At 43.6% G+C, this 72,089-nt stretch overlaps 2 non-coding genes across 2 annotated transcripts; both read left to right on the forward strand.

The window, feature by feature from the left end:
• The first annotated feature begins 26,316 nt into the window (after window positions 1-26,316).
• Window positions 26,317-26,423, forward strand: LOC132539137 (U6 spliceosomal RNA). The gene has a single exon (XR_009550443.1). It is a non-coding gene; the product is annotated as a U6 spliceosomal RNA (small nuclear RNA).
• Window positions 26,424-38,830: 12,407 nt separating this feature from the next.
• LOC132539136 (U6 spliceosomal RNA) lies at window positions 38,831-38,937 on the forward strand. Its single transcript, XR_009550442.1, has one exon. It is a non-coding gene; the product is annotated as a U6 spliceosomal RNA (small nuclear RNA).
• The last annotated feature ends 33,152 nt before the right edge of the window (window positions 38,938-72,089 follow it).

Below are 72,089 nucleotides of genomic sequence, written 5' to 3' on the forward strand. Positions count from 1 at the left end.
GGGCAGGGGACCCTGCACGAGACTGCGTGGGGGCGGGAGCGCGTAGGTCGCTGCTCCTGAGCACTTAGGTCCTTGCTCCCCAGCCAGAGCGAGGTCCCACGGCACCTGTGCGTGGGACCCCGAGTTGGCAGCGTGGCCCGGCGCCCCGGCGGCACAGAGTGCCCGGAGCCAGCGCGCGCGTCCTGCACCATGGCGGGTCCCTGCGTCCAGGGCTCTGGGGTGCACGGCAGATGCCGAGTGGGGCGCCTCGGAGGTGCGACGGTCCCTCCTGGGCCCTGTGAGCCCAGTAGCCGGGAGACCCATGGAGGGGCTGACCAGCGAGAGGGCTACATGCTGACTGGGACTCGGGTTCCAGCGCAGGAGGGGCATCCGCCTTAGTGGTGGTGGGGCAGGCAGCACATGGCAACCCCCCCCCCAACCTCCTTGGTCAATTCCTTGTGGTGACGCTCTCTGGGACCCGCGGGAAAGGAGAGGTGTGGGGTCGCTGGTGCGGGGTGGCCTCCTCTGTGGCGACTGGGGTGTGGGGAAGTTGTGCGCTGGCAGGGGATGGCCAACGCCCCCCTTTCCAAGTGCAAGAGAGCAGGCCAGGCTTTTTTAGGGGTGGTTGCTATGCTAGGGGCTACTCAGCGCAGGATTTTGTAACCAAGCCTCCCCTGGCAGCTGCTGTCACCTCTCGCGCCCCTTCCCTCTCTTGCAGGAGAAATAATGATGTGATGAGCACAGCCCTGCGCGCCTTGGCCAGGGTGCTGCGGGTGCTGCAAGGTGGTCTGGCTGGGGTGTGTGTGTAAGGGGGCCACTGCCCACCGTCTCGCCCCACCCACCCGCGCTGAGCCAGGAGTGTCTGGACAAATTAGACTTGGGGAGCCTAAAGGAGAGAAGAGTTGCAAGAGGTGGGGAGGGGGTGGCGAGCTCTGGCGAGGTGGCAAGCAGAGGGGACCTGCCTGCAGTGGCCCAGGAAACTCTGGGCTCCTCCTGGATGGGGGACCCCACCAGCCTGTCGCTCTCGGTGAAGGTGTTGGGATTCAGAATCCATGATTTATCAGCGGTGGCAATCTTGTATGGATTAACAATACGGCCATTGCCTGCAGAACCGTCTTCAGTGTTGATTGATTCTGCCTGAGCTGCCTTAGGGAGATTGAAGTGCTGTCTCCTCTCCATCACCTTTTTCTGGAGTGCATGAGGAGGCCACCTCACCTGCCATTGAACTGGGGGGGGGCGTGGAAGGGGTTGCCTGCGGGGGACATCTCTGTTCTCACCCAGTCATCTATTTGGAGGCAGGGAGGCCTGTGCTTCTGATTGACACTCAGGGACTTTAGTCTCCTAGGACTTGAAGACTTCTCTGCAAGGAGACTATCTGAGAGTGTCCCTGTGGCACATTCAGAGATTCCAAAGCCTAGTTAGCAACCGATCCCCTTTTAGCTCCACTTTCACCCCTGGGAGTGACACATTTAGATTTGAGGTTGAGTTGCTTTACAGCACAATTTTCAGTTTACCTGCTTTATTTCCCTGGTGAAAGAAAGGTAATAGGTAACAAAGTCAAAAAAAAAAGGTAAAATGATAAAAACATGATAATTTTTGGCAGGTCAAGTTGTTACTCTGGGTTTTCAAAAAATGTCATTAATCAGAATTTTCCAGTAGCCAAATTGTCTTGTGCAGGCAGCTGTGGCTCAGAGATTTTGGCTCTAATAGTAATTGTAGAGTGTGCATCATTTCCTTTAGATGGGGTGACTTTTTCATTGCCTGCAAGAGAACAAATGAGCATTATTTTGTACCCCACATCTGGCATTATGGCTGGTGGGATTCAGGGTGTATGGTGTACGTGGGTACATTTGGACTGAGAGGTAGGGCCTTGCAGGCCTGCAGGGACAGGAACAGGAACTACACACACCAAAGACACTATCTTCTCCACCAACATTTAGAGTCAATTTATCCTCTGTCAATAGTTCAGCAGACCTGAGGGTTCTTCTCAGTAAAAGTTGTTCAAGGGAACTGGACTTTATACATGCAAATCACTCAGTTCCCTTTAGTAACTCTTTCCTCCATGTTTCTCTGTTCTTGGTTAAGAGTTCATATAAGCCACAGATGTCATCGATGTCACTTGTCATGTCAAACTTGTGTATTGCACTTGAGACTAAATGGTAACTTGAGTGAGCAAAATGAGTACTATGTCCAGTAACCAAGCCGATGAAATAAAGGTTCTCAGTTCAGCATTCTAAGTCATTGTTTCAAACTCTTAATCATTTATTCCTCCTTCTTCGAAAGAACTTTGCACTTATAGTATAATTTTCTTAAGTGGTACTGTTTGAGACAAAAATAAACATGTATTCTACTTTCCAATATTTCTGAATGTTATAGGTTACTTGTGGTGGAAATGAAATTTAACATGTAAAACCCTTCTATAGAAGTCGGATTACATTGGTATTTCCCCCCTTTGACATATATATCCTGTATAGCTCTCTGTTGTTAGGTTTTATAAAATGGTATAAGTTACAAAATAAATAATAGCAATTAATAATAATACTCAATATAAAAAGTCCTTTGGGGGGGCGGCAGTAGTGCTTCAGGTTAAGCATACATAGTACGAAGTGCAAGGACCTGTGAAAGTATCCCAGTTCATGCCCCAGCTCCCTACCTACAGGGGAGTTGCTTCACAGGTAGTGAACCAGGTCTGCAGTCATCTCTTTCTCTTCCCCTATCTTCCCTTCCTCTCTCAGTTTCACTCTGTCCTGGGACCAGATGGTGGCACACCTGGTTGAGTGCACATGTCACAATGTGCAAGGACCCAGGTTCGAGCCTGGTCCCCACCTGCAGGGGGAAAGCTTCACAAGTGTTGAAGCAGGGCTGCAGGTATCTCTCTGTCTCTCTCCCTCCCTGTCACCCTCTTCCCTCTTGATTTCTGGCTGTCTCTATCCAATAAATAAATCAATAAAGATCAAAAAGGGAGTTGGGTGGTAGCGCAGCGTGTTAAGCACATGTGGTGCAAAGTGCAAGGACTGGCATAAGAATCCCGGTTCGAGTCCCTGGCTCCTAACCTGAAGAGGAGTCACTTCACAAGTGGTGAAGCAGGTCTGCAGTTGTCTCTTTTTCTCTTCCCCCTCTCTGTCTTCCCCTTCTCTCACCATATTTGTCTGTCCTATCTAACAACGATGACATCAATAACAACAATAATAAAAACCAACAAGGGCAACAAAAAGGAAAAATAAATATTAAAAAAAGAAAAAAATTCACTCTGTCCTATCCTATAAAAAAAGTGCTTTGCAGAATTTAAATACATTGTATTCCAGGTACTTAGAACCTGACCAGTTTTGAAAGTAAAGTATTATAATGGGGCTTTTCATTTATTGTTAGAGGATCTGTTATTGCTCTTAACAGAGTATCTTTCATGAAATGCACATAGGGTGCAGAGATGCCTTGATGCTTTTGTTATTTAAAACAACATATTGAGGTGACAACTAGGAGATAGCTCACTTAGTAGAGCACACACTTTGCCATGCTAAGTATTCATAGGAGCACAATGCAGTGTGGAAACTCCATGAGTGGTAAAGTAGTGCTGTGGTGTTTCTCCTCCCTCTCTCCCCCTCTCTCTTTCTGTCTCTTTTCTCACTCACTCTCTCTACCCCTTTCTATATTCCATCCTCTGTATGAAAAAAAAAGAGAAAATAGTCTACTTGGAGTGGTTGATTGTTGCAGACACTGGTGGCAAAAAAGTAAGTATATAATAATGATTTAAGAAAACATGGAAGTCATAGTTTCTCAGTTGCCCAAGTTATTGAATAATAGGCACTTTGACTACAGATTTTAAAGGAGTGTTAATTAAGTATATTATATTGACACACAGAATAGATATGCCCTGGTCTTTCACTGGACACAATAAAAATAACTATGCCTTTGTGCCTTGGGCAGAAGGGAGTCTTGTGTCAGCACTGCCAGTACATTGGTTATGAAGAGTTGTATTCAGGAAGTCAGTCGTAAGGACAAGATGAGTCAGTGGGCAGCACATATACCTTACCATGAGTTTTAGTCTTGGCACCACATGGGAGTCCCATGGATAGCACTGGGGTAGCTCCCCTGATGAGGCAGAATGATGATGTGATACTCCTCTTCTCTCCTGTCCCCCAGATAGTGAAGAAAGAAAAAGGGCCAAAGAGGTCTCTCAGTAGTGTTATCTGCCACGCATGAAGCCATAAATTGATGTTGCATATGTACAAGGCTCAGAGCTCATTTCTGGCACTACATTAAAACAAACAAATAAGCAGGAAATCAGCAAGCAGAGTGTTCTTGTGCAGTTAAATCACTTGTAAGGACTGACAAAGTTGCTCACTTGAATAATGCAGAGCTTTCCCACATGTGTGACCCAAGTATGAGCCCGGCCCCCATAGCATTGAAGAAAGCCTCAGTTCTCCGGTCTCTCTCACTCTTTCTACTTCTGCCCATTAAAAAGAAAAGTTATTCTTCATCCACCATAGTTTTACTTAATGCTGTTTTTATCAAACAGTCCATTCCAGAAGACTGGCATTTTCTTTGTCTGGGCTCCGGAGTGTATAAGATGGTGTGTTTGTGTGTGTGTGTGGGGGGGGGGGGGGGTGTCAGGGCTCTCCTTTTGAAAGGCCAAGTCTCAGCTCTGTCTTGTGGTGTGCCAGACACAGATAGGTGCACTTACCCTGCCTTCTAGCCTGAACAGTAGTGACAAGGAATGGACTGAGCTGTCCATGGCAGCTGAAGTTCAGTAACCACTGATCTGCTTTTTCAGCCATTACTTTCTGTCCCTATGCTGTGGAGATGCTTCTCAGTCAGCAGCTCCTGGTCCTCACATTCATTCCCTTGGAGTGACAGTCCTCTTGGGCTGATCTGCCATTTCTCAGAGAGAATATTATAGGGCTCACTCTTGAGAAAATGTGCATCTCCTGAATGATTCCCAGTCATTTTTCCATGATGGATGCCTCCAGCTTTTATTCTTAAACTCTCTTTCCTGCTAGAAGAAGTTGTCCTGCACTCTTGCCCTTGTGATTGGCCCTCCATAGACATTTGCATGTAAATTTCCTTGGACTATTATATTTGCCTTTCTGAGAGTCTTGCTATTTTCAAAATGGGTTCTGCTTTGTCTAATGAGAACCATTCCTGTTTGAGAATTTTGGTATCCAGGGATAAGATAACATGACATTTATTTATTTATTTTTGAGCCGAGACAGAAACATGCCTTTTGAGCAGATGGAATCCTTGGGAGGAAGGCTGAAAGGAAGTGGGGCCTAGAATTGTTGCTTGGTGCCAACAGCTTAGGTGGTGACTGTCTGTACACAGAGCAACATGGCCACTTTAATGTGAATTCAGGCAAGAATCTGGTTGTCTGTCCATGGCAACCACAGTAAAGTATGAGTTTTTCTAAAAATAATAATAATAATTACATGAAAATTACTGAAGAGCAAGATTTTCAGTCTTCAGCGGATATTCTCATCTGGTGTAGTCATAGAATAACAAAAAAGAAAACTTTTAATGAGTCATTGCTAAAAAGGAACATTTGCAACAAGACTTTCCTTAAAATCATAGAAAATATGTTAACAGTAACTTTGTAAGTTTAGGTAGGCATTACCTTTAAAATGATGTACTATACTCTGCACAAAAGAAAAAAAGTACTGAACTAATCCACCAGAACCTGTAAGTATATATGTTAAGCCAGCCAAGATGTCATTATCCCCTTGTCTGTCATGAAAAGTTGTCCTGCTCTCCTGCATGAGGATGAATTGGAGCCCCTCTGGGGTGACAGTTCAAGTGGTATCACTGAGTTCTGATCCTAATACTCAAAAGGGGACAGAATCAATGCTGATTTGATAGGATTGTCACAAGGATGAAGTGAAACTGTGGCTGTACAGCATACAGCATTTAGAGAAGCTCCAGAGGTGACTCAGCAGGTAGAACACAGAGCCTGTGTGTGTGAGAGTCCCAAGTTCAATCCCTGGTATGTACATGCTAGAGTTGTTACTGATTCTCTCTTTCTCCTAAATAATTACATACATACACAATGAACTTTTCCCCTTTTTATTTGATAGGACAGAGAGAAATTGAGAGGAGTGTGAGGAGACAGCCAAAGAGAAAGAGGAAACACTTGCAGTACTGTGTCACTGCACATGAAGCTTACCTCCTGCAGATGGGGACCTGGGACTTCAACACCAGTTCCACTACAACATGTGTGCTAAACTGGGTGCACCACTGCCCAGTCTCCATATTTTAAAAATAAAGCATTTAGCATAGTGCTCACAGTCATGCTCAATGAAGCTGGTTCATTGGGACCCATTTGCAGCCATCTTGCATAGTTTGTGACCAGGCCATCTTCATATTACCATCCACCCAGAAAATAATGATTTACAGGACAGTTCTTACATGGGTTACTTGTTCATCCTTCCATGATAGGTATCTACACACCATTCCCACCATCAATTTTGCTCCACCACTGTGCATTGGATCCCTGATAGCCACTCAACTCCCTTCCCTGGGCTTTCTTCAATGGAGAACATCTAGTCTGGTTTTCACCCAGTGTTTTATCTTTCTTTCTTTTTAAAAAAAATTATTTATTCCCTTTTGTTGCTCTTTTTTAATTGTTGTAGTTACTACTGTTGTTGTTGTATAGGGCAGAGAGAAATGGAGAAAGGAGGGGAAGAAAGAGAGGTGGGAGAGAAAGACAGACACCTGCAGACCTGCTTCACTGCCTGTGAAGTGACTCCCCTGCAGGTGGGGAGCTGGGGACTCAAACAGGGATCCTTACACCAGTCCTTGCGCTTTGTGCCACGTGCACTTAACCCACTGTGCTACCGCCTGACTCCCTGTGTTTTATCTTTCTTAAGTTCCAATTATTAGTGAGGTCATATAGTGTTCATTCTTCTCCTTTTGATTGATCTCACTTAACATGATTTCTTCAAGTTCCATTCAAGATGGGGCAAAAGAGATTGTTACATCATTTTAAATAACTGAATAGTATTCCATTATGAATATAGACCACAATTACCTTTCTCTTCTATTCCCTTCTTCTTCCTCCTCCTCCTTCTCTTCTCTTCTCTTCTCTTCTCTTCTCTTCTCCCCTCCCAACACCTCCCCTCCCCTCCTCTCTCTCTCCCCCCCTCTCCGAACAGGGGCTTAAATCCAGGTCTTTAACATGGTAATATGTGTGTTTAATTGGATGCACCACTGCCTACCCCTAGACGCTAAATTTCTTAACCACCTGTCTGTTGTTGGGCATTTAGCATGGTCTGTTGTTGAGCTATTTTCCCAGAGAATTATGGCTGCTGTTCTGAATGTGAAACCATGTGGGTGAAGTCTTAAGCTTTTGTCTCCAAATCCAAGCTACTTTTCTGTGCCTCCCCAACACTTGGGAAGCAGGGTGAGTGTCCCAATGAGAACTTAGATGTGATATCAGTACCACTTTCTGATCCACAGGGTGGGCCAAGTAACACTCTGCACCTTCTATGGAATAGCATCTCACCATCAAAATCTCCCCATCCCCCCAGACCCCCTGCCCCTGCCACCTTTCTTCTGGAGAGACAGCTCTTAAAAAACATTGCCCAGGGAGTTGGGCGGTGGCGCAGTGGGTTAAGTGCATGTGGCACAAAGCACAAGGACAGGCTTAAGGATCTCTGTTTGAGCCCCCAGCTCTCCACATGCAGGGGAGTCACTTCACAAGTGTTGAAGCAGGTCTGCAGGTGTCTGTCTTTCTCTCCACCTCTCTGTCTTCCCCTCCTCTCTCCATTTCTCTCTATCCAATCCAACAACAATGACATCTTAGGACAAAAGAATGGAAAATAATGACCTCTAGGAGCAGTGGACTGTAGTGAACGAACCAAGCCACAGCTGTAACCCTGGAGGAAAAAAAAAAGAAATCTTTGGTCCATTCTGACAGAGGGATAAAGATTAGGGAACCTTCCAGTGGAGGGGAGGGTATAGGGAACTCTGGTGACTGGAATTGTATGTGATTGTGCTTCTCTTATCCCACAATCTTGTTAATCATTATTAAATCACTGATTTAAAAAAAAGATAAAATAATCTATAAAAACAAAGAAGCACACTATCTGCTAGCTACCTTCTTACTAACCTTCTGAAGCACCACATCCATTCTATAGTATTTTAGAAAAGAGTTTATTGTAGCTAGCTTAACACAAATACTAAAGAAAACATGTTCTTTATACACTTGTTGCTGGAGGAACATTGCTTGGGTTTTTTTTTCCTATTTTTATTAGTGATTTAATAATGGGCTTAATTGTTTTGTTGTTATTGTTGAGTCATATGATTGATTGTCATTTGTGATCAGTCTCTTGTCAGTTTTGTGACTTCCAATTATCTTCTCCCAATTTCCACGTTACCTTTGTGTGTGTGTGTGTGTCTGTATGAAATTTTCTTTTAATGTGAAGAAGCTGTTAAATTTGATGTAGTCCCAGTAATTTAACCTTGTTTTAGTTTTGCCTACCCATAGTGTGACGAGTCTCCAAATATAGCCTGATGTTAAATTGTGGACATGTTTCACCAGTGTTTTCTTCTCTATAATTTTTAGTCTCAGTTCCAATAACCAGATCTTTGATCCATCTTGAGTTATTTGGCATATGGTGTTAAGGGCTGGTGCAGTTTCATTTTTCATTGACTACCCAGCATCAGCTATTGAAGAGGTCTTTTTCCCTCCCACCCCCCACTGAAAAGGTTTTAGTCCTTTATTATGTACACATGGGTTTATTTATGAAATTTCAATTTTGTTTTGTTGGTCTATAAATTGTTTTTTTCCAGTACAGTATGTAACATTAATTACTATTGCTTTGTAGCATCAATGGAAGTCAGGAATGTTATGTATGCATTGTTTGGTTTTTGCTACACTGCTATGGTGCTGACTCCCCTCTGGACATCTTTAATAAAATATTTTCAATAAATGTGAAAATGCATACCTTGGGATTCATAGTGTGATTATTAATACATGATTGTTAGTTTCTATAATTAGCATATTTAATAAATATTAAAGTAGACTTTTAAATTAACTCATCTCTATATAATTAAATTATATGGCAAAGTTAGTAAAAATGTAAAACCAAGGTCTCTTTTGCAATCTTCTCCTTGGGCAACAGAAGATGACTTGTCATTTATAAGCCAGGTTCTAGTAGGAATGAACATGTCTGGCTCCACTCTGAAACATTTATTTTTAATATTTACTATGGCTTTCAATTTCCCATCGTTTCCCATCCAAGTTCAGCTCATTAGCAAATCCAGTAGCAAATCTAGAATGAAATTTTCAAGAGAAAATGATCTTGTCTTTTACTTCCAAAAGCCTGAAGATTCTGTGAAAAGATAGAGGTATTTATTTCTTCTAGTGTAGGTGATTATTTTTCTTATGATTAATGAAGAAATAGCTACAATTCAAGGCCAGAGGGTAAGCTGTTGCCCAGGGGTTCTTTTCAACCTTTTGTTAATTAGGAAATTCCTGAGCCCAATTATTCAAGTAATGCTTTGACTACTTTCTTTTTTTATTATCTTTATTTTTAATATTTATTTATTATTCCCTTTTTGTTGCCCTTGTTTTTGTTATTGTAATTGTTGTTATTGATGCCATCTTTGTTGGATAGGACAGAGGGAAATGGAGAGAGGAGGGGAAGACAGAGAGGCAGAGAGAAAGATAGACACCTGCAGACCTGCTTCACCTCCTGTCAAGCGACTCCCCTGCAGGTGGGGAGCCAGGGGCTTGAACCGGGATCCTTACACTGGTCTTTGAGCTTTGCGCCACCTGTGCTTAATCCGTTGTGCTACCACCTGACTCGCTATTTGACTACTTTCTTTGTAAATAGATTTAGGTAAATTAGTTCTCCTCCAGGACCATATTTAAAGCTGACTCTCCATCAAAATCCAAAGGCACACACCTGTGAAAAATTGCAAAAAGGCACTGAAGTTCCAGGTTCAATCTGCCATACCACCATAAGCCACAGTTGAGCAGTGTTATGGTAAAATAAAAATAAAATAAAACAGTCTTCAGTGCATATAATTTAACTCTGATCTAAATTGCATAGAGTAGAAATAAGAAGATGTGAAGTCTAATCATTTAGTAATCACAATGGCATTTTTGGTGCAGAGGAATAGGGAGTGGTGTCAGGAAATACTAGCACCACGCAAGCACTAAGGATTGCCAACTGACTACCCTGATACACAGCGTGCTCTCTGCTGGTCTTTTAGGCTCATATTCTTCTTTTTATTTTATATTTTAAATAAATATTTATTTGTTCCCTTTTGTTGCCCTTTTTGTTTTATTGTTGTCCTTATTGATGCTGTTTGTTGTTGGATAGGACAGAGTGAAATGGCGACAGAAGCAGAAGACAGAGGGGGAGAGAAAAGATAGACACCTGCAGACCTGCTTCACCTCTTTTGAAGCGACTCCCAGGATCCTTACACTGGTTCTTGTGCTTTGCACCATGTGTGCTTAACCTGCTGTGCCACTGCCCAGTTCCCTTAGGCTCATATTCTAATAGAACAGGTACATTGACTTGATCCACCTCAGGGATCCTGAAACACTCTAGTCAACTTTAAAAAGAGTCCAATTTTGTTTTGTGGGCTGGGTGTTGTGCAGTGGTAGAGTACAGGACTTGTGAGTATGAGATTCTAAATTAGATTCTAACACCATATGAATCAGATTAATGCACTGATCCTCTTTTCTTAAATGAATTTAAAATACAATTATTAATTAGAAATTGAGTTTATCTGTTTGTAGGAATAATTATACCCATCAAAAGTGCTAAATTGTCATATTCCTCTGTTTTAAGCTCCCTTATTTATGACAGTACATGAAAAATCAGATATTTATTAAATTGCATGCCTAAGCTAGAAATTGACTTGTGAGAATTTCCCTATAAGCTTAATGGCATTGGGTTCAGTCTTCATGGGTTAAAAAGGCAGTATGGTGAAACTAGGTATCTGCATCAGCATCTTAATGTGTTCTTACTCCTGGAAACAGCTAGAGAACTAGAAAGTTTGTGCTGCTTTCACCACCAAACCTACTCAAACCTGCCCTTTGTGTGTGTTCAGGTTTAATGTATTTCACATGCATTAACCTCTTTACATATTAGTGCCACATTGTAGTATAGTAACAACCTCTTTCTTTTTTTGTTTGTTTCTTTTTTTAATATTTATTTTTATTATTCCCTTTTGTTGCCCTTGTTGTTTTATTGTTGTAGTTATTATTGATGTTGTTGTTGTTGGATAGGAAAGAGAGAAATGGAGAGAGAAGGAGAGAAAGATAGACACTTGCAGACCTGCTTCACCGCTTGTGAAGCTATTCCTCTGCAGGTGGGGAGCTGGGGGCTCAAGCCAGGATCCTTACACAGGTCCTTGCGCTTTGCGCCAAGTGCGCTTAACCCGCTGCGCTACTGGCCGACTCCCAACAACCCCTTTCTTTGTCTGAAAGTTATTTTATCTACAAAATCTTACTTCTTTACTTAATAACTGTCTATCCATCTAGCTGGTGTTATAAAGTAACTTGAACATGTGGAGTGTTTTATTATGTCACTTCTTTATCAGTAATGCTACTACTAAGACAAAGTAAGTGTGGATCACTTGTTAAAAATATCCCCCTGGAAGTTGGGCAGTAGCACAGAGGGTTAAGCTCAGGTGGCACAAGGCACAAATACCAGTGTAAGGATCCTGGTTCAAGCCCTGGGCTTCCCACCTGCAGGGGAGTAGCTTCACAGGCAGTGAAGCAGGTTTGCAGGTGTCTCTTTCTCTCTCCTCCTCTCTGTCTTCCCCTCCTATCTCCATTTCTATCCAGCAATGGCTACAACAATAACTATTAAAAAAACATCTAGGGCAACAAAGGAATAAATAAATAAGTAAATAAATAAATAAAATATCCCTCTGAGCTTTCCTATAGAGGTTGCTTAGAGACAGAACAGAAGCTTTTGCCAAAGGCTACTTCTAGGTGGGATCTTCCTGGGCGGAGGTCTACCCCTAGACACCTCGGCATTATAGTGGACTAAGCTGTTTGAAGTGCTGTGTCCAGGTGTGTCATGTTCTGAAAGGGAAGGTCTGTCACCTCTCAGTGTGGATAAATCCTCTCAGTTTTCTTCTATTGTGATAGTAAGATTTTTTTGGAAATATTGAGGTGAAAACTTTATAAAACCAACCTATGACAAACCCACAGTTAGTATGGTGGAAGAGAAGTCACACACTCACCATTTGCAGATAGTATGATAGTATTCATAGAAAAACCTAAAGAATCCAGCAGTAAGCTCTTGGAAATTATCAAGTAATATAGTAAGATGTCAGGCTACAAAATTAACATATAAAAGTCAGTGGCATACCTCTATGGAAACACTAAATTAACAGAAGAAGAAATCAATCCCTTTTACTATAGCAGTAAGAACAATAAAATATGTAGGAATAAACCTAACAAAGGAAGTGAAAGATTTGTATACTTAAAATTATGAGTCACTATTCAAGGAAGTAGAAAAATAATAGGAAGAATTAGCATCATCAAAATGAATATGTTATCCAGGACCAAGTACAATTTATTTTTATTTTTAAAAGTTTTTTATAATCTTTATTACTGCATAGAGACAGAGAGAAATTGAGAGGGGAGGGGGATGTAGAGAGGGAGACAGAGACAGAGAGACACCCTCAGCCATGTTTCACCACCTGTGAAGCTTGCCCCCTGCAGGTGGGGGCCAGGAGCTTGAACCTGTGTCCTTGTGCACTGTAATGTGTGCTCTCAACTGGCTGTGCCATCACCCTGCCGTTCATTTTTAATACTTTGAGGAACTTCCATTTGCTTTATCTAGAGCCTGGACCAGTTTACATATCTCTGCATAAGGGATCCTTTTTTTTCATACCCTCACCAATAACTGCTGTTGCTGGTCTTTTTGATGTTGGGGATTTGGTAGTGTGATTTTACTTATTTATTAAATTTATTTTAATAAATAAGTGGAGATATGAAGAGAAAGATATGAAGAGAGAAAGACTGCTCAGGTCTGGCTTATGAAGGTGATAAGGACATGAAACTTAGACCTTGAATCCTCAAAATATCAGTCTTTTTTATAACCATTATGCCCTCTCCCCTATTCAAGATTTTTAAAAATAGTAAGTAAATGAAAAAAAGTGATCTATTTCTGATTTTATTTTACATGTGTTAAGGATAAGAATAATGAAGCTATAGAAATTTCCTTAGGTGATCCTAATTATTTTAAATGAAAAATATCATTTGACCTAAAAAATAATTGAGATGTAGTTGTAGTCTTACTTTGTTTGATTTATAGTACCCTTCATTCTCATTATTTGCCCGAGATAGCTCAGATTCAAAATGAAGTATCTTATGCCTTATAAGTTACATACAGACATGCACAAAAACCCACAGTTACCTATAAGATGTATGTAAATTTTCTACCATAAGAAAAATCAAAATAATTGTGGAGTTTGGGGCTGTTGGGTTGGGTTATCTTCTGCCTTATAAGTTACATACACACATGCACAAAAATCCATAGATAGCTATAAGATGTATGTGAATTTATCACCTTATGAAAAATCAAAATAATTGTGGAATTTGGGGCTGTTGGCTATTTGGCTGTTGGCCAAGACTAAGGTTGTTCAGTTTAGGAAATTTTTTCCCCCAGTGCTAAGAGAGGAGCTGCCGCTGGAGGGCACTTAGCACTTTTTTTTATTGTTTGACAATTAAAAAAATATCAGAGTCTAGTTTCCTTGCCTTTCTTTTAAAGAGAAGACATTTTTTCCCCCTCCTCCGGAGTTATTGCTGGGCTTGGTGCCTGCACCGTGAATCCACCACTCCTGGAGGCCATTTTTTTCCCACTTTTTTGTTGTCCTTGTTGTTGTAGCCTCATTGTGGTTATTATTATTACCATTGTTGATGTTGTTCATTGTTGGACAGGAAAGAGAGAAATGGAGAGAGGAGGGGAAGACAGAAAGGGGGACTCCCCTGCAGATGGGGAGCCGGGGGCTCGAACTGGGATCTTTATGCTGGTCCTTGCACTTTGCGCCACCTGTGCTTAACCCAGTGCACCACCACCCGACCCCCAGAGAGAAGACATTTTACCAACAGTACAGATACAGTTATCTTCTCATTCAACTGCATGAGTTTGACCTCAGGTTATTTACCACTTTTGTCTCTAGTCTTTGCAGTCCATAGAACTCAGCTCTTCTAAACACCCCCCACCCCTGGGAACCCCAGTGATTTCACCTACAGGTTATTTAGGAAACCGGAGTCTATGTATCTGCTGCTTTCTGACTTGAACTGCCTTGTCTTCAGCACTCAGATAATTAATAAAGGAATGCTGCCTCAGGTGTTACTGTGAGTCTGGTTTTGAGAGGCTTCCTTGTGCCCGTATGAATGAGATACTCTTTCTAGAGAGCTTACACAACAAGATTTCTTTCACTGCCCACGATGACATCTTTGGATTGCTCCCAAATCTTTCCTGCATCCTAAAATTGTCTATTTCTCCCACCTTGAATATATGTGGATATATATATCCAGGGTTATTGCTGGGGCTCGGTGCCTGTGCTATGAATCCACTGCTTCTGGAAACCATTTCCCCCATTTTTGCTGCCTTTGTTGATGCCCTTGTTGTTGGTATTTTTATTGTTGCCATTGCTATTGTTGTTGCTGCTGCACAGGACAGAGAGAAATCAAGAAAGGAGGGGAATTTAGGGGGAGAGAAAGACAGATACCTGAAGACCTACTTCCCTGACTGTGAAGCAACTCCCCTATAAGTGGGGAGCTGGGGGCTTGAACTGGGGTCCTTACGCAGGTCCTTGCTTTTCATACCATGTGTGCTTAACCCACTGCACTGCTACCGCCTAGCTCTCTATTTTCTAGTTTTAAGGTCTTCCTTGCAAGTATATGGGTATGCTTACATGCTGTTTTTACAATGAGTGGTAATTTTAGGAATATACAATGTCTCATCTTAAAATACATTTTCAATTTAAAACTCATCCCTGGAGATGATTAATACGTGTATTTATATACTATTTGCATTTATGTTTCGTTTGTCTCTTACTTTTTTTTTGCCTCCAGTGTTGTTGCTGGGGCTCAGTGCCTGCACCATGGATCCACTGCTCCTGCAGGCATTTTTTCTGTTATTAGACAGGACAGAGAGAAATTGAGAGAGCAGGGGGAAATAGAGAGGAAGAGAGAAAGATAGACACCTGCAGACTAGCTTTGCTGATTGTGAAGTGAAGTGATCCCCCCCCCTGCAGGAGGGGAGCCAGGGGCTTGAACTGGGAACCTTGTGCAGGTCCTTGCACTTTGTACTATGTGCGCTTAACCTGGTGAAGCACCGCCTGGCCTGGCCTTTACTCTTTAACTAATATTAAAGTATGGTTTTCATTATGATTGCCACTGTCCAGTCAGTAAGGTGGTCCTGACTTTAATCTTGTGATACAGCTATTATCACTATCATTCAAATTAACAGTTGAAATTGCAGCTAGAGATATGTTTTTAACCAATCAGACACTGAAGAAATGTGACCACTAGCTAATTACAGATTGTGTTCATGTAATTGGCAGAGCTGCTCTTGCTGACACTGAAGTTGATTTAACTCAACTCTTAGACTTTCTGTAGATTCTGACTTAGAAAGGTACATCAAAACTCTGGTGACTGGTATGTGCCAAATAGGTATTCATAGGCTTATTAATATTTTCTCTGTAGTGTAAAGCCACCTGTATTCTAAGGCTCATTGGATCAGTCAGTCAGATGTGTACCATACTGGTAGGACCTGAAGGTTCACAAATGAGTAGGAGCACAGCACAGCGTCTGCTTGATGACTTAGCTTCCTACCCACCGCAGCATGTCCTGCTTAAGAAAGGCAACTCCCCAACCTGCAACATCCTGCTGACCAGGCAGAAGGGAAGATAACCGAAAGTCGCAACCCCTACCCCCCTGCTTCCTCCTGCTATGGCTTGGGAATACTTTTTTTTAACTAAACTAACACGATGCTTGTCACCTAGCCCCCCTGCCCTAAACCCTATATAATCTCAATAGAAACTATAGAGGGGGTCAAGCATTTCTGACCACCACTGCGTGGTGGCTCAGTGTGTTCGTCCCTGGCGCCAGCTAATAAAGACTCTGTTGATTTTACATCGCTCTGGTCTCTTGGTAATTTCTGTGGATTACCGGACCCTAAAACACGGAGGGCGCCTAGTGGGGTGCCGCGGAGGTGCGACGGTCCCTCCTCGGCCCTGTGAGCCCAGTAGCCAGGAGACCCATGGAGGGGCTGACCAGCAAGAGGGCTACATGCTGACTGGGACTCGGGTTCTGGCGACGGAGGGGCAGCCGCGGTGGTGGTGGCAGCACATTGCATCCCCCCAACCTCCCTGATCAATTCCCTGTGGTGACGCTCTCTGGGACCCGCGGGAAAGGAGAGGTGTGGGGTCGCTGGTGTAGGGTGGCCTCGGCTGCAGCTGCTGGGGTGGGGGAAATGCGTGCGCCAGCAGGGGGTGGCTGATGCCCTGCTCTCCAAGTGCCAGCTAGCGCGCCAGGCTTTCTTAGGGGTGGTTGCTAATTGAGGCACTACCAGGCGCAGGATTTTATAACCAAGCCTTTTGTAACAAAAGCAAATTAATATGTAAAATATGATAGATTCCTTGTGCAGGCACCAATACCCAGAAATAACCCTGGTGAGGAAAACAAAACACAGAACGTAAAAAAATAAATAAATAAATAAACAATGATGTTGAGAGAAAAAAGTTAAAGGAATCTGGAGGAGCTGGGCGGTAGTGCAGCAGGTTAAACGCAGGTGGCACGAAGCACAAGGACTGGCCTAAGGATCCCTGTTCGAGCCCCAGGTTCCCCACCTGCAGGGGAGTCCTTCACCTGGTGAAGCAGGTCTGGAGGTGTCTATCTTTATCCCCACCCCCGCTGTCTTCCCCTCCTCTGTCCATTTCTCTCTGTCCTTTTTAACAATGACGACATCAATAATTACAGTAATAACTGCAACAATAAAAATGAACCAGGGCAAAAAAGGGAAAATAAAAAACATACATATTTTTAAAAAGCACATTTAAAGAATCTTGGAGTTGGGCGGTAGCCCAGTGGGTTTAGCACACATGGCACAAAGCACAAGGACTGGCCTAAGGATCCCGGTTTGAGCCCCCAACTCCCCACCTACAGTGGAGTTGCTTCACGGGGTTTGAAATAGGTCTGCAGGTGTCTATCTTTCTCTCCCCTCACTGTCTTTCCCTCCTCTCTCTATTTCTCTGTCCTATCCAACAAGGGCAACAATAACAACAACAATAGTAACTACAACAATTAAACAAGGGCAACAAAAGGGAATAAATATTTTTTAAAAACAAGTTAAAAGAATCTTTAAATCTGTAGCAAACAGGTAAACAGTAACAATTCAGTGTACATATCCTTGTAGACACTATATGGAAGCCAATGTGCAGACATCAGAGGAAACAACACTGCTGTTTGGGGATGGTCTAGATGTGAATTGATATAGTCCCAGAATGAAAAAAATGTTTCTGGACTGAGGTTAGTAGTCTTTCTTAGTTACGTAGCCTTTCCTCTCTTTGTACACATTTGAGAATATTATTAATAGGGTCAGTTATTATTAAGAACTTGAAACAACAAGGGCAACAAAAGGATAAATGAATAAATAAAAATTTAATAGAAGAATTTGAAGGCATCTTGTAAATAATTAACAAGTGTTATACATATATGTATATATATATAAGATTTATATAAATATAAAGCAAATTCAGGGCCTGGCGGTAGTGCAGTGGATTATGTGTACACAGTACAAGGCGCAAAGACTGGCCTAAGGATCCTGGTTGGAACCCCTGGCTCCCCACCTGTGGGAGGGGGTCACTTCACAAGTGGTGAAGCAGGACTGTAGGTGTTGCTCTCCTTTTCAGTCTCTGTCTTCCTGTCCTCTCTGTTTCTCTCTGTCCTATCCAACAGCAATAGCAATGGCAACAATAACCACAGCAGTAACAACTAGGACAAAAGAATGGGAAATAATGACCTCCAGGAGCAGTGGACTGTAGTGCAGGCACCAAGCCCCAGCTATAAGCCTGGAGGCAAAAAGAAGAAATCTTTTGTCCATTCTCCCAGAGGGATAAGGATTAGGGAACCTTCCAGTGGAGGGGAGTGTATAGGGAACTCTGGTGACTGGAATTGTATGGGATTGTACTCCTCTTATCCCACAATCTTCTTAATCATTATTAAATCACTAATTTAAAGAAAGCAAGAGAAAAAAATCTGTAAAAACACAGAAGCACACTATCTGCTAGCTACCTTCTTAGTAACTTTCTGAAGCTCCACATTCATTCTGTAGTATATTTAGAAAAGAGTTTAGCTTAGCTAGCTTAACAAAAATACTAAAGAAAACATGTTCTCTATACACTTGGTGAGGGAGGAACATTGCTTATTTTTTTCCCTATTTTTATTAGTGATTTAATAATGGGTTTAGTTGTTTTGTTGTTATTGTTGAGTCATATGATTGATTTATTGTCATTTGTGATCAGTCTCTTGTCAGTTTTGTGACATCCAGGTATCTTCTCCCAATTTCCGGGTTACCTTTGTGTGTGTGTGTGTGTGTGTGTGTGTGTGTGTGTGTATGTGTGTGTGAAGTTTTCTTTTAATGTGAAGAAGCTGTTAAATTTGATATAGTCCCAGTAATTTAACCTTATTTTAGTTTTGCTTACCCATAGTGTGATGAGTCTCCATATAGAGCCTGATGTTAAATTGTGGATGTGTTTCACCAATGTTTTCTTCTCTATATTTGTTAGTCTCAGTTCTAACAACAAGGTCTTTGGTCCATTTTGAGTTAATTTGGCATATGGTGTTAAAGGCTGGTGCAGATTCATTTTTCTGCAATTGACTACCCAATATCAGCTATTGAAGAGGCCTTCTTTTCCCCCACTGAAAAGGTTTTAGTCCTTTATTAGTACACACATAGGGGTTTATTTATGGAATTTCAATTTTGTTTTGTTGGTCTATAAATTGGTTTTGTTACAGTGCTATAACTTTTTAATTGCTATTGTTTTGTAGCATCAATGGAAGTCAGGAATGTTATGTATGCATTGTTTGGTTTTTGCTAGACTGCTATGGTGCTGACTCCCCTCTGGACATCTTTAATAAAATATTTTCAATAAATGTGAAAACACATACTTTGGGATTCATAGTGTGATTATTAATACATGATTTTTAGTTTCTATACTTAGCATATTTAAGATTAAAGTAGATTTTTAAATTAATTCAATCATATATAATTAAATGTTTATATGGCAAATTTAGTAAAAATGTAAAACCAAGGTCTCTTTTGCAGTCTTCTCCTTGGGAAACAGAAGATGGCTTGTCATTTTTTTTTTTATTTAAGACCTTTATTAACAGATGCTTACAGCTTGTTGCCTTTTTTTTTTTTGAAAAAAATCAAGTTGTAAACTTTTATTACAAATTCAAAATGAGGTTCTTAAAAATCTCAACTTGACCAGATATGAAACAATTTAAAAACCTTTAAAGGTGTATTGAGAAAAACCAGGCCTTTTTTTTTTTAAAAAAAAAAAACACGTTTGACATTACCAAAAAGAGACATCTTTAGGTAAAAATAATAAAAACCCCCTTGCTGCATAGATAATGCAGATAGTTCTGGTTATCTGGTCAAGGGGCAAAAAGCAAGCACTTAAGGTCTTCAGCTCATTCCTGTTGTTGAAACCATATCTGCTCCTTACATTGACCATTTTACTGTTCCCATAACCTTCATTGCCTTGATCTTCTTGTCCCTGCCAGCAGGCGCCACCGATATGAGGCTGCCTGGGCAGCCGCTCCCTGTGCCACTACCCGTGGCACCAGGCGTGGTGTCAGTGGTGCTGAGGGCGGGGGCAGCCTGCGGCTGCTGGGTCTAGGCCACTCTGCTCATGGTTGCCATGATGGTGACTGGGGCCAGCTGCTGCAGCTGCAGCTCCTCCCAGGGTGTGATGGTAACTAGGAGGCGGTGGCGCTGGGGCTGCTCAGGGCTCTCTGGGGTCCGCTCTCAGCTTGTCATTTTTAAACCAGGTTCTAGTAGGAATGAACATGTCTGGCTCCACTCAGAAACATTTCTTTTTAATATTTACTATGGTTTTCAATTTCCCATCCTTTCCCATCCAAGTTCAGCTCATTAGCAAATTTTAGCAAAGATCTTGTTTAATATTTTGGCATCTATGTTCATCAGAGATATTGGCCTGTAGTTTTCCTTTTTTGTTCTGTCCCTATCAGCTTTTGGTATCAGGGTGATGTTGGCTTCATAGAAGGTGGAAGGGAGTATACCTGTTTCTTCAATCTTATGGAAAAGCTTAAGAAGTATGGGTACTAACTGTTTCCTGAAAGTTTTAAGGAGAATGTTGTTTAGTTTCCAACTTCTGTGACTTTTAATAATCTTCGGTTTGTTGTTAAATGTTAGTTTTACTCCACTGTGGTCTGAAAGATACGTGGCATGATTTTGATGCTCTTGAATTTATTGATCCTGTCTTTGTGGCCTAATACGTGGTCTATCCTTGAGTATGTATTATGTGGATTTGAAAAGAAGGTGTATGCCAGTTTTTTGGGGTGAAGGACTCTGAAAATGTCCAAGAGGTCTAGTCTGTCTATCTCTTCATTCAATTCTCTTGTATCTTTGTTGGTTCTCTGCTTTGTTGATCTGTCTAAGTGTGAGAGTGGTGTATTGAAGTTTCCCACTATTACTGTATTATTATTGATGTATTATTGAAATTCTTTCAGTAAGCACTTGACATATTTAGATGGCCCCTCACTGGGTACATAGATGTTAATAATTGTTATGTCTTCTTGGCTGATTGATCCTCTAATCATTATGTAATGTCCTTGCCTATCTTTTGTTACTTTTTTTAACCTAAAATCTATAGTGTCTGAGATGAGAATGGCAGTTCCTGCCCTTTTTTGTAGTCCGTTAGCTTGTATGATAGTTTTCCATCCTTTCACTTTAAGTCTGTGTTTATCTTGTTGTGACAGATGTGATTCTTGCTAGCAGCATATGGTTGGGTTATGCTTTCTGATCCATCCCCCACTCTGTGCCTTTTGATGGGTGAGTTTAAACCATTGACATTTATTGATATTATGGATTTAATGTATTGTAGTGCCATTGTTCAAATAAAAATTTTTGTTTGCTCTGATATATTGCAAGTATTTATAGTGATGTTCTTGTTTATAAGAGGTCTTTTAGAACCTCTTTCAGGGCCGGCTTGGTGATGGTTGCCTCCTTTAACTGTTGTTTGTCTAAGAAGGTTTTGATCCCTCCATCTAGTTTGAATGAAAGTCTAGCAGGATATATTATCCTTGGTTGAAACCCTTTTTCATTCAGGGCTCGATAGATATCTTGCCATTCTCTTCTGGCTTTTAGAGTTTGATTGGAGAAGTCTGCAGATAATCTTATGGCATTTCCCCTGTATGTGACTTTTTGTTTCTCTCTTGCAGCCTTTAGGATCCTTTGTTTATCCTTACTTATTCTCATAGTGACTATGATGTGTCTTAGTGTCTTCAGGTCTGGGTTGTATCTGTTTGGAACTCTCTGGGCCTCTTGAATCTCGATGTCCTTTCTGTTATTCAGGTCTGGGAAGTTTTCTTCTATTATTTCCTCTAGAATGTTTGCTTCCCCTTCCTCTCTTTCTTCCTCTGGCAGGCCAATTAAACGAATGTTACTTCTTTTGAGATCATCCCATATGTCTCTGTTGTTGTTTCCAGTGTCTCTCAGTCTCTTTTTGAGCTCTTTCACCTCTTTTTTAGTTTTCTCTAACTTATCCTCTGACTAATTCTGTTTTCTGCTTCTGTTAGTCTGCTTTCCCGTGCCTCAGCTTTTTTCTTCATTAGAGCTATTTGAGGTTTCAGTTCTCTAATTGCCTCAATATAATCAGTATTTTCCTTGGGGGTCTCAACTTGTTTTCTGAATAGTGCCATTCCTTTCCTCCAAAGTTGTTTTCATTTCTGTCATTAATAAGTTTATTATTGCTTGTATCCTTTTCTTATCTATGGTTACTTCTGGCTGATTTGTAGTTTCTTCTGGGCTCTTGTCTTCATTCATTGGAGCAGCAGTTTTATTTGTTTTTGATCTACCCATTTTTAATGTGTTTCTTTTTTTATGCTCTGTTATTCCTCTTTTGTTGTGTCTTCAGTACAATTAACACTGTACTAAATACCTTTATGACAATTGCACTCACCAACCTCAGGAATTACAATAGCAACTGTAGCAAGTATTGAAGCAGTTTAATCACTACCAGTTAGCCAAACAATATCTCCAGTCTGTGAAAAAATAGTAACCAAATCCCAGTGAAGAAGAAAGAGTAAAAAAAAAGGGATAGCAAGAATAGACAGTTATGCAAATCTACTATCCACTGTATATTCTAGGGGTAACAAGAGGGGAAAGGGAACTAGAGCAGAGATAGATACATAGAGAGTCCACTCTGAGTCAGATTTATTCCCCAAAATAATTCACAAATTCATAAAGGCAAAGAAGAAGGAAGGAAGAAGTTCATGACAAGATAAAAAAAGAAACAAGAGAGAGAAAAGAGAAAAGATAAAAAAGAGCTGTAATTAAAGAGCAGTGGAAGGAAAGTTTTTTTTGATTACTTTATTTTTAATTTAATTTTTTTAATTAGCTAGGAGGAGGAAGGCGAGAGTCTGTAGAGGAGGTAGGAGTAATGAGACAAGTTCCTCTCACAATAGATAAGATGCCCATTACCCTAGCAATGAAAGATACCCTAAGAGTTAATTCTGATCAACCTAAAGGGGGGGGAGATATATGCCTTTACATAATATTAATAATAAAATAGAGCAGGGTAAAAAAAACACCCTGTCCCAGATTACCTCAAACCTCGTGAGCAGAGGTAGCTGATTGTTAAGAAAGAAGAAGAAAAATAATAATTAAAAAAACCTCAGGACTAGACAAGGATAGCTGGAATAGACAATTATACAAATCTATTATCCACTGTATATTCTAGGGGTAGCTAAAGGAGGAAGGGAAGTTGATCAGAGATACTCATAGTGAGAGATACTCATAGTGAGAGTCCACTCTGAGTCAGATTTCATCCCAAAAATAATTCCCAAACGTGTATCAGTGAATCCAGTGAAAGCACACTGTTTGGTGATGTAGGGGATGGGGTCTGTGGCTTTGGAAGCCACAAAAAAAAAAAGAGAGAGAGAGAGAAAAAATAAAAATACAAGAAAAAGAACAGTAATAAAAGAGCAGTTAAAGGAAAGAGTTTTTTATTTGTTTATTTTTTATTATTTAATTATCTATGTGGGGGAGGGGTGGCTACTTAGAAAGAAAAAAGGCCAGAGGTTTCAGAAGGGAATAGACTTAGAATGAATGGTACTCCTTGGTGGGACAGGAATCTTGTTAAAGAAAGAAGCTCAGCAGAGGAGCCTGCTAGGAGGTGGTCCCCCTGGATTGGTTATGGGGGGGGGTGAGGGGGAGGAGGTTCGCTTTGGGAATAATAATTTAAAAGAAAAAATTTTTTCCTTTTTTTCTACTCTATTTTTAACCCAAATTAAGTTATAGTCACCTCCTTGGTAGGCCTATTTTAGTTGTATTCCAAAGGGATATATATTCCAAAGGGATATTATATTCCAAGGGATATATATTCCAAAGGGATATTATATTCCTACTGCTTTGTCCTCCTCTCACGCAGTCTCATCGTGCAGGTAGCAGGGATGGGTCTGGGCAAAGCCCTATTTCTTTTTCTGGCTCTGAGATTTTGAACTTTACATCCTGTCTCTAGATTTTATTCAAACTTAAGTCTGTCTCTAAACCCTAACACCATCAACACAAAATGAGTTGAGTTAGATTCTTAAAATTTATTTTGGATTTGAGTCCCCACCACACCTGCAGAGGAAAATCTTTGTGAATGGTGAAGCAGTGCTGCAGGTTTCTCTCTTTCTCTCTCTCTCTCTTCTCCCTCTTTACTTCCCATTTCCTTTTTGATTTCTTCTGTTACTATCCAATAAACAAAGATAATAAAAATATTTTTATTTTTAATTTTTAAAATATTTATTTCCCTTTTGTTACCCTTGTTGTTTTATTGTTGTAGTTATTATTGTTGTTATTGATGTCCTTGTAGTTGGATAGGACAGAGAAAAATGGAGAGAGGAGGGGAAGACAGAGGGGGAGAGAAAGATAGGCAGTGAAGCAGGTCTGCAGGTGTCTATCTTTCTCTCACCCTGTCTTCCATTCTTCTCTTCTTCCCTTTGTCCCAGCTGCATCCACAGCAGCACCATGGAGCCCTGAGGCCCGGGCCCTGAGACCCTGTCGCCCCCTGTCACATTGAGTAGCATAGCATCACATCACCCCCAGGCAGCATTGAGCCATGCCGAGTTGTGTCGCACCCATAGGCCCCAGTGCTGGGGCCTGGGCCCTGCGCCCTGAGCGCCAAGCAAGAACTGTGCGGAGTCCCCGTGTGAAAGTACTGCTGGGGACTCCCCAAGGTGCTGTGCCAGACAGCAGCCAGTGGCCAGGTCCATAGTGCTGGAGCCCATCTAGTGAGATTCCTCCAATTGCAAGTAAGTGGCCCCTGGTTCCTGTGCCCTTGAAGGCTGGGTTGTTGTGCCTACCTGGGAAGTTGCTGGGTGGGGTGAGGGGCGAAGTCGGGGTACAGCCGCAGAGGGGCCAGCACCCCCGGACCCAGTACCCCAGGACAGGCGCACCCCTTAGAGGTGGCTGCGCACCCCCCCCCAAACCTCCAGCACCCAGCGGCCTTGAGCAGGGCGCTCCCCGAGATGGAGCCATGCGCACCCCCCGCAGGCAGGGGCGCACCCAGGGGAGGTGTCCACGAGCCCCCAGACCCTGCACCCCTGGCAGGGACACCCTGGAAGGGTGGCTGTGAGCCCCCAGATCGTGCTGCTTTTGGCTTCCATGAGCGCGAGCGTAGGGACCCCGCCGGAGACTCTGGGCAGCCGGCCTTCCCTTTCCTTCCTGCCGGGAGAGGGGTCCTAGGTCCCTGGGTCTCACCCAGCGTGTCAGTGCTGGTGGCTCCAAGTGCCCCGAGGGTGAGGACCCGCCAGTGCAGCTGGAGTCCAGGCAGTGCGCCTCCCGCCCACCCCAAATGCCCTGGCAGGAGGGGACCCCGGAACCCACCGACCTGGCTTCAGGGGCAGCCAGGTCCAGAAAACTTTCCGTGTGTCCGCCCACCCGAAATGTGCACCCGCTGTCCTTCCTCTCGGTGTGGCCCACGACGAGGTCCTCGGGGGACGGCTGTTTGGAATCCTGAACTTTGAGTTTGGTCTGGGGAAACATGGCGAGCCAAGCTCCCAAATTAGGGTGAAGGAGGCTGGGGCACGGGGTGCGGGTCCAGGTTGGGGGTCTCCTCGCACTACTAGAACTGGAGTGTTTTCTCTGCCTCTGTCTCTCTCAGAAGAAACATGCATTTCAGAGGGGTGCCCCAAGCCAGCTGGCTCCAACCCTTGTTGAGCCCTGGGCCCGGGCTGTGGATTGGGTCTGGGCTGAAGGTCTGGCACTTTGCAACCTGCTGGTCCTGGAGGGTACTGCCAACACCCACCCCCAACCCCCCTTGTCCTGGTGGCCTGGGCCTGGCAGGGCTCCTTGTGTGGTGGGGGGTGGGCAGGGGTCGCCTGGGGTTCTTGTGTCTGTGGGGACAGTCCTGGGGAGACTGCAGTCTTCCTACTCACACAATGGGGCAGCCAGGATGCTGGCAGGTGGGAGCTGCACTAGGAGCCCCACAGAGCCAGGCAGCAGCCGATCTTGGAGCTGGGTAGGAACCGTGCAGGAACCGCGGTTTTTTTTAAAAAAAATGAAATTAAAAAAAGGAAATTAAAAAAAGGAAAAATGTTATTTATTAATACAAAAAAGAGAAGCAGAGCATGAATATGGCACATGCAAATCTGGGGAATGAATTCAGGACTTAGTTCGTACAGAGCCATTGCCCTAGCCATTCTGCAATTCTAAAGTATAAATAGGTTATTTTATTTTTGTTGTTGTTGTTGTCACCAAGGTCTCATTGTCTCCCTTTCTTTTTTTTTCTTGTCTATTCTTTTCCACTCTTTTTTATTTTTATTTATTTTTCCATTTTGTTGCCCTTGTTGCTTAACATTGTGTGGTGATTAATGTCGTTGTTGTTGGATAGGACAGAGAGAAATGGAGAGAAGAGGGGAAGACATAGAGGGGGAGAGAAAGACAGACACCTGCAGACCTGCTTCACCACCTGTGAAGGGACTCCCGGGCAGGTGGGGAGCCAGGGGCTAGAACTGCGATCTTTCCTCTGGTCCATGAGCTTTGCGCCATGTGCGCTTAACCTGCTGTGCCACTGCCTGACTCCAACTGTCTCCATCTCTTAACACTTTTTAAATAAGATTATAATATAGTCCTAGCTTCGGTAGTACATATACTAAAATTGGCATGATACATAGAAGATTAGCATGGCCCCTGCTCAAGGATTACACACAGATTCATGAGGCATACCATATTTTTTCAAAAAAAGGATTATAAAATATATGTACACACATATAAATAATTATAATCTTTTAAAGAGCCAGTTAATGCAACCTGGGAGGCGGTTCAGTGGCAAGAGATCTGGATTTGTATGTGTGGGATCCCAGGTCTGTCTGAACTCTGGTTCTACATATGCTGAAGCTCTTTTAAAAGATTTATTAATCAGTGAGGGAGAAAGGGAGGAGAGAGAGAGAGAGAGAGAGAGAGAGAGAGAGAGAGAGGGGAAAAACACTATAGCATCAGTCTGGAACATGTGATGCTGGAGGTAGAATTCAGGACCTCATGCTTGAGTCCAAAACTCCAACCACTCTGCCAGCCTCCAGGACTGCAGATTGGCTTTTTTGAATAAAATCATGGTAATATTGTTCTCTTAACTGTACATATTTTAAATAATACAAAGTCTTTTTAAATTTTTTTCTCAAATATTGTGCCTGGGGATCAATCCCACCCAGAACCTTGCACCTGCATGGGACAGCTGAGAGGCCTCCCTGCCAGTCTCCATTCTGTATCCTTTAAGAGAGGGAGACATGCAAAGCACTGCTCCTCTATGCAAGGAGTCCCGCCCATTGCCTGCCTGTGTTTTCACTTGCAGTGTGGAGGATCAGACCCCCAGCCACATGCTATGCTATGTTTTCTTTTTAAGAAACAGACAACCTGCGCCTAGATTTAGGCGGGTAACTGGACTCAACAGTAGGCCAGGCCCATTTAAAATCCAAATTCAACAAATTTAGAACCAAGGCAAAGGAAAGAACAGTCACTATAATTTTTTTAAGACACTGGGTAGCTTCTTTGCATTGGTCTCTCTATATAAACATGTTATTTTCAACATCTCTGTATTGATGATTGAAGTGGGTCAAGCTGACTTAGTTCTCCTTGAGACAGACAACGTGTGTATCTACATTTGGGTCACAATACCCTGCTGTATGTTGATCTTTGAAAGTAAATGAATGTGCTGGGGTGGGATTGGGAGGCAGAACTTGGAGAAAGAATCATCCTCATCAATAGGTGTTGCTACATTCAGCCTTCATATAGGAAACACCTCAAGATATCAGTATCAGAGCAACCATTTACAAGTATTTTTTCAAGATTTATTTTACTTTACTTGTTTATTGAATAAAGACAGAGAAACTGAGATCGTAGGGGGAGGTAGAGAGAAAGACACCAACAGCACTGCTTAACCGCCTGTGAAGCTTCCTTCTTTACAGGTGAGTCAACAGTTATTACATCTTAAGCTAGGTATCATTTCTTCCTTTCTTTCTCTCTTTTTCTTTTTAATTTCTTTATTGGGGAATTAATGTTTTACATTCCACATTAAATACAATAGTTTGTATTTGCAGAACAATTTCCAGTTTTCCATATAGCAATCTATGTATCATTTTTCTTTCTTTTTTTTTGTTGTTATTGGATAGCGACAAAGAGAAATTGAGAGAGAAGGGGGAGATAGAGAGGAATAGAGACAGAGAGACACCTGCAGACCTGCTTTACTACCTGTGAAGTGACTCCACTGCAGCTGGGGAGCAGGGGGCTTGAACCAGGATCCTAAAAGGTCCTTGCTCTTTGTGCCATGTGGGCTTATCCCACTGTGCTACCTTCTGGCTCCCTTAGGTATCATTTCTAAAGCCTGTTAAATCTAAAATGTTCTTAACCTTTTGTAGTAATTTCCTGATTCATGTTTGCTTGACGTAAATATCTTGGTTCTGTTTTGTTTGCCTTGTGGGAACTCCCATCTGTCTTTGGTCTTGGTAATTTTCCAGGGCTTGTAGTTGAATGCCAGCAAGGATGCTCCCAGATAAAAAAAACAAAGAAATCGCTCTGCATGTTCTTCGAGATAGGCTTTACCAGAAGATTATAGAGAAAGACGTGTCGAAAGCAAAATACCAGAAGAATGCAGGTAATATATATATATATATATATATATATATATATATGTACATTTAAATAAAAGAAAAAAAGAAAGGTGGGGGTCAGGTGGTAGTGCAGGAGGTTGAGTGCAGGTGGTGCAAATCACAAGGATTGGTGCAAGGAACCTGGGTTGAGTTCGTGGCTCCCCACCTGCAGGTTGTCTCTTCATAATTGGTGAATCAGGTTTGCAGATGTCTTATCTTTCTCTCACCCTCTATCTTCCCCTCCTCTCTCGATTTCTGTCTGTCCTATCCACAATGACATCAATAACAATAATAATAACCATAATAATGCTAAAACAACAAGGGCAACAAAATGGAAAGGAAAAAAATGATTTATTTATTAATGAGAAGGTGTGAGGGAAGAACTAGAGCATCACTGTCACTGACCTATGGAATGCCAGAGATTAAACTCAGAACTTCATGCTTGAGAGTCCAATGTCTTATTCACTGCACCACCTGTCAGGACACTGCAGATAAGATTTATTTAGTAGAATAACTTAACAACTGTTCGAAGAGTCATTCTGCACATGCCTTACATATGGGAGTCCCTCGGATTGATTCCTGGCACCACTGAACAGCAACACAGACACAGCAAGCCAAGTTCAGTGGATGGTAGATCTATGCTTAGGTCTCTATCTCAAAATCATAAGCATTGAACTGAGAGGTAGCTTATTGGTAAATTGCATACTGCACATGCATAAGGCCCCAAGATTGATCCCCAGCATACAGAAGTTCTGAGTGGTGCTCTATCCATAAAAATAAATAAACGAAGGGGTCCAGAGCTTGCTCCCCCAGTAGAGTGCACATCACATCACCATGCTTGCAGACCTGGTGTTGAGCCCTAACACAACATGGGAGCACCAGGCATGATGGCAGGTACTGTGATGTTTCTCACATGCTCTTTCTCCCACTTTTTCTATTTCATTTTTTAAAAATTTTAAAGTCAATTTTCATTTATATATATTAATATATTTAGTTATTATTGGACAGAGACAGAGAAATAGGGAGGGGAGGGGGAGATAGAACAGGAGAGAGACAGAGAACCACCTACAGCCTTGCTTTACCACTTGTGAAGCTTCCCCTACCCCCTGCAGCTTAGGACCAAGGGCTTGAACCTGGTTCCTTATGCACTGTAATTTGTGTGCTTAACCAGATGCACCACTGCTGGCCCCCTGTATATTTTATTCATTTATTATTTCCTGGATAGAAATTGAGAGGGAACAGAAGATCTAGAAGGGGAGACAAAGAGAGACACCTGCAGTGCTACCTCACCACTTGTGAAGCTTCTCCTCAGCTGGTTGTATCTTGGGCTTGAACCTTAGTTCAACATGTGCACTCCACTGGTTACACCACCTCCTGGACCCCATTTTTTCATTATTAAATTTAAAAGGAGAAAACAACTGGTGACAACAGTAGAATTATGTAAGTATGAAACTCTGGTGTAAGTATGAAACTCTGGCGTACTAAAATACATCAATATATTCATCTTTTTGTAAAGGTCACTTTGTGAGTGCACATGTTATAGTGTGAGAGGACCAAGGTTCAAGCCCCTGATCCCCACTTGCAGGTGGAAGCTTCACAAGCAGTGAAACAGTATCTTAATGTGTCTCACTTTCTTTTGCCACTCTATCTCCCCTTTCCATCTCCATTTCTTTCTTTCTTACCAAGCAAAAAGAAAAAAAAAACTTTTTAAAAGGTTTCTTTATATTAAAAATGTTTTTTCATTATTCTTGACCAAGTAAAAATCTCAGGACATATAGAAAATATACTCCGCTGTGAATAAGAAATAACTTGAATGTTTAGGCTCTCTGTGTGTGTGCCAGAAGGGGTTTTCTAAGAAGTAGTGGTTTTTAAATGCAAATTCCTATCTTCAAGTCTACCTACTGATGCTCCTCTGCAATCTGAGACCATCGCAGGCAAGGGATAAATATATTATTTTCACTGTCACTTACACTACGGCAGGCTAAAACAAGCGTAGGGAAAGTGGAAAGGCCAAAAGTAGGGAAAACTAAGATATCTAAATCAAAGTGACTTGTGACAGTTATTATAATGCTTACTGTTATGCAGCCCACTTTTCCTAAAATGCTACAAGGTTTACTGCAAATAACTCAAAAACATGGCTATTTTGGGCTTCCAACTCCAAAATTCTCTTTCAACCCAATTCAGGTTTTACTTTTGTTTGTAAAGATTTATTTATTAATGAGAGAGATAGGGGAGAGGAAGAAGGAGAACCGCAGCATCACTCTGACACATCTGATGCCGGAGATCAATCTTGAGACCTCACACCTAAGAACCCCAAAGCTTTATCCACTGCACAATCTCCCAGACAGTGGCAGCATTTATTTTTATTTTTTTATATTTATTTTATTTATTCCCTTTTGTTGCCATTGTTGTTTTATTGTTGTATTTATTATTGTTGTTGTCGTTGTTGGATAGGACAGAGAGAAATGGAGAGAGGAGGAGAGATAGACACCTGCAGATCTGCTTCACCGCCTGTGAAGCGACTCCCCTGCAGGTGGGGAGGCGGGGTTCGAACCGGGATCCTTATGCCGGTCCTTGTGCTTTGCGCCACCTGCGCTTAACCTGCTGCGCTACAGCCCGACTCCCGGCAGCCTTTACTTTTTTATAATTTAAAATATTATGATACTTTGCTCACTTAAGAGGCAAAAGATTTATACAATCTGAAGAGAACAAGAGTATACATACTTTGCTTATTTAAATGATACATACACTTTAGTAGAACTTATACATTTGAATAAAACTACATACATATGTAATTCAAAATCTAGGAAATAGAGAAAATGAAGTGGGGGGAAAACCCTTTCATGACCCTCGACCTTAGACTCTATCAGTAGTATGGTGTTTTTAAATGAATTAATTTATTTTCCCTTTTTAGTTGCCCTTGTTTAACATTGTTGTAGTTATTGATGTTGTTGTTGTTGGATAGGACAGAGAGAAATGGAGATAGCAGGGGAAGACAGAGGGGGAGAGAAAGACAGATACCTGCAGACCTGCTTCACTGCTTGTGAAGTACCTTTCCTGCAGGTCCGGGGAGCTGGGGCCAGAACCAGGATCCTTCCACTGGTCCTTGCACTTTGCAGTATGGTTTTGGCAGAGATATTTATTTCTGAACCTATAGGGATTTGTAATAAATTTTTGTAATAATATGTTTCATTTTAAAACTTGAAAGTATCTTAATTTCCATAAAAAATTTCATAAAAATGACCTTTAAACCAATTTTCTCTTTAGACAGTTATGATACAAATCCTGAATAGAAATAGCTTGAGGAAAAAATTTGAGTTAACACATTAGTAAACTTGCTGGAGAACGGACTGATGAGGGTAAAATATAGTTTTTTATTTATTTTAATTTAATGAATTACAAAAGGTGGTAGAGGGGCACAGAAGCAGCACTCTAGCATATGCAGTGCTTGGGATTGGACTCAGGACCTAAAATTTAGAAGCTCTAAGTTCTTCCATGGTGCAACCTACCCATCTTCAGAGATACTTTTCTTTTGTTCTAAAGATCTTATTTATTCATTAATGAGAGAGAGAGGAGCAGGGAGAATCTGCACATTACTCTGGTATATGTGGCACCAGGGATTGAACTTGGGACCTCATGCCTGAGAAACCTATACTTTATCCACTCTACCTCTTCCTCCCAGTACCACTGATAATTTGGCTTTGATTGGAATTGGAACTACTGAAGAAGCACTATTGGGTGCTGGGTGGTAGTGCAGCGAGCAGGTTAAGCGCACATGGCACAAAGCTCAAGGATAGGGGTTGGGATCCCAGTTTGAGCTTCCCACCTGCAGGGATGTCACTTCACAAGTGGTGAAGCAGGTCTGCAGGTGTCTGTCTTTCTCTCCCACTCATTGTCTCCCCCCCCACCCTCAATTTCTCTGTCCTATCCAGCAACAATGATAAACAAAAAGAACAACAAAAGGCGGCGGGGGAGGAGTGATGGCCTGCAGGAGCAGTGGATTTGTAGTTCAGGTAGAAAAAAAAAGAGAAAAAGAAACACTCTTACTCCATAAGTAAACCTGAGATAACAAGAGTCTTAAACAATTAAATTCCTTCCACTTTTGCTCTTTGTCAATTGTATGTGCCTGACGTTCAGAAATAGAAATCCTTAGAAAAGAATTTGCGGTGCCTTTTCCATTGTAGTAAAGATAGTAATTATATTAAAATGTGAATTCCTTTCTATCTCTGCACAGGTTGGAACAAGCACCTAGTCAGAAAGAATCCAGACCTACAATTTCACCCAGAATAGTGTCACTGACCACAGGGTAGGATATGAAGTCCATGATATTAAGGTAATATTACTGAATGTGCTTAATGTATCTTTGATTTATTAAGGAATCAAATTTTGGGGCCTGGTTTATTAAGGAATCAAATTTGGGGGCCTGGTTTATTAAGGAATTCGGGGGGTTGGTTTATTAAGGAATCAAATTTGGGGGCTCTAGCCGGTATCCTTAGGCTGATCCTTGTGCTTTGCACCACCTGTGCTTAACCCACTGTGTTACAGCCCAATCCCTGGTAATATTCGATTATCTTCCTTTCCTTCTTGGCTTGGTCCCTTTATCTTGCTTGTAAATCTGTCATCTGAACTGAGAAGGTTGAAAGAGGAGGGGAGGGGGCCCACTGAGGTGGAAGGATCCAGGGCACATGTATGCCCTGCCCACTTCACTCCCAGGTCAGACTGGCTCCCTCTGCCCCCTGGAGCCTGTCTGTGCATGTGTGTGTGGGGGGCTGGGGTGTTTACAAGTGTTTCCTGATGCTAGAACAGTCTCCTTGGAGTGTGACTGCTAACTGCTTTTGGCAAGATACTATTTTAAATAGTCCTGGGGTCCTGATTGTGGTACACCTGGTTGAGCACACATGTTACAGTGCACAAGGATCCAAGTTCAAGCCCCTGGCCCCCATCTGCAAGGGGAAAACTTTTTGAGTGGTGAAGCCGTGTTGCAGGTGTCTCTGTCTCTCTCCCTATCACCTACCTTCCCTCTGAATTTATGGCTGTTTCTATCCATTAAATAAATAAAGATAATAATAGAAAATTAATTTACATGACAGAAGTCTACATAAAATTGGCATTTGAAATAAGAAAGCTCTTTTTTGAGGTCCCCTGTTACAGAGCACATGAGTGGAAACAAACTGCTTCTGGAAAGCCTGTTTTTAGTAGCTTAACTTTTTCCTTTCTTTAATTTTCTTTTCTTTTTAAACTATATTTATTTATTGGATAGAGACAGCCAGAACTTGAGATGTGATGGAAGGGGGAGAGAGAGGGAGGGAGAGACAGAGACACTTGCAGCCCTGCTTAGTCACTTTTGAAGCTTTCCTCCTGCAGTGAGGATCAGGGGCTTGAATCCATGTCCCTGTGCATTGTTGTGTGTTTAACCAAGTATACCACTGCCTGACTCCCCCCTTTTTTCTCTTGGCTTTTCTTTCTTTGTTTATTTTTCCTTTCTTTCTTTCTTTCTTTCTTTCTTGCTTTTGGGCTTATCACCAGGTTTCAGGGCCAGCACTATGAATCCACTGGTGCTGGCAGCCATATATTTATTGATTCATTTACTTATTTATTTTGGCTAAGACAGAGAGAAACTGAGAGGGGAGGGGGTATATAGAGAGGGATAGAGACCTGTTTCTCTGCTTGTGAAGTGTCCCTCTGCAGGTGAGGAGCCAGGGCCTCCAACCAAGATCCTTGCATGGGTCTTTGTGCTTTTATACTATGTGCACTAAACCCAGTGCACCCCCACCTACCCCACTGTCCCATTTGCATTCCTTTAGAGGTGAGAGGAAATACAAAATAAGAGGCAAAATCTTCACCCAGCACTTTGTTTAGGCCAGAAGAAACTCTGAAAATGTCTCCCCTCAGCTTAGAGGGAGAGGGGAGTTTTTCTGCATGTGATGCCTCTTTTTTTTTAATTATCTATGTCTGGATTGACTGATTGATTAGATAGAAAGAGAAATTGATAAGGGAGGAACATATAGAAAGGGAAAGAGATAGAGACACCTGTAGCTATATTTCACCACTTGTGAAGTTTTCCCCCTGCAGGTAGGGGGCCAGGGGCTTGAACCCAGGTCCTTGTGCACTATGATGTATGCACTTAACCAGGTGCACCACCACCTGCCCCTATTTTTTTTGCTTTTAAAGAAGCTTCCACTGATTTTTTTGCATACAACTATCTATATATGCTATTCTTTTTAAAAGGTTTATTTATAAAATGGAAACATTGACAAGGCCATAGGATAAGAGGGGTATAATTCCCACCACCTGAACTCAGTATCCCATCCCCTCCCAATGGCTTTCCTATTCTTTAACCCTCTGGGAGTATGGACTCAGGGACATTATGGTGTGCAGAGGTAGAAGGTCTGGCTTCTGTAACTGCTTCCATGCTGAACATGGGTGTTTACAGGTGGATCCATATTCTCAGTCTGTCTTTCTCTTTCCCTAGTGGGGCAGAGTTCTGGAGAAGTGGGGCTCCAGGACACATTGGTGGAGTCTTCTGTCCAGGGAAGTCCAGTAGGCATCTTGGTAGCATCTGAAACCTGGTGGCTAAAAAAAGAGTTGACATATAAAGCCAAACAAATTGTTGACCCATCATGAACCTAAAGGCTGGAATATTGCAGATGAAGATTTGGGGTCTCTGTTTTGAAGATAGCTAGTAGGCCTATTTTTAAAATGTTATATTCCAAAGGGATATATATTCCAAAGGGATATTATATTCCAAGGGATATATATTCCAAAGGGACATTATATTCCTACTGCTTTGTCCTCCTCTCACGCAGTCTCATCGTGCAGGTAGCAGGGATGGGTCTAGGCAAAGCCCTATTTCTTTTTCTGGCTCTGAGATTTTGAACTTTACATCCTGTCTCTAGATTTTATTCAAACTTAAGTCTGTCTCGAAACCCTAACACCATCAACACAAAATGAGTTGAGTTAGATTCTTAAAATTTATTTTGGATTTGAGTCCCCACCACACCTGCAGAGGAAAATCTTTGTGAATGGTGAAGCAGTGCTGCAGGTCTCTCTCTCTCTCTCTCTCTCTCTCTCTCTCTCTCTCTCTTCTCCCTCTTTACTTCCCCTTTCCCTTTTGATTTCTGCTGTTACTATGCAATAAATAAAGATAATAAAAATATTTTTAAATTTTTAAAATATTTATTTTCCCTTTTGTTGCCCTTGTTATTTTATTGTTGTAGTTATTATTGTTGTTATTGATGTCCTTGTAGTTGGATAGGACAGAGAGAAATGGAGAGAGGAGGAGAAAACAGAGAGGGGGAGAGAAAGATAGACACCTGCAGACCTGCTTCACTGCCTGTGAAGGAAACCCTCTGTAGTTTGAGAGCCGGTGTACTTAACCCACTGTGCTACCTCCTGACTTCGCTTAGATTATTTTTAAGGAATTTGTATTTACAATTAAATTTTGATTTGATAGAACAAGGCAATTCATACAAGGAAGGGAGATAATGGAGAGAGAGAAAGACAAGTACAGCTCTGCTTGCTTGTCAAGCTTAACCCCACCCCCTAGCAGGTAGGCACTGGGGCCTTGAACCTGGGTTCTTAGTCATGGTTATGTGCATGCTCAACTGAGATCACCACCACCTGTTCCTATTTTAAAATTATTAAAGAATTTCTTAAGAATCCCCTCAACACTATATCTGTTCTATTCCAGCTTAGGTCCATGATTGGTCAACAATTTGTTCGGCTTTGTATATTAACTCTTTTCAACCACCAGGTTCCAGATGCTAGCATAATGCTGACCAGACTTCCCTGGACAGACAACACCACCAATGTGTCCTGGAGCTCTGCTTCCCCAGAGCCCTTGCCCACTAGGACAAGGGAGAGACAGGCTGGGAGTATGGATCAACCAGTCAACGCCCATGTTCAGCGGGGAAGCAATTGCAGAAGCCAGACCTTCCGTCTTCTGCATCCCACAATGACCTTGGGTCCATACTCCCAGGGTTAAAAAACAAGAAAGCTATCAGGGGAGGGGATGGGATACAGAGTTCTGGTGGTGGGAATTGTGTGGAGTTGTACCCCTCTTTTTTTAAAAAATATTTTATTTTATTTATTCCCTTTTGTTGCCCTTGTTGATTTATTGTTGTAGTTATTATTGTTGTTGTCGTTGTTGGAAGTTGTACCCCTCTTATCCTATGGTTTACTCAATGTTTCCTTTTTATAAATAAAACATTAAAAAAAAGGGAGTTCGGAGGTGGCGCAGCGGGTTTATCGCAGGTCGCACAGCGTAAGGATCCTGGTTCGAGCCCCCAGCTCCCCACCTGCAGGGGCCTGGCCTCACAGTAGGTGAAGCAGGTCTGCAGGTGTGTCTATCTTTCTCTCCCCCTGTCTTCCCTTCTTCTCTTCTTCTCTTTGTCCCAGCTGCGTCCAGCTCAGCGCCATGGAGCCCTGCGGCCCTCGCCCTGAGGCCCCGTCGCCCCCACGCTGCATTGCTTAGCGTCGCGTCGCGTCACGTCACCCCCACGCCGCATTGCGTTGAGTTGCATCGCACCCATAGGCCCCAGCGCTGGGGCCAGGGTCTGAGACTTGAGCGCCAGGCCACGACTGTGCGGAGGCTCCCGGCGTGGAAGTACTGCTGGGGAGTCTTGACGGTGCTGTGCTGGACAGCAGCGGCCATGTCCATCGTGCTCGGCCCATCTACTGCCATTCCTCCAATTCCAAGTAAGTGGCCCCCGGTGCCACCCGTCCTGGAAGGCTCAGGTGTCGCGCCCGCCCAGGAAGGTGCTGGGTGGGGGGAGGGGCGAAGTCGGGGTACAGCCACAGAGGCGCCAGCGCCGCTGGACCCCTTACCCCGGGCCAGGCACACCCCGAAGAGGTGGCTGCGCCCCCCCCAACCCCTAGGATCCAGCGGCCTTGAGCGGGGCAGTCCCCGGATAAGGGCCATGCGCACCCCCGGCAGGGGCGCACCCGGGGGAGGTGTGCGCGAGACCCCAGACCCCACACCCCGGGCAGGGACACCCTGGAAGGGTGGCTGCGTGCCCCAGATCCTGCTGTTTTCGGCTTCCAGGAGCGCAAGCACAGGGACCCCGTCAGAGAGTCTGGGCAGCCGGCCTTCCCTTTCCTTCCAGCCAGGAGAGGGGTCCTGGGGTCCCAGGGCCTCGCCCAGCATGTCCATGCCTGCGGCTCCGAGCGCCCTGAGGGTGAGGACCCGCCCAGGCAGCTCGAGGCCGGGCAGTGAGCCTCCCGCCCACCCCAACCGCCCCGGCAGGAGGGGACCCGGGTGGAACCCACCAGCCTGCCTTGGCTTCGGGAGTGGCCAGGGCCAGAGAACTTTCCACGTGCCCGCCCATCGTAATGTGCGTCCGCTGTCCTTCCTCGGTGTGGCCCACGACGAGGTCCTAGGGGGACTGCTGTTTGGAATCCTGAACCTGGAGTTTGGCCTGGGGCAACATGGCGAGCCGGGCTCCCAGACTAAGGTGAAGGCCTGGGCGCGGGGTGTGGGTCCAGGTTGGGGGGTCTCCTCACACTTCTAGAGCTGGAGTGTTTTCTCTGCCTCTGTCTCTCTCGAAGAGACATGCATTTCAGAGCTGTGCCCCATGCTGGCTGGCTGGAACCCCTGTTGAGCCATTTGCCAGGCTGCGGGTTGGGTCTGGGATGAGGGTCTGGCACTTTGCAAACTGCTGGTCCAGGGAGGCCACTCCCAGCGCCCCCTCACCCCCTACCCCTTTCAGGAGGCCTGGGCCTGGCTGGGCTCCTTGTGCCATGGGGGGTGGGCGGGGGGCGCCTGGGGCTCTTGTGTCTGCAAGGATAGTCCTGGGGGGACTGCAGTCCGCCTGTGCACAACAGGGCGGCCAGGGCACTGGCAGGTGGGAGCTGCAATAGGAGCTGGGCAGAGCCAGGCAGGAGCCAATCTTGGAGCTGGGTAGGAACCGGACAGGAACTGTGGTTTAAAAAAAAAAAGGAAATTAAAAAAAAGGAAAAAAATGTTACTTATTAATACCAAAAAGAGAAGCAGAGCATGACTATGGCACATGCAATGCTGGGGATTGAATTCAGGACTTAATGCCTACAGATCCACTGCCCTAGCCATTTTGCAATTCTAGAGTATAAATAGGTTATTTTATTTTTTTGTTGTTGTTGTCACCAAGGTCTCATTGTCTCCCTTTCTTTTTTTTTCTTTTCTATTCTTTTCCACTCTATTTTAATTTTTATTTATTTTTCCTTTTGGTTTCCCTGGTTGCTTAACATTGTTGTGGTTATTAATGTCGTTGTTGTTGGATAGGACAGAGAGAAAGGGAGAGAGGAGGGGAAGACAGAGGGGGAGAGAAAGACAGACACCTGCAGACCTGCTTCACCACCTGTAAAGGGACTCCCCGGTAGGTGGGGAGCAAGGAGCTCGAACCACCAACCGCGACCTTTCCTCCGGTCCTTGAGCTTTGCGCCATGTGCGCTTAACCCGCTGTGCCACCACCCGACTCCAACTGTCTCCATCTCTTAACACTTTTTAAATAAGATTATAATATAGCCCTAGCTTTGGTAGTACATATACTGAAATTGGCATGATACAGAGAAGATTAGCATGGCCCCTGCTCAAGGATTACACACAAATTCATGAAGTGTACCATATTTTTTCAAAAAAAAGTTTATAAAATATATGTACACATATAAATAATTAAAATCTTTTAAAGAACCAGTTAATGCAAGCTGGGAGGTGGTTCAGTGGTAAGAGGTCAGGATTTGCATGTGTTGGATCCTAGGTCTGTCTGAACCCTTTTTCTACATATGCTGGAGCTCTTTTAAAAGATTTATTAGTGAGGGAGAAAGGGAGGAGAAAGAGAAAGAGATAGAGAGAGAAAACACTGTAGCATCAGTCTGTGACATGTGATGCTGGTGGTAGAATTCAGGACCTCATGCTTGAGTCCAAAGCTCCAACCATTGTGCCAGCCTCCAGGGCTGCAGATTGGCTTTTTTGAAAAAAATCATGGTAATATTGTTCTCTTAACTGTACATCTTTTAAGTAATACAAAGACTTTTAAAAATTTTTTCTCAAATATTGTGCCTGGGGATCAATCCCACCCAGAACCTTGCAGCTGCATGGGACAGCTGAGAAGCCTCCCCGCCAGTCTCCATTCTGTATCCTTTAAGAGAGGGAGACATGCAAAGCACTGCTCCTCTATGCACGGAGTCCCTCCCATTGCCTGCCTGTGGTGTTCACTTGCGGTGTCCAGGATCAGACCCCCAGCCACATGCTACGTAAAGCATGTGCTTTACCCCCTGAGCCACCTTCTGGTCCTGAGTTTGATTCCTGGCATTGCATGTACCATAATGATGCTCTCATTCTCTTTTATGAATAAAAAAGTTATGTATGTACTTGCATAACAATTCCCAGTTTTCCATAAAGCAATCTATGTATCTTTTTTTTTTGTTTGTTATTGGATAGTGACAGAGAGAAATTGAGAGAGAAGGGGGAGATAGAGAGGAATAGAGTCAGAGAGACACCTGCAGACCTGCTTTACTACCTGTGAAGCGACTCCTCTGCAGGTGGAGAGCAGGGGGCTTGAACCAGGATCCTAAACGGTCCTTGCTCTTTGTGCCATGTGGGCTTAGCCCACTGTGCTACCTTCTGGCTCCCTTAGGTATCATTTCTAAAGCCTGTTAAATCTAAAATGTTCTTAATCTTTTGTAGTAATTTCCTGATTCATGTTTCCTTGTCTTAAACATCTTGCTTCTGTTTAAGTTTGCCTTGTGGGAAGTCCCTTTGGTCTTGGTAATTTTCCAGGGCTTGTAGTTGAATGCCAGCAAGAACGCTCCCAGATAAAAAACAAAGAAATTGCTCTGCATGTGCTTCAAGGTAGGCTTTACCAGAAGATTATAGAGAAAGGTGTGAGGGAAGAACTAGAGTATCACTGTGACCTATGCAATGCCAGAGATTAAACTGAGAACTTCATGCTTTAGAGTCCAATGTCTTATACACTGTACCACCTCTCAGGACACTGCAGATAAGATTTATTTAGTAGAATCACTTAACAACTGTTCGAAGAGTCACTCTGCACATGCCTTACATATGGGAGTCCCTGGGCTTGATTCCTGGCCCCACTGAACAGCAACACAGATACAGCAAGCCAAGTTCAGTGGATAGTAGATCTGTGCTTAGGTCTCTATCTCAAAATTGTAAGCATTTAACTGAGAGATAGGTTAGTGGTAAACTGCATACTACACATGCAGGAGGCCCCAAGTTTGATCCCCAGCATACAGAAGTTCTGAGTAGTGCTCTATCCATAAAAATAAATAAACAAAGGGGTCCAGAGCTTGCTCCCCCAGTAGAGTGCACATCACATCACCATGCTTGCAGACTTGGTGTTGAGCCCTAACACAACATGGGAGCACCAGGCATGATGGCAGGTACTGTGATGTTTCTCACATGCTCTGTATCCCACTTTTTCTATTTCATTTTTAAAAATTTTTAAAGTCAATTTTCTTTTATATATATTAATATATTTATTTATTATTGGACCGAGACAGAGGAATTTGGAGGAGAGGAGGAGTTAGAAAAGAGAGAGACAGAGAAACACCTGCAGCCTTGCTTTACCACTTGTGAAGCTTCCCCTACCCCCTGAAGCTGGGGACCAGGGACTTGAACATGATTCCTTATGCACTGAAATTTCTGTGCTTAAACAGATGCACCACTGCTGGCCCCCTGTATATTTTATTCATTAATTATTTCCTGGATAGAAGTTGAGAGGGAACAGAAGGTGTAGAGGGGGGAGACACAGAGAGACACCTGCAGCGTTGCCTCACCACTTGTGAAGCTTCTCCTCAGCTGGTTGTATCTTGGGCTTGAACCTTAGTCCTTGTGAATTGTAACATGTTCACTCCACTGGTTACATCACCTCCCGGACCCCATTTTTTTCATTTTAAAGTTAAAAGGAGAAAACATCTGTTGGCAATAGTAGAATTATGTAGTATAAAACTGTTGTACTAAAATACATCGATATATTCATCTTTTTTTAAAGGTCATTTTGTGAGTGCACATGTATAGTGTGAGAGGACCAATGTTCAAGCCCTTCATCCCCACTTGCAGGCAGAAGCTTCACAAGCAGTGAAACACCATCTTAATGTGTCTCACTTTCTTTTTCCACTCTATCTCCCCTTTCCATCTCTATTTCTTTCTCTCTTACCAAACAAAAAAAAGACTTTTTAAAGGTTACTTTATATTAAAAATGTTATTTCATTATTCTTGACCAAGTAAAAATATCTCAGGACATATAGAAAATATATTCCATTGAGAATAAGAAATAACTTGAATGTTTAGGCTCTCTGTGTCTGTGCCAGAAGGGGTTTGCTAAGAAGTAATGGTTGGGAAATGTGAATTCCTAGCTTCAAGTTTACCTACTGATGCTCCTCTGCAATCTGAGACCATCGCAGGCAAGGGATTAATATATCATTTGCACTGTCACTTACACTACTGCAGGCTAAAACAAGGGTAGGGAAAGTGGAAAGGACAAGAGTAGGGAAAACTAAGATATCTAAATCAAAGTGACTAGTGACAGTTATTATAATGCTTACTGTTATGCAACCCACTTTTCCTAAAATGCTACAAGGTTTACTGCAAATAACTCAAAAACATGTCTATTTTGGGCTTCCACATTCTCTTTCAACCCCATTCAGGTTTTACTTTTGTTTGTAAAGATTTATTTATTAATGAGAGAAATAGGGGAGAGGAAGAAGGAGAACCACAGCATCACTCTGACTCATGTGATGCCGGAGATCAAACTTGAGAACTCACACCTAAGAACTCCAAAGCTTTATCCACTGCACAACCTCCCAGACAGTGGCAGCCTTTATTTTTTTTAAATTTAAAATATTATGATACATTGCTTACTTAAGAGGCAAAAGATTTATACAATCTGAAGAGAACAAGAGTATACATACTTTGCTTATTTAAATGATACATACACTTTAGTAGAACTTACACATTTGAATAAAACTACATACATATGTAATTCAAAATCTAGGAAATATCGAAAAATGTAGTGGGGGAAAAACCCTTTCTTGCCCCTTGACCTTAGACTCTATAAGCAGAAAATATTAGAGTATGGTTTTTTTTAATGAATTAATTTATTTTCCCTTTTTCGTTGCCCTTGTTTAACATTGTTGTAGTTATTTATGTTGTTGTTGGATAGGACAGATAGAAATGGAGAGAGGAGGGGAAGACAGGGGTAGAGAAAGACAGATACCTGCAGACCTGCTTCACTGCTTGTGAAGTACCTTTCCTGCAGGTGGAGAGCTGGGGGCCAGAACCAGGATCCTTCTGCTGGTCCTTGTGCTTTGCAGTATGGTTTTGGCAGAGCTATTTATTTCTGAACCCACAGGGAGTCGTAATAAATTTATGTAATAATATGTTTTATTTTACAACTTGAAAGTATCTTAATTTCCATAAAAAATTTCATAAAAATGACCTTTAAACCAATTTTCTCTTTAGAGAGTTATGATACAAATCCTGAATAGAAACAGCTTGAGAAAGAAGTTTGAGTTAACACATTAGTAAACTTGCTGGAGAACGGACTGATGTGGGTAAAATATAGCTTTTTAATTATTTTTAATTTCATGAACTACAGAAGGGGGTAGAGGGGCCCAGAAGCAGCACTCTAGCATATGCAGTGCTTGGGATTGGACTCAGGACCTAAAATTTAGAAGCTCTAAGTTCTTCCATGGTGCAACCTACCCATCTTCAGAGATATTTTTCTTTTGTTCTAAAGATCTAATTTATTCATTAATGAGAGAGAGAGGAGCAGGGAGAATCTGCACGTTACTCTGGTATATGTGGCACTGGGGATTGAACTTGGGACCTCATGCCTGAGAATCCTGTACTTTATCCACTCTGCCTCCTTCTCTCAGACCACTGATAATTTGGCTTTGATTGGAACTGGAACTACTGAAGAAGCACTATTGGGTGCTGGGTGGTACTGCAGCGGTTCAGCACCCATGGCACAAAGCTTAAGGTTAGGGGTTGGGATCCTGGTTTGAGCTCCCCACCTGCAGGGATGTAACTCCACAAGAAGTGAAGCAGGTCTGCAGGTGTCTGTATTTCTCTCCTACTCCTTGTCTCCCCCCCACCCTTAATTTCTCTGTCCTATCCAGCAACAATGATAAACAAAAAGAACAACAAAGGGCGGGGGGGGATGGCCTCCAGGAGCAGTGGATTTGTAGTGCAGGAGGCAAAAGAAAAAGAAACACTCTTACTCCATAAGTAAACCTGAGATAACAAGTCTTAAACAATTAAGTTCCTTCTGCTCTTGCTCTTGTCAATTGTATGTGTCTGACCTTCAGAAATAGAAATCCTTAGAAGAAAATTTACGAGTGCCTTTTCCATTGTAGTAAAGATAGTGATTGTGTTAAAATGTGAATTCCTTTCTATCTCTGCACAGGTTGGAACAGGAGCCCAGTCAGAAAGAATTCGGACCTACAATTTTAACCAGAATAGAGTCACTGACCACAGGGTAGGATATGAAGTCCAAGATATTAAGGTAATATTACTGAATGTGCTTACTGTATCTTTGATTTATTAAGGAATCAAATTTCGGGGCCTGGTGTTAGCACAACAGGTTAAGCATACATGGTGCAAAGAAGCCACCTGGCAGCGGTCCCAGTTCATGCAGATGCATGTGGTCCTGGTGATACTGCGGGGCCCATCCATGCTGGCTCTGGGCACAGCTCAGTGCCCCCCATCTGTGCAGTACTTAGGGGCCGGGGAGCCCACAGTGGACCACAGGACAGCAGCAAGACCCCTGTGTCGCCCTAGTTACAACATCTTCACTGGAGTGACTGTCAGTATCACCTAGAGATGCCTGCTAGCCATATGCTGCTGGGCATTTCAGTGTTTGTTTTGCCTTTCTTTTATATTATTTTTTATATAGTCTCTTTTGTTGCCCTTTTTTATTGTTGTTGTATTTATTAGTATTGATGTCATCCTTGTTAGACAGGACAGAGAAAAATTGAGAAAGGAGGGGAAGACAGACGGGGAGAGAAAGACAACTGTAGATCTGCCTCACTGCCTGTGAAGCAACTCCCCTACAAGCAGGGAGCTGGGGGCTCGAACTGTGATCCTTCAGAAGGCCTTGCGTTTTTGCCCCACTTGGCTTAACTGGCTGAGCTACTGCTCAGTTCCCTTTTTCCCCGCTTTTTAAAAAAAAATATTTATTTATTCCCTTTTGTTGCCCTTGTTTTATTGTTGTTATTATTTTATTTTTAAATATCTATTTATTCGGTTTTGTTGCCCTTTGGTTTTTTTTTGTTGTTGTTGTTGTAGTTATTGTTGTTTCGTTGGGTGGGACAGAGAGAAATGGAGAGAGGAGGGGAAGACAGAGAGGGGGAGAGAAAGATAGACACCTGCAGACCTGCTTCACTGCCTGTGAAGCGACTCCCCTGCAGGTGGGGAGCCGGGGGCTGAAACCAGGATCCACATGGTGATCCTTCTGCTTGTGCACTTGTGCTTAACCTGCTGCACTACCAACCAAATCCCCTGTTGTAGTTGTTGTTACTGATGTCATCATTGTTGGATAGGACAGACAGAAATGAGGAGAGGAGGGGATCGGGCGGTGGCGCAGTGGGTTAAGCGCACGTGGCGCAAAGCGCAGGGACAGGCATAAGGATCCTGGTTCGAGCCCCCGGCCCCCCACCTGCAGGGGAGTCGCTTCACGGGCGGTGTTGTAGGTCTGCAGGTGTCTATCTTTCTCTCCCCCTCTCTCTGTCTTCCCCTTCTCTCTCCATTTCTCTCTGTCCTATCCAAGAACAAAGCAATGTCAACAATGGCAATAATAACCGCAATGAGGCTGCAACAACTAGGGCAACAAAAAGGGGGAAAAATGGCCTCCAGGAGCGGTGGATTCATGGTGCAGGCACCAAGCACAGCAATAACCATGGAGGAAAAAAAAAAGAAATGAGGAGAGGAGGGGAAGACAGAGAGGGGAGAGAAACATAGACACCTACAGACCTGCTTCACTGCTTGTGAAGCAACTCCCCTACAGGTGGGAAGCCAGGGGCTCCAACCTGGATCATTACCCCCATCCTTGCACTTTGAGCCATGGGCGCATAATCAACTGCACTACCACCCAAGTCTACTCTTTTCCCTTCCTATATGCACTGAGTATGTGCTTGTCTCTGAAGGTCATGTATACCCTATGAGTTTTAGTCTTTTTTTTTTTTTACCTCCATAGTTATCATTGGGCTTGGTGACAGCACTAGGAATCCACTGCTCCTGGAGGCTATTTTTACCATTTCATTGCCCTTGTTGTTGTTGTTGTTGTTGCTATACCTGTTGTTGTTGGACAGGACAGAGAGAAACTGAGAGAGGACAGGAAGACAGAGGGGGAGAGAAAGACAGAAACCTGCAGACCTACTTCACTGCTAGTGAAGCGACCTTCCCCACACACATAAGGAAGTGGGGGCTCAAACTGGGATCTTTATGCCCATCCTAGTGCTTTGAGCCATGTGTGCTTCTCCTGCTGTGTACGGCCCAGCCCCCGGTATTTGCCTTTAATGACTTTGGTGTACCTTACTAATAATGAGACTATTTCTCATATAGACTCAGAATAATACTTTGATCGGACTTTTCAGGAAGCATTTCTTTAGATCATGTTCAGAGTTATACTTCTCTTTTTAAATATTTTTCATGACATGCCCGATTTTATATATATGGAGACAGAGATAGAGGCAAAGGCAGGGACTGAGAGACAGACAGACAGCGTCCCAGCATATACAGAACCTATCTGGCTGGAATGATCACCTAATCTGGCACTCTCTCCGTCTCAGGAGATGTTCTCTTCACTACTCCCAGCCTGTCCTGGGACCCTCTTCCTAGTAATTGCTACCTCTGCATTTTTCCTAGTTAACATTAATTTTTGATCATTTGAGAGTTGGTCTCTATTCTTGTAAGTTGCTCACACTTTCAAGGTGTTTCTCTCCTCCCCCCTACATTAAGGAGCACTTTAACTGCTATGTGGATACAATATATTTCCTTGCAAGGGAGTATTTGAAACTATGATCTGTATTTAAAGTTGATTTACAAAGTGCTGAGTTTGCTAGAATATATATCTGTCATTTACAAGGAAACAGTCACTGTGCAAGAAGAAATACAGTGTTGACAGTAGTGTTTCAAATATATAGTGTTCTTATGCACTCTGTCCAAGAGTTACTGAAATCAACAATGTTTACTCTCAAACTGTAGTCAAGTCTGTGGAGCTAAGAGAATTTACATTTTTACTTGATTCATTTTTTGTGAACCTTTGGGAAGCTAAAGACAAGTTTTCTTCAAGTATATCCTGTGAAACGTGGGTTGTAACCCCAGTTTTTAAAAATTATTATTCAAGGTTGCACAGCATCAGATGTGTCTGACTTCTAAGGAAAATGAGACCCCAGACACATTGATGGGTGAGTGTGAAGATATTTAAGTTGGGATGGTTGGATCTAAAATAGCAGTTACAAACTCTCTCAATAGCAGCTGTTTAGTATTAAGCTTAATTGTCTTCACACATTTCATCCATCCTGACCAGCCCTTACTGTGGCACAAAACTCAGACCTGCCTTGCTAAAAGTTTTCTTTAATACACTAAAGAATATACTGATTTGTACATCCGGGGAACAATATAGTTGCTGGGTCTTTCTATTTGTTTTGTCATCTCAGTGTAATTTGTTTTAGGTAAAATACTTAATTAAAATAATGAAAATAGAAAACAGGCATTGTACAATGTAAAGGCATCAATACCCCTGTCCCAAACTCACCTGTTCCCAGTGTCTTTTTCATCCCATTTTCCATGTTTTCAGCTACATGTTCTCAGGGAAAAAAACAAAACTCAGACCTGCTCCTCTGCACCTCTAACCACACTTGATGGTGTTGTTAGCCAGAGAGGTGAAGTCTCCTATTTTTTTCACCAAGAAGTGCTGTCTTGAAAAAAATATTTTGAGGGAGAGGCTAGGTGGTGGCTCACCTAGTTGAGAGCACATGTTACAGTGCTAAAGGACTCAGGTTCAAGCCCCTGTTCCCCACCTGCAGGGGGAAAGCTTCATGAGTGGTGAAGCTGTGCTGCAGGTGTCTCCCTCCCTATCACCCCCATTCCTTCTCAATTTTAGGCTGTCTATCCCATCAATAAATATATAAAGATAATAAAATATTTTTAAATATGTATATTGAAGGGGCTGGCAGTGTACCTGGTTAAGCACACATAGTACTCAGAACAAGGACCCATGCAAGGATCAAGTTTCAAACCCCACTCCCCACCTTCAGGGGGGTCGCTTCACAAGAGTCGAAGCAGGTCTGCTAGTGTGTCCTTCGTTCTCCCTCCTCTCACCTCTCAATTTCTTTTTTTTTATTTTTTTATATTTACTTATTTATTCCCTTTTGTTGCCCTTGGTGTTTTATTGTTGTAGTTATTATCAATGTCATTGTTGGATAGGACAGAGAGAAATGGAGAGAGGAGGGAAAGACAGAGAAAAGGAGAGAAAGATAGACACCTGCAGACTTGCTTCACCACCTGTGAAGCAAGTCCCCTGCAGGTGGGGAGGCGGGGCTCAAACCAGGATCCTTTCGCTGGTCCTTGGATTTGGAGCCACATGCGCTTAACCCGCTGTGCTACCGCCCGACTCCCACCTCTCAATTTCTGTATTATCCAATAAAATGAAAAAATAGGCCACCAGGAAAAGTGGATTCTTATTGAGCCCCAGCAATAAATAACCCTGGAGGCAAAAAAAGGAAAAATCTGTTAATTGATTTATTCATTTACTTCACTAATTATATATTTCTCTCCCCCCTCTGTCTTCCCCTCCTCTCAATTTCTCTCTGTCCTGTCCAACAACAATGACAGAAATAAAAATCAATAATAACTACAACAAAGATAAAAAACAAGGTCAAAAAAAAGGAAAAAAATACCCTCCAGGAGCAGTGGATTTGTAGCATAGGCACTGAGCCACAGCAATTCCACGGGGGGGGGGGGGAATTAAAGAAAAAAAGAAAAATAGAGAGAGAGGGGGACTTTTAAACCTACTTCACCACTCATTAAAAATCCTTCCTGCTGGTGGGGAGTAGGGGCTCAAACCCAGGTCCCTGTGTATGGTAAGAGCAGTCTCAGCTATGTGCATCACCAGCCATGCCCCATTCTAACATAGTTATCTATTTGTCTGTGTTTAGGTTGCTTCCATATTTTGACTTACCAACTATATAGCTATATAAACATAGCTGTGCATATGTCTTGGGACTAGCATACAATTAAATATTAGAAATTAAAGTACATATATATGTTTTTAACAGACTATTATTATTGGAAAGGGCAGAGAGAAATTTAGAAGGGAGGGGGAGGTGGAGAAGGCGAGAGACACATATGCACCTGCAGCCCTGCTTCACCACTCTTGAAGCTTTCTCCAACTCAGGCGGAGATCAGAGGCCTCAACCTGGGTCACTGTGCACTGTAACATGTGGGCTCAACCAGATGTGTCACTGCCCGGACCCTAAAATATATATATATTCTTTATATATTTTAAAAATATTTTAATTAATATTTCTTTATTCTCTTTTGTTGCCCTTGTTTTATTGCTGTAGTTATTACCGTTGTAGCCGTTGTTGGAAAGAACAGAGCGAAATGGAGAGAGGAGGGGAATACGGGGGAGAGAAAGATAGACACCTGCAGATGTGCTTCACACCTGTGAAGCAAACCCCCTGCAGGTGGGGAGCCTGAGGCTCTAACTGGGATCCTGATGCCTGTCCTTGTGCTTTGCACCACGTACACTTAACCAGATGCACTACCAGCGGACTCCCAATTCTTTATATTTTAATGAGAGAGATACAAAAAGAGAAAGATCAGAGCACTGCTCAGCTCTGGGTTATGGTGGAGCTGAAAATTGATCCTGGGACTTCAGAGCCTCAGGCATGGAAGCCTTTGACATACAGAACCATTATGCTGGCTCCCCAGCAGGGTCAGTGGAAGATAAGGAAGTTAGATGAGTGACATGCCTGGAGACAATCTGAGTATTCAAGACTATGGGAAGTTCTCAAAAATTGAGAAAAGTGGGCAGTTAGTGTGTCACCCAGTAGAGCACTTAAGTTTCCATGTTGGTGACCCGGGTTCCAGCTCCAGTCCCCACTCGCTAGGTGGGGATGGCGGAAAGTTTTAGAAATAGTAGAACAGTTCCGCATCTCGGTTCTTCATCTTTGTCTCTACATACATTCAAAATGAATAAATAAAATAAAGACAGCTGATGATGGAGTTAGAGTCCTGTAGGTAATAATAAAAATAACATAAATGATATATTCATTATATATGAATAAAATAAATTAAATTAAATGAAGACAGCTGATAATGATGATAGAGTCCTATAGCTAATGAGCAGGAGCCATAGCATTAGCAACAACAATGAAACATCAAAAAGAAAACGACACATGGGCCTTTAGAGTTTTTCAAATATTATGAATAGGGTACAGAAAAAGTACAGGTAGTCAATAAATACATAAAAAGTACAGGTAGTCAATAAATACATAAAAATATTACACTTGTTATTAGGGAGGTGCAAAAGAAACTATAATGTTGATTGTATTTATAAGTAGCTTAAAAAAGTGGGTCACTATTGAAAAGTTACTGTTTTTATTGTTGTTGTAATTATTGTTGTCTTCGTTATTAGATAGAATAGAGAGAAAAGGAGAGAGGAGGGGAAGACGGGTGGAGAGAAAGATAGACACCTGCAGACTTGCTTCACCGCCTGTGAAGTGACTCCCCTGCATGTGGGTAGCTGGGGATCCTTACGCCACTCCTTGCATTTCACGCCATGTGCCCTTAACCCTTGCGCTATTGCCCAACTCCCTGTTTCTATCTTTTTTATTTCCTTTCAGAGAGTTTAAACTTTTAAATATTTATTCCCATTATTGCACTTTTTAATTTTTTATAGTTATTGTTGTTGTTGACCTTGTCAGATAGGATAGAGAGAAATGGAGAGAGGAGGGGAAGACAGAGACGTGAAGGGAAAGATAGACACCTGCAGACCTGCTTCACCAATTGTGAATCAACTCCCCTGTAGGTGGGGAGCTGGCAGGTCTAACCGGGATCCTTACCCCGGTCCTTCTGCTTTGTGCCACCTGTGCTTTACCAGCTGTGCTACTGCCCAACTCCTGACCTTAAACTTTTATAATTATCAGGTGTGGTCCTAGTGTACACAGGTTTTCATTTTTTAAATTTTGACAAAAGCATACTCTGATATTTTAGAAAATGTGTGCTTTTTATTTTGGAAATGCGTACTTGCTTGTTTAAAAATGTCACTTCTCTTGAAAGAATGTTGGGTGTTATATTTTCTAAAGTTCTTAGTAGGCAGTGTAGTACTAAGTTTTCCTAAAAAGAGAAAGGGCAGTCAGGTTGAACAGTGACCTTTGTTTCCCCAGGATGCCAGTTTTGACCTGTGACCTTCTGATCTACATGTGGTGTACAGATGCCAGTGTCAGCATAATGAGTGGCTATTCCATGACCATTTGTCCCCACAATTGGTGACTGTCTGGGAAGTGCTGGGCTAAGGAGTCTTTAAAAGGCTAGTAGCTGAGGGCCTATGGCAGTAGAGGTGTCACTTTGCAGTGAAATGTGTTGATCACAGTAACAGCCATCCAGAAGCCCGAAGTGCGCCATCTTTAGTCTCTGCTACTGTCTCCTCCTGGGCTGACTGTAGACTCAGCCATGTCCTTGCTCTGGCACATGGAACATGAACAAATGGGAAGCAGGCAGAGACCTCAGTGGCTGTCTGGCTATGGTATGGGAGCCCTTCTTCTGGCACTGAAGAAGCTAGGTGCCACCCTGTGGAGATTTGGGGAACAGGCAACACACAGAAAATAGATCCAGTTGAGCTATGAGCTGCCTGCAGACACATGGGACGTCAGCTAATGCAGAGCTGCCCAGAGGAGCCCACCAAGGTTTCATCTGAGCCCTGAGCAAAGAGAGGGGCCATATAAGGTACAGAGCCAGGGAGTGATATTTATTATAGTAATACAATCAACAAGAAAATACAATAAAAGACTCTATAACTACATACATACAGTGAAAGGAATAAGAGAGAGATTTCTGTGAAAAGACCTTCAAAGCAGGATGTAAGAAGGGATCAAGGAGGATGCCTCAAATGAAATGAGCTGGATGTGAGATGTTGACATTTTTCATTGTGACCCCACTAGACAAAAAGTTTAAAAGAACTGCCTTAGTCCAGAGGGCTTCATGTCTTCCACCAGGAAGTTTACACATAGATGGCAGGACTGAGAACTAACTCAAAATCCTGCAAAGGATTAAGAAAATAATTGTTCTCAGTTGGATATCATAAAGTAACAGGGAAAAGAAAGGGTCAGTTCTAGAAAGGGGAAGCTGTCTGTTGGCATTTCAGCAGACACCCAGGTGGCCTCACTGATTGTAGATTTGCCAGGGGAGCCCTGAGCCATTATCAGCTGAGTAGGTTGTAGGTAGGGGCTCTCTGAATCCCATTTGGAGAGACCTGAGATGTTCATCACTGAGCCTTTCTGGAGGCGTCACTCTCCCGGATTGGAATTAGCAATCTGTCTTACTGTCATGCCTGAAATGAAAAACAGAGAGCTGTCTTAGTTAAATCACATTGTCATATACTAGCTCCTTCTTGATTCCTGAAGAAATAAGTTAAGCCAAAGAGAGTATTTCTCCATGGAGATAAATATATGAAAGGGCTAAGTGGTGCCCACCTGGTGAGCACACATGCCACAGTGAACAAGGACCTAGGTTTTTGCCCCTATCCCCACCTGCAGGGGGGAAGCTTCAGGAGCCGAAAAGCAAAGCTGTAGGTATCGCTCAATTTCTCCCCCACTGTCTCTCCCTCCCATCTGAATTTCTATCGCTAGCAATTAGGTAAATTGAATTATTATCAGAAGAGTTAAATATATTAAAACCTAGTCAACATTTCCTCTCAACACAGCAAGATTCTGCAGCCTCCACCCAGAATGTGCTGTCACCAGGAGAATGAGTCAAGTCCTGCCATTGTGGGGATGTGATTCTCTTGTCCTGTTTTAATCAGCCAGAAACCTTTGTCTCACAGAGACTAGTTGCTCGAATTAATCTCACATGGCCTAAGCTCACCCAGACTCATGGTGTAGATGAGGTGTGTCCAGGAGCCTGGTCACCTTTGTACCACTGGCATCAGTCAGGAAGGAGGTGCCTACCTCTAGCAGGATCAGGGGACTTGGATGTAGGGCCTCACTCCTCCCTGTCTTCCTTGTTAAGCTCTGTGTGGCTGCTGGTGCACAACACGGACATGATGCAGGAGAACTGAGTGATGGTGGCTTTCTCCTTCTGGTGTAGCAGATAGACACAGTCCATGATGTCCTCCACTGCCAGATTCACGGGGATGATGGGGTGGCTCAGGGCATAGCTGTAGAGTGACAGCTTGTGGGTGGTCCTGTCTCCACAGCCCATCAGGTATTCATTACTGAGCTCAGAGGCAGTGAGCTCTAGCATAGGCAGCCATGAGGGGGCACTGTGCAGAAGGTTGAACACAGAGCTCTGCCTGATGCTTTCCACATCATGGAGGGTGGCGTCAGAGTCATCCCTCTGGTCCACAGCCACCAAGATGCTCTTGTGGTGGCCTCTGTAAACAGAGCTGCCCAGGGTCCACGTAGAGTCACCCCCAGTGCAGAGACCTGTGATCATAGCAGTGGGATTAGCAATGGACAAAGTAGGGGCCCTAGGGAGCAGAGCAGAGGCAGTGAGAGCATGAAGGACGTGGAAAACCAAGGGGTCGAGCGTCCACTTTCTAACTGAAACCTTTGTAGAGGGACAGATGGAGGTAGCAAACCCAGTTATAAGAGTATGACATGATTCCTGCATATTAGCAGGAAAATCTTTGAGGATTTGAGAAAGGAGACCTGGACTCCCTACTTTTGATTGAATTTGAAGGTGTATATAACTGGCCTTGGCTTTTTATTGGAGAACTTAAGAGGTTTCTAGAAACTTGGAAGTAGAAGTTATCATGCTGGGTCACTATTAGATCTGGTGTATATTCTGATCCCATTTCCATAGTGAGGCTGGTTTTCAGTATCATGAGCTTGATTTCAAGAGGGGAGAAATGTCCAGAGAGGTGGCACTGGCAGCAAAGTGTTCAATTTCCCTCTCCTCTGCTGGCCCTGACCTGAGGTCTGGGCTTGTGGAGGAACTAACCTGGGGTGTCCTCAAATAGCTGCTCCAAAAGGAAGGACTCCTGGTGGCTGGAAGCCAAGCCAGAGATTTCCTGATCCTGTGACTGGTCCTCAGTCACCTGTAGTGGAGCCATTCCATTTTCATAGTGATATTCTCTGTCTGTATGGAGAGGAATCCAAAATAGGTTCAGGCTGAAGTGGTCGTGATGAGCCCATCGTGACCACAGGATGTAGCTAGAGCATGGCAAGGGAGCTGTGTCTTCCTTGGAGATGTGCATGTTTTTCTGTGGGACTACTGGGTCCCTGCCAATCTCCCCACCCCCTTGGGATTGATTTTCAGTGTCATGAGCTTGTTTCAAAAAGGAGGCGTGTACAGGAACCCAGCTGGTCTCCACATGTGAGGCTGTGGGAGTCATCTGCTTCTAGTGGAAGCCCCTCAGTGGCTGGCATTTGACCCCCTTCATGTTTATGCAGATGTTTGACACCTACATGTAGAGAAATCTGAATCTAGATCCAGGCTGACCATAAAGAGACTCATCTCACTGTAGAAGATGACACATGGGCCTTCTTTGGACCTTCTTTGCAAAGAAGGCTGTGTCTCTGTGTCTCTGTGTCCAAGAGTCTGACAGGAAACCCTGCCCTAGCATGTGCCAAAGAAAAGAGTTGACAAAGTAAAGAGGAAGATGTTCTTATACATCCCTGTGCCTGGAATGCAATGAATTCCTCATGAGGAAGAGCTTTATATAGCAGTCCTGTCTGCCACAGAGAAGGAGAGAAGCAAGGACTGTCATTAGAGCCTGTTACAGAGTAGTAGTTGGTCAGTGTCTGTTGAATTCATGGAGGCCTACTGCTTGCACTTTTCCCTGTCAGAAGGTATTGAAGCTAAGCTGGAACCCATTTTCCCTAAGCCTTTGTAGTTAATGTCTCACTCCAGTCAACCTCTTTGTAGATTGCCCTGACACTCACCTGCAGGTGGCTCTGTGGTTTCTTCCATCCTAGAACTCACAGACCCCTGACCAGTTTCTGCAGAGTCCTGGGAGAGAAAGAAGTTAGGGTCACAATAAGCTTTTGGAGTGAGCAGTGGAAGAACACATTTCCCAACAGCTCTGTTTCCCCCAGAGAGAGAGAGAGAGAGAGAGAGAGAGAAAGAGAGAGAGAGAGAACCCTATGTCCAATATCAAACTACTTGACCCCTGGGGGTGACTGTGGTTTAGAATCGCCACTGTAGATTTACATGAATACTTGGATTTTCAGTGCATGTTTAGAAGTGTGATGACAAGGGTATTTGGATTCGTTCCTGCATGCTCTCTAGTCTCAGGATACGCACACAGGTAACTCTCAGTTGAGAGTAATTTGTAATTTAAAATGTCAGCTATCTAATCAAATACTTTTAAAAATATATATCTTCCCCCCACTAGAGTAGAAGAATTTCCTGGTGTTTGAAGAGGCAGGAAACTGGCATCAATGCTGCAGAGTGAAGGCCAACCCTGACATGATGCAGATTTCAAATTATGCAAAAGAAGAAATAAAAAAAGAGAGAGGGCTAGGCGGTGTTGCAGCTGTTTTGGCACACACCTTACCAAGTGCAAGAACCAAGGATTGGGTGCCACTACCCTGCCAGAAAGCCTTATTATTGACATACTAAGCTGATAATGAAGATGAAAATTAAGGAGGAATTGGTTTGAGATAGGTCATTAAAAATGATCCCATTCTAATGCAGTAAAGAATTGTAAAAAGAGCACACAGAGTACAAGTGAAATGCAGACAGTATCCATAGATTGAGTATATATGTAAGTGGATCTTATGAGAATATCATAGTGGGATCTCCTAGCATAATGGTCATGCAAAGAGACTTTCATGCCTGAGGCTCCAAAATCCCAGGTACAACACCCTGGATGACCATAAGCATTAAGCCAAAGCTGAGCAGTGCTCTGGAAAAAAAAAAGAGAAAGAAAGAAAGAAAGAAAGAAAGAAAGAAAGAAAGAAAGAAAGAAAGAATCCTCCTCAGGGCCAGGCAAGGCAGTACACCTAGTTAAGTACACACATTACTATGGACAAGGACTCATGTTCTAACCCTGGGCCCCACCTGTAGGGTGACAGCTTCATGAGTAGTTAAGCAGTGCTGTAGGTGATTCTGTCTCTTTCCTTCTCTATCTCCCCTCCCCTCTCAGTTTCTTTCTGTATCTATCCATAGTAAAACAAAGAAACAAAAAAACTCCAAGGGAAGAATATGGTGTCCCATATCTGAAAATGGGGAAAGATTTAAGATGGGAAAGAAAAGATATCTGAGGTCACATGATGGAAAGACTCTAATTGAATGAAAAGTGCATTTACAAATTTGAGAAGATACTCAGAATTACTTTGTTCAAATTCACATGACTCAGTTCTTTAGCCCTCACCTCCTCAATTCATTAAGCATAATCAGCTCCAGGCCCTGCCCCCAAATGGAAGTTCCAGTGTATCTCAAGGTTTGTGAGAACTATGAAGTTATCTCTTATGGGAGACACAGGGATTTGGAGTGGGGTGAGCATGGAACTCTACCCGTATACGTGGATAAGCCTATTAACCATTATTCAGTCACTGCTGAAAATGTGGTTAAGAGAATGTCTTAGTTCTCCATAGTAAATGTCTTAGCTATTGTACTGCAATTCCAGAAACCAAATGATACGCAGAGCTCCTGGCTGTCATTCTCTTCTTTTTCGTTTTCTTTGATAGCGGGGAAACGGGGGAGAAAGGGGCAGAGAAAGAGAGAGAAACCTGAAGTACTGCCTCACCACTCATGAAGCTCCCCTGCCACAAGTAGGTCTCAGGGACTTGAACCCAGGTCCTCTTGCATGGTAATGTGCACTCTACCGGGTACACCACTGCCTGGTCCCTCCTAGCTTGTTTTTGGTCCAGTAGCATAAAGAAAAGTGAGGTTGTTATTTTTTCTTTAATTAGTAGAGTCACCCATTCCAGGAAGAAAACATCCACAGGGAGCAATGCAGACCACTCTGTATATGCAAGATAGGGTTGCATTCAGTCTAAGCTCCCTTTTTTGTGTCTATAGAGAAGTGTGTGTAAATAGGAAAATACATCCTTCCAGGTGGTATGTGCTGAATTCTTCCATCATCTCTAGACCACTTTCTGTGTAAAGCAGGAACTTGGAATGTAAGTTCTAGTCTTAGAAACACTCACACAGGTGCGTTCTGCCTCCTTTTGGTTGATATCCAGGTAGTCCAGAATGGCGGTATAAATTTTGCTAATAGATTCCACAGTGACCCAAAAGAGAGAAGGAGAAATGAGCTGTTAGACTATTATCAAATGAACTTGTGTTTTGGCTAATCATTTCAGCATTTTTCAATGGTTTTTCAAGATATCAAGTTTTTAAAGATACGTGCAAGACTTAATGAGAATAACAGTATGCAAATGTATTTCTGGAGAATGAGACAGATCCCAGAAAACATGTCTGTGGTGTCAGGTCTCTGAGACCAGGGCTGAACACCCCATCCAGAGTCCAGGCCAGAACCTCCCTGGGCTGTAGCTCTGGCAGGTTCATTTGCTTTGAGAACCAGCCCATGGAGAAACCTGCCCTTAAGTCAGGGCCATTTAATACATGGTGCAGGGTGATGTTAGCTTCCATCACAGCATGAAGAGAAGGGGGACAAGAGGGAGGGGCATTGACTGCTTGGACTCTGTATTCTGAGAACTTGAAAATTTGAAATACATGAAATAAGGACATACTCAGAAAGCTCGTTATACCATTGCTCCATCTTCTCAACTGATCTGAAATCCAAGAGAAGGGGAGAAAAACAGTTAAAATGCACATTCACACAAACATATTATGAGTGTTGGCCAGTGTAAACAGCATCATTGATTGTTATTGGTGGGACTGTGTGATCCAGGAGTCCTGTCCTGGTCACGGTGCTGAGGGGCCCTGCTCTTTGACAGTTTGCTGGGTTGGCAAGGAAATCTTCTAAATGGAGGAGAAATTGGGTTTAGGGCCCTTTGGTGGTGCTGTGGTTAACTGCACATGCTACCATGCACAAGGACCCGGGTTCAAGCCCCTGGCCCCCACCTGCAAAGGGCTTAGCAGCTACATGTGTTTGCCTGTATCAGAGCCAGTGGGAGCCAATGGAGAGCACAGAGCTGTCCTTGTGGGGGTCAGAGCACCTGTGGCTAATAGACCCCCAGATGGAGCTGTGCTCCCCCTAAGAGTCATGAGGAGACAGGCAGGGCCTGGCTGCAGTCTTACTGAAAAGAGACCACGAAGCTGCGGTCAGCCCAGCCTAAGACCAGTGATGTGCGGGCTCTTGCGGCTTTCTTCATGTTGGGTTCCACCCACATGTCCATCAGGGGTGCCAAGTACTTGATTAGGAAGTGACTCTTGTACCTGGAGAGGGAATAGAGCACAGCGCTGTTAGCTTGCATCTCAGCGATCTGGGAGTAGCTGGGTTTCTCCTGAGGAGATGGTGGGTGTGTTTCTTTCTTTAATTTTTTTATTGGGGAATTAATGTTTTACAGTTGACAATAACTACAATAGTTTGTGCATGCATAACATTTCTCAGTTTACCCTGAGATTTTTTCACATAATACAACCCCCCCACTAGGTCCTTTGTCATCCTTTTCCAGGATGTGTATGTACTCCCCCCACTCCTCCACCCCAGAGTCTTTGACTTTGGTGCATTATACCAACTCCTTGGAGGGAGGTACATATTTTGTGTTGGAGATGAGCAGCACGTTGGAATATAGGATCAGCTGCCTTTTCTGTCACTTCCAACCCTTCTGGAATTTGCCAGTGCCCATGAACTGGATATGGCCATAAGGCAACACTAGGATGTTCTCTTCCAGACTGCCCTCCTCCATAGAAGAGCTGCAACACAGCAGACCCACAGGGCAGTTTGTCTCTGGCAGGCAGGACAGGGGCTCATTCTGATGTCAGCCCTCACAGAGCATTACAGAGGAGTCTCAGTCCCCCAGAATGGCTCAGTAGCCAAATTCAGGAGTCTTGAGCTCGACAGAGCTCCTGTGATAGTTGAGGTCACTCAGGGCTGGTGGTAATGGAGGGCTGCTTCAAGGAGAGGGCACAGGGCCTGTCACTTCAGTGTCAGGGGACAAGAAAGTAGCAGAGTCTCAGGACCTGGTAGAAAGGAGACACTAAAGGGAGTGAGGGGGAGTGAGGGTATTGGGGCCCTGGTGCTTGGTGCTGGGAGAGGACCTGAGTGGGGGTGAGAGTATTCTGCAGACACGCTGTGTCAACAAATCACACTGTAGTGAATTAACACTGACCCCCAATATAAGGATAAAAAAATGTAAGGGGACACTAAGAGGTCAAAGGAGAGAGGATGAGAAATGTTTTAAAGAACCAACTCAGGGACACAGGGCCAAGGCCTGAAGGAAGCACAGTGTCTACAGCGTTGTCAGAGCATAATCAACCACAGTATCATCTGCGGTTTTAGCCTTTGTGACTCTGCTTCTTTCCCTACCCATTCTTCTACCTCTTTCTTTCCTCTTTTCTTCTCTTCTTTTTATTCACTCTTCCTCTCTCATAAAAATAATTTTAAACAGATCTATGTGTGACCTATAGGGGTCAGATAGCATCGATCCAAGAGTGTGAAGAAGTCATTCCATTGTGGCCTCAGGTTAACATACACACTTAGATAACAGGATTCTGGAAAACTGACTCTAATCTTAAGTCAGTCATCACTTTGGGGTGGAGTGGGGCAGGAATCCCATGATCAGCTGAGAATAAACCAAACATTCAAATGTTTCTCAACTCAAGGAAGTACTAAGCTATTCCTTGGCTGTGCCCTGAGTAAGCCCACAAGACTCTGATGCCTAGGGGTCAAGCCTGCTCTCTGTCATCAGCAGAAGGGAATCTCATGAGCACAAGTAACTGTTGATGACTAGGGCTGAAGCTGAGATTCTGTCAGTGGGAATCACACAGAGCACCTTCTGGGACCACCCTCCTCCTCCTCTGCTGGTCACACAGGGCATGTGAACAGACTCTACCTTAAGCAGGGCAGCCAGCGCAGACACGCTGAAAGCCTCAAAGACTTTCTGGTAGATGCAGACATCCTCTACTCTTCACTCCTTGACACGAAAGTGAGAGCTGGGCACAGCACTGTGTACACTGTTCAGCTCAGTCTCCAAGACTGAAGATTCCACTGTAGCCAGGGACCTGGCCTGTGATATCAGTGGTCAAAGGTCATCATCATAACTGACAGCTGACAGAGTGCCCCTTTAAAGCCAGTTACACCTACAGCTTTTGAGTCTTTTAATATTTTTCCTTTTGAGATGACTATAGACTTCCAGGCTTTTATTGGAAATAATAGAGATTCTACAAGCCTGGCCCCTATTTCATGCAGTGGTCATCTAATTATATAATTCTAAACAGAGTAAATATCACTGTAGGATATTCACATGGATGCTGTCAGAGACACACTATTTCCAGTAGCGTGTGTGTGTGTGTATACACACACACACACACAAAGGCAATGTTATCCTCATAAAACCATTTTTGAAAGAATGAATCCATTGCCAAATGAGTTGTGGACATTCTTTGATGTCCTTCAACTCTAGTGTAAAAGTCCCACATTCAAGGAACCATTGGAGGACTTGATGTAGTCTAGAATAGATGCCTTAGCTTCTTGGTATGTTTTCTCTTTTATTAATTAATTAATTAATTTATCTTAATGAGAAAGATAAGTGCAATGCTCAGCTCTTGCCTTTGGCAATGGGATTGAACCTCTGAAAGGACCCCAGATCCTCACACATGAAAGTCTTTCACTTTCTTTTTTTATTATTTTATTCATAGTTCACTGGATAGAGATAGAAAAAGTAGAGTGACGGAGATGGAGGGAGAGAGGAGAGACATCTGCAGCCCTGCTTCAACTGCTTGTGAAGCTCTTCCTCTTTAGGGTGGACCCGTGTCTGGAACCCAGCATGTTGTAACTAGTGCTCTGAGCTAGGTGCATCCCAGCCTTCTATTACTTCTTGTCTTAAACAGCTCTGTAGGATGCACTCCATCTGATCACAGACAAGAAACATCCAGATTAACATCAGTGAGAGAATCACTGTTCAGAAAAAAAACAGGGTGTTGAGCACCAGAAAGTGTGCTTGTGTCTGTGTCTGCTTGTGTGGAGAGAGAGGTGGGGAGAAGCCTGTTCTCACTGTCCTGCTGCATCATCTGAGTGCTTGACCAGGCTGAGTGGTTCCTCAGACTTTTATTTCTTTCTTACCTTCCCTTAATATAAACTGTTTGAAGGAAAATATGACATTCTTACTAATGATGTGATGGTTGAACAATGCTTTTCCTCACTCAGTCCAGGGAAAGTGAGACAGATGTTTGTCTTTGCCATAAGGAACAATTAAAAGATTAGGGAAGCAATGGATCACATGTACAAGATTTCCCTCATGCTGCTGGCACACTGGTAAAGTACAGTCAGGTGGCCGTGATGTCATTCACTTCCCTTGTCTGTCAGAGACTCATTGGCACTTCACCTCTAAAAGGTTCAGGCAGATTGGCTTTAGCTGCAGTTTTGGAATTCAGCCTCTTGAGGGCACTCATCACCTACACAGGGAAGCAAAATGAACAAAACTCACTCAGTTTTTTTCTTCAAGTACTTACTTAGAAAGGAGATTCTTCTAACAGATCCATTCACATAATTTAATTGTGAATGATCAACTTATAACAGTGCATAATGTTGAATAAGAATCAGAAATTCAACATACATGTAGATTGATATTAACTGTCAGATGAAGGCAGTCCACAATATTTTGTAAAATGATTTTTTCTATGGATTATGCTTTTCAGAACTTTGGAATTATCCCATTGCATACTTTAGAGATGCGTGTGGATCTAAATTTACACAGCACTTTTTTGGTTTTTTTAGTATTTATTTGTTTTCTCTTGTTTTGCCCTTGTTTTTTATTGTTGTTGTAGTTATTATTATTGTTGTTAATGATGTTGTTGTTAGGACAGAGAGAATGTATAGAGGAGAGGAAGACAAAGAGGGGAGAAGAAAGATAGACACCTGCAGACCTGTTTCACCGCCTGTGAAGTGTCTCCAGCAGTGAGGAGCTGGGGCTTGAACTGGGATCCTTAGCCAGTCTTTGCGCTTTGTGCCACATGAGCTGAACCCACTGTGCTCTCACCTGACTCCCTACACCACACTTTTTATGTGTCCAGCATTAACTACCACAATAATAGTTTGAGTTTCCTTAGCACATTTGGGGTCAGTTCTCTTCCTTGTGTCCAGGGTTATAACCGCTGGGGCTTATTGCAGGCACAGGAATCCACTGCAGCTGGTTGCCATTTTTTTACATTTTTTTTTTTTACTAATTCCCTATTTTTTTGGATAGGACAGAAAGAAATTCAGAAGAGAAAGGAAGGATGTATATGTATATGTATATGTATATGTATATGTATATGTATATGTATATGTATATGTATATGTATATGTATATGTATATGTATATGTATATGTATATGTATATGTAGAGAGAGAGAGACCTACAGACATGCTTCTCCATTTGTGAAGCCTCCTTGCTGCAGGGATGAGCAGGACCTGGAAGGACCTTGAACATGTACTGTGTGTGCTTATCTGGGTGCACTACCGCCAGCCCCATAATGAAGTGATTAAATGCACAGCTTTTTACCCTACAGCCTAGAGAAACACCAGTAAGTGCTCTCTTACATCTTAATATGTCATTCATATAGCCATTGATTAATAACTTTGTCTCATACATTTGGGGCCAAGATTGGAACATGCATTTTTCTTTACATAGTTGTCTGCAAAGGAGATTCTGCAGATGAGAAAGAGGGAAAGGATCCAGCAGGAGGCAGCCTTTTCTGGCCTCAAGTTTCAAGATTGAGCCCCAGGGGCTGGTCAGCTCCTGACAGCCAACTCCAGAGAATCTCCACAGGGGTGCTGGGTGGTGGCTCACCCTGATGAGAGCACATGTTTTCATGCCCAGGAACCTATAAAAGGTTAGGACAGTAAATATCCGGGAGTCTGGAGTTAGGCTGTTGTTGTTAAAATTTCCGGAGGCTCTAGCCGGGCCGGCTAGCTTCACGGTGGTGAACAGAGACGCGGAGACAACGGCTGGGCAGGGCAGCTGTATTTCTTTATTCAGGAACAACGATTCACAAACTAAGACAAACTAATCACCAAACAGAACTCGGCTGTCTCTTTGCGGCGGCGCAAGCACTCTTTCTTTTTCTCTCGAACTCAGGAACCCTCTCCCTTACTCTCGAACTCAGAAACTCTCGCACTCTCGCACTCTCGAACTCCCGAACTCAGGAACTCTGTCACTGGGGAACTCAGGAACTCTCAGACTCAGGAAATCAGGAACTCTGGCTAACTCTGGCACTCTCGAACTCCGGAACTCTCTCCCAGGGTCCCTTGGGGCGGGGCCAAGCAGGCCCGCGAAATTAACAGGACTCATCCAATTCTCTTGGAGGGGGAGGGCTAGAACAAGTCAATGTAAAGCATATGACAATTCCCCCTTTTCTTTTTAACTAAATGACTATAGTATCAAGGGTGTGGGGTGAACAGAAACATATATAACAAAAACCAGCATGTTGCCAAGGGAAGGCCTGAGGGGGCCATATCTGCCTCTGGGGGGCTACTTGCCTCGACAGGCATTAGCATGGGGGCGGGGACGGCCTAGAGTCCCACAGGCAGCTGGCTGCAACTTACTTACTATGAAACAAAACTTGTTATTAGCATATCTACTGCAGGATCCAACGTTTCTAATAGAGAAGGAATTTGAGACTTTTACATATCAACAACGTCTTTTAACCTTTTGTTACACCCATTCAAGATGGAGACACACCCTAGGTGTGGGCCGGAGAGGAAACCTCAGGCATGAGAATAATTAGCATAGCCATTGTGCGATCTACCATTTCTAATAGAGAAGGTAGTGTTTTACATATCAACAAGTCTATTTAACCTTTTGTTTAGACCAACTTAGTTAAAATATATTGATTGTTAACTAATTTTTACCTTAGACTTTAAATGTAAGTTAATTTTATCTTTATGAGAATTACATTGAAAACCTTTTTCATTTAACTTTGACTAGTAAGAATTTAGCCTTAAAGCTACTGTTTACCAAACTTTAAACATACACATAAACATGGTCATTAATACACAAGGAGAGAAACCTTTGTTACGAAGACATGTCATTTTAAACACGAATTTAAATCTATATTGTCTTAGTTGTTGGGGGGGGGGTTCACCATCCGGAGGTGGCTTCCCGCGCAGCTCCACTTCTAGGAATTGCAGGTTGCGATCTCTGCACAAATCTCTGCGTACTCCAGCTTGTCTGTCTTCAGACCGGACCGGCGGCTGGAGATCTCGTGTGCCCAGTTTTGGCAGGGAGCCCGGGGGTCCGGGAGGCCCGGGATGGTTCCAGAATTCATAGAAAGAGGGCAGGCAGGCCATCTTTGTAGAAGGCGTGAGCCTAGGTGCCCAGGGGTGGCGGCCATGATAGAACACCGCGGCCCTGCCCCATGGCCCTGCCATGTCTGCTGCCCTGTTCGCAGTGGCCGAGCAGCGTGGAGGGATCACGCGTCCAGTGCCCTGCACCACGCGGTGGAGAGCCGGCTCCTGTGGGCTGGCCTCAGGCTCCAGCATGTTGGCATCGGGCTCCAGCATGTTGGCCTCAGGCTCCAGCATGTTGGCATCGGGCTCCAGCATGTTGGCATCGGGCTCTAGCGTGCTGGCATCGGGCTCTTGCATGGTGGCGTAGGCCTCCTGCGGGCTGCGGGGCTGCGGGGTTGCTGGCGCGGTGCGCGGGGTTGTCTGGGCGCAGCCGGCTGGCTGGCTGTTTAACCAGGTGGAAACGGCAGCTCCGCGCCTCGCCTCCCGCCCGCTGGCTCTTCCCGCTGGCTGTTCTGAGTTCGCCCGAGCGAGTGGAAACCACAGAGTGGTCCAGAGATAAATGTTCCAGAAACAGCAAAACAGTCTCGTGACGAAAGAGCAGAGGCCTTTGGAGATCTCTTCACAAGCAGAAGAGAAGGCCATCGTGCATAGGTAGCCAAATTGTCTTTACTTATCTGAGAGATGCGCAGGTCAGGTCTACGTGGGCGCCATTTGTTGTCTTTGGGACCCTAGGCCGTTCCCCGCTCCCATGCAAATGCCCGTCGAGGCAAGTAGCCCCCCAGAGGCAAGAAATGGTTTTTTTTCAGATATGGCCCCCTCAGGCCTTCCCTTGACAACATGCTGGTTTTGGTTATATATGTTTCTGTTCACCCCACACCCTTGATACTATAGTCATTTAGTTAAAAAGAAAAGGGGGAATTGTCGTATGCTTTACATTGGCTTGTTCTAGCCCTCCCCCTCCAAGAGAATTGGATGAGTCCTGTTAATTTCGCGGGCCTGCTTGGCCCCGCCCCAAGGGACCCTGGGAAAGGGTTCCGGAGTCCGAGAGTTCCTGAGTTCCAGAGTTCGAGAGTTTGAGGGTTACAGAGTAAGAGAGAGTTCCAGTGTGCCAGAGTTTCAGAGGGTTCCCGAGTACGAGAGTTCATGAGTTCGAGAGTAAGGGATAGGGTTCCTGAGTTCGAGAGTGCCAGAGTTCCTGAGTTCCTGAGTTCGAGAGTTTTAGGGTTACAGAGTAAGAGAGAGTGCCAGAGTGACAGAGTTCCTGAGTTCCGGAGTTCGAGAGTGCGAGAGTGCGAGAGTCTCTGAGTTCGAGAGTAAGGGAGAGGGTTCCTGAGTTCCAGAGTAAAAGAGAGAGTGCTTGCGCCGCTGCAAAGAGACAGCAGAGTTCTGTTTGGTGATTAGTTTGTCTTAGTTTGTGAATCGTTGTTCCTGAATAAAGAAATACAGCTGCCCTGCCCAGCCGTTGTCTCCGCGTCTCTGTTACCAGCCGTGAAGCAAGCCAGCCCGGCAAGAGCCTCCGAATTTTAACAACAGGCTGTAGCGCAGCAGGTTAAGCACACGTGGCAGGAAGTACAAGAACTGGCATAAGAATCCTGGTTCAAGCCCCCGGCTCCCCATCGTGAAGTGACAGGGGAGTCACTTCACAATTGGTGAAGCAGGTCTGCAGGTGTCTATCTTTGTCTTCCCCCTCTGCCTTCTTCTCTCTCCATTTCTTTCTGTCCTATCCAACAACAAGGGCATCAACAACAACAACAATAGTAACTACAACAATAAAAGAAGGGAATAAGTAAATATAAAAAAAAAATAAGACAGTAAATGTCCAGGAGCACTGACTTCCCTATGGCTCTGGTTTTTACAGTTATGTGGGAGAAATAGTCAGATAGCTTGCTGGAAACAGTCTTTCAGGTACTGCCTTAGATAGCAATCCTAAACTCTTGGACATCTGATGTGATGTTCCCCCAAGTTTGAAGGTAGACAGTCTACAGGGCCTGATAGAAGGTTAAGGATGTGCTGGTGGCCTTCAACTTCTCTAGAACCAGAATGAAACAGCTTATGTCCTCCACCACTATGTTCTCAGGGAAGAAGGGGGTCTCCTGGATAGTAGCTACTGTACAGGAGCAGTTTGGGGTGGCCCTGTCCCCAGAAGCCATCACAGATTCAGGGGTGAGCTCAAGGCACTGAGGAGGAGTAGATTTGGCCAAGTTGGGACCATGGGCGTGTGGTATATGGTGGAGTGCTTGTAGCTAAGTTTCCATATCATTGATGATGGTGATGATGTCACTGTTCTGGTCCACTGCCACCAAGAAACTGTGATGGATGGTGTCTGATGACAGATTGTACAAGGGCCGGGGATAACCCACCCTCTCCCAGCAAATAGACCTGTGACATAGCAGTGTGTGTAATGATGAGCTCAAGTGGCCACTCTGTGTGCTGAGAGGAGGTGGAGAGCCAGGAGGCCACCAGGCCCACTTGCTAGTTGAGAGCATTATAGAAGGAGAGAAGGAAGAAAGCCCAACCAGTCTTACGTCCAGGAGGCGAATGATGTACCTCACCATGGAAATACCTGTGCATAGGCTGATGTATGAGTTTTGCCTTTGCTACTTTTAACAGAATTTAAGAATTCGAAGGTGGAATCCAGATATATTGTGTTATTCATCTTTCACAGGCAGAATGCCTGTAGAAAGAACGCCCTGTCCCTTGACATACAGTCCTACCTCCAAGGACACCTCTATGAGCAAAGACAGAAAGCAGAGAGGGCACTGAGTCTTGTCTCATACTGTCTGTCAGGCTTCAGCCTTTTGAATGGACAGTATTTGTTGCAAGAATCACCAGGGGCCTAGCAGTGGTGCACCTGGAGCCCAGGCACTACCTGGCTTTAAGTCCCTGGACCCTAATCCTGGGTGGAGGGAGGGAGTGTAGAACACCTCCCTGTTGGGAACATGTGTGAGCCTGATAGAGCTTAGGGAGAACCACCCCCATCTTTGGATGGAGGTCTGAGAAGATAACCTCTTGGTAAATCTCTCTCAACCGAGGTGAGCATAAGGGGGGAAACTCAGACTTGGTTCTTTCCTTCTTGACTCTCAGGCCCACAGATACCCCAGTACTTCCCTCCATTAACTGCAGGCCACATGGCCACAGATTCACTCATTCAAAGTCACCTTCTGATCACAGAAGAACACATCTTATCACACACTTCATCACACACCTCAGACCCCAGACAAGAGAAATGCCAAACTATATGGCCTTTTGATATCCATCTTCTCTCTCTCTCACCCTACAGGTTTAACCCCTATGCTTCTCTCAAATACCTTTGGATAATTAAGTTGCTTGTGTTATGGAAAATAACTGTCTTGTATCTCATCAATTCCTGTCATACCAACCCCCTACCTTAGGGGCATGCTGACTGTTAAGAAACCTGTAATTGCTGTCATATTGCAACAATAATTACCTCCATTGCTTTTCTATTTAACTCATGTCAGTTTTGCTAATAAACGGACTCTAGGATTCTGGGACTCTAAGGACTCAGATTCTAGATTCACGCTAAGAGTCCCCTGGTGTCTTTTACTTCGTGTCACCCCTGTCGTGAGCGAGAAAGAACCAGCCTGTTACCTTTCCCCTGGAGAACATCCTGCCTGAGAAGGAGAGAGACACCCCGAAACCTCCCAAGTGGGTGAGCAGTGCTGCTGATGTCTGCCTTTATCCTTCTCTCCCCATCTCTGTATCTCTCTGGCGCAGCAAATTAGAAAAGGGAAAAATGACTGTGGAGAGCAATGGAGTCATCGTGCAGCCAAGAGCCCCAGCAATAACCCTGGTGGTAAAAAAAAAAAAGTCATAATAATAAATTATTTAATTAGACATTTTAGTCTGGTTATACTACAAAGCAAGCCAATACACTTTTTTCAACATATAATTATTGATGGGAGAGTATTAGAATGGTATGGATAAAATGTCTCCTAAGAAATTTAAAAATAATAGTAAAAAACATTCCTGTCTTCCTTAAGGGGAGGGAATGGGATATAGAGATCTGGTGTTGGAAATTGTGTGGAGTTGTACCCCTCCTATCCTATGGTTTTGTTAACATATCCTTTTTTAAATAAATAAATAGAAATTAAAAAAAATACTGGTCAAAAACATTCCTGTCTTCTTTCAGCATAACCTGGCTCTGAGGCAGGTAGGGATGCTAAGACACTGTGGGATGAAATGGAGTTTCTTTCTAATGGGAATCCCAATTCTACCACCTCCCACTATCATAGTAGACTCCATGCCTAATCCAGACACTGACTGCATCACTTCCTGGATTGTCTGAGACACTAGAGAAATCTAAAAACATCCCCAATCCATCCATCAACACAGATACAGCATCACTGTAAACAATTTGAGTCTTCCTTTTAGGTCAGTCTTCCAGGATCTTCTCTGCTTTTTCTTGCCACTCTTGCCGAAATCAGTTCAGTCCATTTTCTCCTAGTAGGTCAACTGTGACAGCTCATCCTTGTTTCTGGACACAGAGGCCAACAGGCCAACAACTTTTGATCCCACAGACAGTTCTGTCCTAGTTAGTTTCTGGTTCAGAAATGTTCCTGTACAAGGAATGGCGACTGGAGCTTCAGAGGCATGTGGCCATTAGTCCCCCCTGGGCATTGATGGGCTCCTGCCTCTCCTCCCATGGGTGTTAAGCCTGGATATTTTAGGATCCAGTGGGAGGCTGTCTGGGGCAGAGTTGTCCAGCAGCAGGGAAGTGACCATGTCCAGCAGGGCCTCAGGACAGAAGTGAAGCCTCAGCCAGGCCAGCTCAGCGCTGGTGAGAAGGGAGCCTAGTGTAGATGCTGCAGACAAGGCAGGCAGACAGGCTTCTCCCTGCCCTAGAGAGCCCACCTGGCTGTGTCCAGTTTGCAGATGTTGTGGTGCTCATTCATGCATTTGAAATGCTGTCTCCTAAGTATTTCTGCCTGTGACCATTGAGTTTAGTGAACCTGCTGGAACCTGCGGGGACTGGTGTTTTTCCAGAGGTGACCCCAGGAATGCAGGACCTCAGTCTGCTAGGGGAAGAAGCTGCTCAGCTGTGTGGCAGATGGGCACTGACTGAGGTGTTGTGAAAAGTAGAAAGCTTAGTTCATGAGGAGAGAAGCTGCTGTCAGCAGGTTTCTTTTTGACGACAGGAACACTGAGCTGGATGGTTGAGGACTGAGGTGGATTTGGGCAGTTGCGCAAGAACTATCCTTCAGAAGTCACAGGCAGCAGTTGCAGAGGTAGCACAGCATGGAACTGGATGGTGTGAGAAGATGTTGAACATAGATATTTTAAGCACCTGAACAGAGGCTGTGGTATAAAAGCCAGCCATAACAGGATTCATTCAGAAATATTCAGAAGGTAATTTCAAAAGAATAGAGAGTGTGTTGGGCTGGGGAGATGGTACTAGCATTAAAGCTCCAAACATTCAGTCCCAAGATACATGAAGCCCTAAGTTTAATTCCCAATAAGCCGTGGCTGATCAGTGCTCTGTTTGAAACAAAAACAACAAAAAAGCAAGCAAGCAAACAAAAACTAAATTAAATAATACTCTGTAGAGGTAGCCATGAGGGGGCTTTAAACAAAGTGAAATCAAATCTCCTACAGCTAATGGTTCTCTGTCACTACCAGTGCCGGCACCTGCCACCTCCTTGCAGCTCTTTGCCTGCATGATTTTCTCTCTTCAGATACTGGCCTACAAGTAGAGCTGCACAGAGGATATATAAACAGATCACCAGTGCCTCCTTTCAAAATACCCAGTTAATGTATTTGTTTCTCTAAACTGGTCGGTAGGCCTGCATCCATGAAAGCTAAATCGTAAAATCACGGGTTTCTTGTTTTTTACTCAAAGAGATAGAATAAAAATATTTTTGAGGCCTACAACCCCACAGAGTCTATTCTTCAAAGCTCTTTCTGGACTTTCTCAGATTGATTTACACTGATGGGACCTTGCTTGTGACGACTGGGGACATTCTAACCTTCCCTTCAGTTATCTTTTTGCCTTTCTGTCATCCCATTAACTCAATCCTCCAAAGTTTTACAGAATACTTTCTCTAGAAGTCAGTTATAGTTGGAAAGGCTTCTTCTAAACCCTGGAATCACCTTCTCCTATTCCCATATTTCAATTACCAGAAGCCAGGCTCTAAGGACTGCAGGGTAAGCTCTGCACCTTAGTGCTTATTTTGTTAATTCAATATTTATGTTTCTAGAGAAGGAAATTGAGAAGAAGGAGACAGAGACTCCCATATCCCTGCTTTAGAATCTGTGAAGCTTCCCCCCTGCAGGCAAGGTCACGGGGCTTACTCCCTGGTATCCTTAGGCACTGTAGTGTATGTATTTGTATGTGGCAGCCGGGCCATGCAATGTATTGTTTAAATTTCATGGTGAAAGGGTGAGCAGCCCCACAGTCCTGGCACAGTAGTTAGTGCTCAGACTACCTCTGGGCCTCTTAATCCTTTCTCACCTATGCACATCCACAGTGAGGATTTGTAGTGCAGGCACTGAGCCCTAGAAGTTACCCTGGAAGCCAAAAAAAAAAAAAAAATCTCTGCAGGGAGGCAATTTTCAAAATGTTTAATTTTTAAAAATTTCTTCACGTTCTTAATTTATTTAAAAAAGGAAATATTCACAAAATCATAGGATAAGAGGGGTACAACTCCACACAATTCCTACCACCAGTACTCCATATCCCATCCCCTCCCCTGCCAGCTTTCCTATTCCTTATCCCTCTGGGAGTATGGACCAAAGATCACTGTGGGATGCAGAAGGTGGAAGGTCTGTTTTCTGTAATTGCTTCCCCGCTGAACATGGGAGTTGAATGGTCGATCCAGATCCATACTCCCAGCCAGCTTCTCTCTTTCCCTATTAGGGTGGAGCTCTGGGGAAGCAGAGATCCAGGACACATTGGTGGGGTTGTCTGTCCAGGGAAGTCTGGTCAGCATCATGCTGACATCTGGAACCTGGTGGCAGAAAAGAGAACTAACATACAAAGCCAAACAAATTGTTGACAGTCATGGACCTAAAGGCTGGAATAGTGCAGATGAAGTGTTGGGGGGGATACTCACTGCAGACTCTTGTGTACTTCTGCTTTCAGGTATATATTTTCCCTAGTTTATGGATACATGTGAAAGGCTGGAATAGTGCAGATGGCGTGTTGGGGAGGCGGGCCCTCCATTTTGGAGATAGCTAATAGGCATATTTTAGTAATATTTCAAAGGTCCTGTAGCTATACTAGTTTGTTTTTAATTTTTCCTCTGAGCCTGAAATCTGATATGCAAGTGGATCCCAGTATTGTCTGGGGAGGTGATGTCATGGCTGGAAAAGGGACAGAAAGCTGGATCAGGGAAGAGAGTAGTTCCCTAATAAGGGAAAGGGGTATAAATATTGTTGACTGTAAACCCCATCAATTTGATATGGACTGGGGCCAATATTCAACTTAGGAGCCTATGTGAATTCTGCATCCCTGTAGATCTGAGCTCACATTCTGTGGTCACGAGTAGGAGCATTCCAAGCTGCCCCAATATCAGGACCGATCTTCCTTAGGTGTAGCATAGCTTATGTTGTCCATCCTCCAAAGGGAGGATAGAACATTCTCTACCATTGTTGATCCAAGGTGAGGACAAGGTCCAATGGGGGGCCCACATAGGGTTGTTTTTGATAGAGATGACTGGTAACAATGGAGAGAGGGAATTATTTGATGTCTAGGCCCATCATGTCTGTTTGAGAATCTCAGGACTCCCCGAATAGTGCCCCAGCTGATGGGGTGGCCTGATAGTGACTAAAGAGTCATCATTAACGTAAGCCAGTCTCTTGCCCTTATTCAGGTTTGCAGTCCTTGCTTTGTTAAGGTTAGCTTTGGAGTGAGTAAGAGAACTGTAATAGGAAGGAGGTGAGGAGGGTATCTAAGTCTAATTAGATACTATTTCATTAGGAACTTTATACTGACTCACTGCAGACTGTTGTGTACTTATGCTTTCAGGTATATATTTTGCCCTAGTTTAAGGATGGTGTGAAAATATGCTCTATCTAATGGGACCTGATCTATATCTAGGTTTCGGGACTTTGTTGGGAGTGAACCTCCTGGGATGGAATTAGAGAATACTATGGAAGGAAAGGTCTCACCCAAGTAATGAAGCTGAAGGTTGTCATTCCACACCTGAAGTCTCTTGACACAGTCTGAAGTGAAGCATGCTGAGGTGGTACTCGTTACATTGATTAGGTTGGGACTGGCAAATGCAATATTA

This window comes from Erinaceus europaeus, chromosome 6, assembly GCF_950295315.1.
Source record: "Erinaceus europaeus chromosome 6, mEriEur2.1, whole genome shotgun sequence".
In the NCBI taxonomy this organism is placed as follows: Eukaryota; Metazoa; Chordata; class Mammalia; order Eulipotyphla; family Erinaceidae; genus Erinaceus; species Erinaceus europaeus.